Raw genomic sequence first — 72,089 nt, 5'->3', positions numbered from 1 at the left:
GTAAGTGCGTAGGTTAACATCATCAATGACGTGTTTTCACTATGAGTAAGATTTTTTTTTTAAGCAAATTGAGAGAAACCATTTTATGAGACATCCGTTGATGTCCATTGTACTCCCTGTTTTAGATAATTGATATTAAAACAGTTACATTTTGCCAACTTCCTGAGTCGTTTGATTATTGATTCTTAAGTAACTTCTGCATCCCCATTCATCTCAAAGTATTGCTACCTCGTCTTAAAGGGCTGGATCGGATGTCCCGGTTCACGTGGTAGCCGAGAGGATGGTTAAAGAGCCATCGACCTAAGTAAGCTTTGGCAATATCGCCTGTCCTCTGCCATTCGGCTGAAAGGACATGAAGCTCCCTGTAGATAGCGGAAATCGTTTTTAAAATTAAACCTTGCAAGCGTAGGTGAGACAGTCCCTCGGTTTGTACGAAATCCCCTCCCGACTTCTACAGGAAGCTGAACGGATGGAAGGTTGAAGCAGCTGATAAGAAGGAGACAATCCCAAGTGTCGGAAGTCAAAAAAGCAAATGGTGAGTAAAACTGAATGAGGTGGCAACATTGTGAATAGGCAGTGAGTAGAGAAAGTGATAAGGGGAAACAAGTAACAGAGGGAGGTTGGGGTAAAAAACAACTCGAAACAATGAGCGTCAAGTTATTAAGTAATTGACATGAGGAGAGGAGCCAAGCAATTAAGAAACAGTGAGAAGAGGATCGTCACAGTAGAGCAAGCCCAGTGTCCTGCGTCATAGCACATAACTGAAGGAGTTGTATCTAGAGTCCTATTGGCGGATGACGTAGACTACGGACTCATTTAAAGACTTCTAAAGAGAACAACTCACATCCCAGTCCGGGTATATTTTAGGGGCAAGGTTAAGCCTAGAGGATCGCATACTGAGATATATGTGACAGGTTGAGTATGTATGTTTGTTTGTTTTATGTGACATATGGATATATATGTGGTGAAGAAATATAAGACAAATTAAGAGATGAAAAAATTAAAACATGAGATTTAAGAATTAATTATTTATTTGTTGAAATGAACTTGAAGGTGTTTAGTAAATAAGGATATTGGAGTAAAATGTGATATAAACGGTTTGGAGCTGTGACGATTGGTATATGCTCACATTGTATTATTTTTCTTACATATTTTTTGCGGAAAAAGTGCAAAGTGTAAAGGTGAGTATTGACAGTCAAGTGTGATGAGTCAAAATGGAGGATATTACTCCACTTACACGTCTATGCAAGAAATTGCCGAAAAATACACCTAAGCTTAAACAGTACATTGCGGAATGGGTTAAAGGCACGTCAGACAAGATGTTCATGCCTAGCCACGAGGGGATCACTTTCAAAGGCAGTTTTGCAACACATGACAACACATTTGCATGCAGCATATATGGGAAAGAAGTTAGATAAAAGGCTAGAGAGCTTAGAGTTCTGGAAAATGTACCAGGAGGAAAGAGAAGAGCCGCCTCCTGAAGTCTAGATACTTATATGCAAAGGGGGCATGAGGAGCCTTCACCTTAAGTAAAAGCAGACAGTATAAAAGATGATGGAGTGTACCCATTAAGAGAACTTAAAGCAGTGGCAGGATACAGCAATCCAGCATATGAGTCGCCTGCGCATAGCAACAACAAGAGTACCGAAAAGATTCCTGAAATAGAGGTGATTTCTAAAGTCTCAAGCGACAAAGATAGAACGGACAAGGAAAGAAGTGACCGACCAATTACAACCTAGATATAAGAAGAGAAATAAAGAAATGGAAAGGAGAACAGGATAAGGCTGATGAAGTAGTGCTCATACAGAATGAATGGATGGGTCGTCAGATTTTGCTCAAATTTGAAGGTAAGATCATTGAGGAAGTAAGGCAAAGAGACGATCGAGACGAACAACAGAAAAAATATAGGGATAGAGAGGAATGAATGAAAGAAGATTGGGCAAAAAGGAAGGATAGACAAAGACGAGAACGGCTGTATCAGGATGAACAACTAAAAAAGCAAGAAAGGGCAGAAGAACAGAGGAAATATGACAACAGACAAAGGGCAATTGAAGAACAAGAAAGGCTAGAAAGAAAGAGAGAGGAACAGGAAGAGCAAATGTTAAGGGATACAAGGATGCAAAGATGTAGAGATGAAGAAATATGAAGGGAAAATGAGAGAAGAGATATGAAAAGAAAGGAGGAAGAAAGAGTGAGAGAAGAAGCAAGGAAACGGAGAGAGCTTGATGATGAAATAGAACGAAAGAGAAGGCAGAGAGCATGCGATATTGAGCATGCAGAAAGGAAACGTTAAAAACGATCGACTAGAAAGTACTCAGTTGTACGACAGAGGGAGGCTTGGGTTGTTTTGAGCCTAAAGAGATGTCTTTAGACAGACTAACTATGAATAGAGACAAAGAGGAGGGAAGCCATCCGAGATGGGGATAGGATATGTCAGACGAAGACAGGGAAAACTTCCATGGGGAGGAGGGAGGTAACGCATGTGGTCACGAGGGGTGTTCTCCAATGGACAAGGAAGTGAGATGGTCATATCTAGATCTACCCAAATTTAAGGTGTCAGAATCCCTGGTGCGCCTAGATCATCCGAGAGGGAGATCCCATAGTGAGAGGGAAGACTCACCACCTTATGTGAGTAGATTAACATCGCTCTCAGGCAGTAAGCGCTGTGGAACCATTGTCCCTGCTAATGACAGACAGACTATGGGAGATGAGCTTGAATTTGGGATATCCCAGTTTTCTTTGATAGAAAAAGGAGGATCCAGACCACAATATATACCATGGCCACAGATGGATAATTACAATTTAAGGTGTAAACTCCCGAGTTTAACTTCTGGAGCTGGGAAATGGATGCATGAGTTAGAAAAAATGACAGGAGGAAACATGTTAGCTATAGGAGACATTAAAGCTCTTTTAGCCGCTATTCTTGGAGACAGAGCAGACGATGTTTGGTCGAGAGCAGGAGTGTCACTATGCAGAACACGGCTCACAATGGAGCACCATTTAATATTTGTAGAGCTGCAGTCTGGAAAGCGCTCAGATTGCTGTATCCGGACACATCAGTTATGGGAGCTATAATGATGAAAAGATGCAGAAAGGGGATGATTCTCTTGTTTACATTTAGAATTTTCAGGAAAAATGGTCTTTGGAAACCTTTGAGCCTTGGGGGAAATGTATACTTGTATTTTATCATATACTATGCCAACAGCTGCCAGAGCCAGTACAAAAGCAGATCAAGAAGTTAGTGGGCATGGCGGCGAAGCCATGGTCAGAAATTCAGTTGACCATTGCGCATTACTGCAGACTGTTGCAGGAGAAGAATCGAGAGAAAGATGATGCTAGGAAAGGCAAAGAAGCTAAATTGGTGAAGAAAAAATTGTCAAAATATGCCATCGAAGGGGAGAAGTTGACTAGCGGAGAATGGTCGAGTTAATAGCAAACAGCAGGTATGCCACAGGTGAATAACCAAAGGCAGTAGGATCAACCTAATAAATGGATTTGTACCACAAGGTAGGGGAGGTTTCCGAGGCAGAGGCTTCCAGAATAATCAAGGAGGCTTTAAGAATATTCAAGGAAATTTCCAGAATAACCAGGGTGGGTTTCAAAACAATTAGGAGACCTTCTGTATGTTAGATATGTGATATGTCAGGACACCTTGCACGCATGTGTAGAAGTCAAGGGTTCATGCAAAATGGACAATTCTCAAGAGGGGAGACCACATACCCGCCTGCATACACTCAACAGAATGGAAAGGGGTTCGCCCAAAATCAGACAGCAATCAGTACAGCAAACACAAGCGCCAAGAATGCAACCAGGTTTTCAAACACAACAAACTGTACTGAACACGCCGCAAGGTCAGTCACATCATTTGCCCATGCAGATACAACAGGGAACAAATACAGGACAGTTAATGACTCTAGGATAGGATGTGTTCAATACTATCAGTAACGCCTAATCCTCAAGAGGAACCGAGTGTTGACGTCAATATAGGAGGCAAATCTTTTTCTTTTTTAATAGACGGAGGGGCAACAAGGCCATGTATACAAGAGGGGAAATGTATGTTTTCTGGGAATGCCATGAATACTCAAGGTTTCACAAGGAGCTATAAGTAGAGTTCCTTTTACTGAAGAATTGCCAGTCTCTATAGGAGAATGTGACATGTCTGTACCATTACTGTATTCGAGATAGTTGCCCGTCAATATATCAGGTCGAGATTTAATGACAAAATTGAACATGACGATTTAATTTGCTGATGAAGGCATAGTATGTTCAACGCTAGGAATGCATTGTTTAAATGAGAGTGAATTTTATTATGGCATTCACCGGACAAATGGCCATATGAGGAACACCATTTGAACCAGAGGTTTTTCATTATGGAGCATGCATTTAGTTAACATGGCTACTAGGTTTAGTGGGTAAAACTGTGAGAATACCTGATGAGTTTTTATTCAGGCCAAGGATACCTATGAATGAAGAGGGAGGACAAGTCTTTCCCTTAGAATTACAAGCCGCCATAATGCGGGGGGAAATGGCTTTGCTTGATGGAACTAATTATGAAGGAAGATGCTGGTGCACAGTAATTGCCATTGGGAACGGTTATAGATTGACTGACGTCACTGACGAGGATATGTTTAAAGACCATTTGTCAGATGACGAAGTAGTATTTGAAATTAGTATTACTTATTGGGTGAGAGCAATCAAACGTAAGGTTCCTCCGAAAATGATGTTAGCATTGAAACATCCTGGGGTTTTCGATGAAGATATGGCAAAGTTGCCAGCTTCATTGTGGACAACAGGCCCCTATGACGTAGGCCTACTGAAGTGGGCTGGAGAAATTAAGATTACATTGAAAACAGGAGCAATTTTACCTCCATCACGATAGTATCATATGTCTCGAGAGGCAGATGAAGGTATTTTCAAGACGATATCCGCCATGATGGAACAAGGTATTTTAGTGATGTCAAAGTCACTGTGTAATACTTCAGTGTATCCTGTGAAATAAAAAGTAAAGGGGGTTGTGGTGTCTAGTGCAAGACCTTCACACGATTAACCAGATCGTAGAGGCCAAGTTTCCTCGAGTTCCTAATCCTGTGACAATCTTATGTAGTATTCCTGCTGAGGCACAATATTTCATAGTGATTGACTTGAAAATCCTTTTTTTCTCAATCTCATTGCATAAGGATTCTAAAGATCTGACGTCATATACGTTTTGTCACACTAAGCTAAAAATCATGAGATTGCCTTTGGGGTACTGTGAGTCTCCATTGATTTTCAAAAGAGTCCTGTAGATGGTCTTAAGCAGTATTAATTTGGAAAGTGTTGTGTTGCAATACGTAGATGACATATTGCTCTGTAGCATCTCAGAGGAAGAGTGCAGATGTGATTCAGTTCAATTGATGATTATTCTTGCAGAGAAAGGATATAAAGTGGATAAGGAGAAATTGCAGTATTACCAAGAGGAGGTGCTATACATAGGTCAGTTAATTTCACATGAAGGAAAGAAAGTTACTCCTGATAGAGCTGAGGCTATTTAGAAAACAGCAAAGCCACACACGATAAAGCACATGCAAATATTTATGGGACTATGCAATTATGTGAGAACATGGGTCTTTGATTACAGTTCATATATAAGGCCCTTGTTCCAGGCTCTGAAAAAGGCACAGACGACCCAGGAAAAAATTGTCTCGAATGAGGAAATGGAAGAAGGATTTTATGAGTTGAAAAAGGCAATTTGTACAGCTCCAGTTTTAGGGATTATGTTGAGGAATTATATTTTATTTTCACATACGAATGGCACAGTTATGACAGCAGTACTCACACAGAGAACATGTTGGCGTGCAAGCCTCTAGCATAGTATAGTGGGATTCTGGACCCAATAATGAGGGGTCACTTCCCATGTGAACAATCTCTGGCAGCCGCCATGTTTTCGCCATTGAGAAGGCTGCTAATATAGTAATGGGATGTTGCATGATGTTATTTGGTGAACATGCCTCTTATGCCATTTTGGAAAAACCAAAAGGTACGTTAACTTCTCATAGGGCTTCTGCCTACGAGGTAGTTATATCGAATCCAGCTATAGATATAGTCAGATGCAAAATAGTGAGCCCTGCCATGTTTATAGCAGAACCTTTGCTAGAAGACAAACATGCACATGATTGCTCAAACTATGAGGAATTCTATGATGAGTTTGCGAGGGTAAAAGAAAATGCTTTGGCAACTGGAGAGATTCTCTTTATTGACAGTTCTTCCAGAGTCGATTAAGATAATGGACAGAGATATAACGGTGCCGCTGTGGTAAAGCACAAGGCAAATTGGGAGATTGAAGTTTTGATAAGTGCACAACTACCGTCTAATTTTTTGTCACAGGCTGCAGAATTAGTGGCGCTGATTGTCACGCTCGAGAATCATGCAGACCAGGAAGTAACTGTGCACAGTGACTCCGCCTATGTGACGTCGACGGTATGCGCAGGACTAGCACTTTGGAAAAGGAGGAGCTACCTCTGAGCAGACTGCACTCCAGTGCAGCATGCCGCCTTATTGGACAGACTCATTAAAGCACTACAACTCCCACTAGCCATCACAGTCATTAAATTCACAACTCACACTAAAAGGGAAGACTTTATCTCACGTGGAAATCAAGCTGCAGATGAGGAAGCAAAGCATATTGCATGCTCAGACAGTATCATGAAGTTTGATACACCTGATGTGAATGAAAGTATGGTGGTGATGCTGAGTGTGCCTGATTGCTATAAAAACTTGTCCAAAACTCAGTTAATATAAATTCAAGGGGAAGCACCCCAGAATCAGAATGACTAAGACCCATGGACACAAGGGGGTGTTCTTTAACTCCTTCCAAATCATTATGGAGACAGGAGAGCAATGGTAAACCGGTGATGCCTGTAGCCTTATTAAGGGTGGCGTTGAAACAGCTACACTACCCTGCACATATCACTAGAGAGAGCCTTGCTGCAACAATTGTAGAGGAATGGTTAATTTTGAATTTATTAGAACACGTTGCATTTTATGTAGTGAACTACATTGTATGTCAAAAGTTTACTGCTGGACACACATTGCGTACAGTTAGAGAAGTTATCCCGAAACCTAATGGTCCCTTTCAGCATTTGCATATCGACTTTGTCGACATGCTGTTAATCTGTAATGGATACAGATATATGATTGTTGTAGTATGTCCCTTTTTAGGGTGGATTGAAGCTGGTCCATGTACATATCCAGATTCCACCTACACTGCAACATTTTTAGTACAAAAAGTATTTCCTTTATGGGGAATATGTGAAGTATTAATATCAGATTGTCAATGAAGTCTTTGAACAGACAAGCTTGTTGCTCAGTATAAAGCACAACTTTTCATCGGCTTATCACCCGCAAGCAAACAGATCTGTGAGATACTCAATGGCTTGCTTAAAGAAAGAATAGTCAAATTGAAGTTTAACTTGGAGAAAGGATGGTTGTATTGCCTACCACTGGCATTGTATGTGTTGAGAAATCAACCAGGTTCCGACCACCATATTCCCCATGAAATAGTGACTGGGAGGAGGATGAGGACATCCCTCACACCTCTGTCTAGAACTAGAAGTGATGCCCAGACAACAGCAGAATTGTTAGGAAAGGAGCTACGTGATTATCTTACATTCATGTCTTCAAGCATCTATGTCATTTCCGATCAGGTCAAAAGGAAGGGGTGTGGGGCTCAGAACACAGATGGAGACAAACCAACATCTGGATCTGAAGAATTACATCTTCCTAAACGTTTCCCCGGAGATCAGATCCTGATCAGGAACTTTACTCGTCGGTGGCATGAGCAACGCTTTAACGGCCCATTCATCGTAGAGGATGCAACGCTGTAAGCAGTGAAAGTGCAAGGCAGACGTGCGTGGATATTTCTTGGAGATGTAAAGATCTACGATGGAGAACCCCCTTTGCCCCCACCCATATCAGAAGCAAGCATTGGAGAAGAACCTCAGCACGTGCAGACAAGATCCATTACGAGGAAGATGGATGCAGAAAATGTCAAATAAAAAGATACAGAATACTTTGGACTATGGCTTATTTTGGGACACTCTTTTAAGCTGCTAAAAAAGGAGTGAAAGAAGGCTATTGGTTCTTGAGCAACAGGAATTTGCTAAACATTGCACTGAGACATGCTTAAGTCTTGATCGGAAAGGAAAGAATGCCAAATTTGGATTTCTTTTTTGACGACTGGAAGAGGGAAAAGTTCCCCAATTCCTTTTTCACTGAGTTTCTCTTTGGAGGTACCCATGGTGATGCCCAATGACAACGTTCATCTGATCATCCTTGCTATTTTACTCTACATTCTACGTTCTTGCCCTTCGTTAGTGGGTAGAACTACTGATGTTCTTAATTTCCTGAAGATCCTAAGAATGTCCCAAACATGAGGAGATTGCTCGCAGCTATTTTAGAGCAGGTTCTCCAGCTTCCTGAGTACAGTGGAGAAAACACCAATGCCCCTATCGAATGAAAATGCTCATAGACTAGTAGGATTGGTTTTCCACTACCTGATTGAGGAATTCCCACAATTAATATATCAAGTCATTTTACACGTGTACAGATGCAAAGAAACACAAGCAGATAAAGTGTTCTTACGGCAAGCTATGTAGTGAATAGATTGTGGCATGCGTCAATGTATACGTATATAGGAATGAAATTCAGAATGGATGTTTCAACAACGTGGTATAGCAGAGCTGGATCAAAGAAGGAAGGCCTTTTTCCAGTGTGTTGCAGTTGAAAAACAACAAAATTGCAGAAGTGAATCTTAGAAAGTCGATGTTGGATGATCCCCAGGAAGCCAAGGTCTTATCAGACTGGGATGAGCAGACATTAGTTACAATCGTGTGAAAGAAGGAAACTCCTGTTCAGAAGGCATGGACGAAAACAAGGAAGACTTCAGAGGTCTATTAAAAAATATTATTATTAATGCACTAGAGCTAAAATTTGTGGTCTTCAGTCCCGTGAATGGATGAAGTTGAACAAACATGATGAACCACACCTAGTCAGAGAGTCAGAGCATGCCTCTACTCCCTTGTATTCTCCAGGGAAAGGAACATTTCTAAGGCCAAATTCAAAGCCTTAATTGAATTGCAAACCACTGAGGTGATGATGGATGATATGCTAATTGGTGGGAAGATATGGTTATGACCAGCTCACCGGCACCTGGAAGTCTAGCCTGTGTGCTGCTAACGTGGGTGGAAAAGTACTGACAGATGTAGGACTCCTGACCAATTGTAGGAGGCTGCATGATTAAGAGCCGTATAGTTTGTGTAGCCAATAGGACGTCATGTATTTACTGACGTTCATAGTGACCTATTTGAGGGGAGGGCTTAGTTGCCCCACCTGATGGTAAGGAGCCTATCACTTTCTTAGACTAGTATGGAATGTATACTTAGATGTTCCCTATAAGCCTATCACATTTTCCAATAGGTTTTTGAAGTTTTCCACATAGGATGACGTTAGTAAGTGCGTAGGTTAACATCATCAATGACGTGTTTTCACTATAAGTAAGATTTTTTTTTTAAGCAAATTGAGAGAAACCATTTTATGAGACATCCGTTGATGTCCATTGTACTCCCTGTTTTAGATAATTGATATTAAAACAGTTACATTTTGCCAACTTCCTGAGTCATTTGATTATTGATGCTTAAGTAACTTCTGCATCCCCATTCATCTCAAAGTATTGCTACCTCGTCTTAAAGGGCTGGGTCGGATGTCCCAGTTCACGTGGTAGCCGAGAGGATGGTTAAAGAGCCATCGACCTAAGTAAGCTTTGGCAATATCGCCTGTCCTCTGCCATTCGGCTGAAAGGACATGAAGCTCCCTGTAGATAGCGGAAATCGTTTTTAAAATTAAGCCTTGCAAGCGTAGGTGAGACAGTCCCTCGGTTTGTACGAAATCCCCTCCCGACTTCTACAGGAAGCTGAACGGATGGAAGGTTGAAGCAGCTGATAAGAAGGAGACAATCCCAAGTGTCGGAAGTCAAAAAAGCAAATGGTGAGTAAAACTGAATGAGGTGGCAACATTGTGAATAGGCAGTGAGTAGAGAAAGTGATAAGGGGAAACAAGTAACAGAGGGAGGTTGGGGTAAAAAACAACTCGAAACAATGAGCGTCAAGTTATTAAGTAATTGACATGAGGAGAGGAGCCAAGCAATTAAGAAACAGTGAGAAGAGGATTGTCACAGTAAAGCACGCCCAGTTTCCTGCGTCATAGCACATAACTGAAGGAGTTGTATCTAGAGTCCTATTGGCGGATGACGTAGACTACGGACTCATTTAAAGACTTCTAAAGAGAACAACTCACATCCCAGTCCGGGTATATTTTAGGGGCAAGGTTAAGCCTAGAGGATCGCATACTGAGATATATGTGACAGGTTGAGTATGTATGTTTGTTTGTTTTATGTGACATATGGATATATATGTGGTGAAGAAATATAAGACAAATTAAGAGATGAAAAAATTAAAACATGAGATTTAAGAATTAATTATTTATTTGTTGAAATGAACTTGAAAGTGTTTAGTAAATAAGGATATTGGAGTAAAATGTGATATAAACGGTTTGGAGCTGTGACCATTGGTATATGCTCACATTGTATTATTTTTCTTACATATTTTTTGCGGAAAAAGTGCAAAGTGTAAAGGTGAGTATTGACAGTCAAGTGTGATGAGTCAAAATGGAGGATATTACTCCACTTACACGTCTATGCAAGAAATTGCCGAAAAATACACCTAAGCTTAAACAGTACATTGCGGAATGGGTTAAAGGCACGTCAGACAAGATGTTCATGCCTAGCCACAAGGGGATCACTTTCAAAGGCAGTTTTGCAACACATGACAACACATTTGCATGCAGCATATATGGGAAAGAAGTTAGATAAAAGGCTAGAGAGCTTAGAGTTCTGGAAAATGTACCAGGAGGAAAGAGAAGAGCCGCCTCCTGAAGACTAGATACTTATATGCAAAGGGGGCATGAGGAGCCTTCACCTTAAGTAAAAGCAGACAGTATAAAAGATGATGGAGTGTACCCATTAAGAGAACTTAAAGCAGTGGCAGGATACAGCAATCCGGCATATGAGTCGCCTGCGCATAGCAACAACAAGAGTACCGAAAAGATTCCTGAAAGAGAGGTGATCTCTAAAGTCTCAAGCGACAAAGATAGAACGGACAAGGAAAGAAGTGACCGACCAATTACAACCTAGATATAAGAAGAGAAATAAAGAAATGGAATGGAGAACAGGATAAGGCTGATGAAGTAGTGCTCATACAGAATGAATGGATGGGTGGTCAGATTTTGCTCAAATTTGAAGGTAAGATCATTGAGGAAGTAAGGCAAAGAGACGATCGAGACGAACAACAGAAAAAATATGGGGATAGAGAGGAATGAGTGAAAGAAGATTGGGCAAAAAGGAAGGATAGACAAAGACGAGGACGGTTGTATCAGGATGAACAACTAAAAAAGCAAGAAAGGGCAGAAGAACAGAGGAAATATGACAACAGACAAAGGGTAATTGAAGAACAAGAAAGGCTAGAAAGAAAGAGAGAGGAACAGGAAGAGCAAATGTTAAGGGATACAAGGATACAAAGATGTAGAGATGAAGAAATATGAAGGGAAAATGAGAGAAGAGATATGAAAAGAAAGGAGGAAGAAAGAGTGAGAGAAGAAGCAAGGAAACGGAGAGAGCTTGATGATGAAATAGAACGAAAGAGAAGGCAGAGAGCATGCGATATTGAGCATGCAGAAAAGGAATTAAGGGATTCTAATCCAGTAACAGCATGGGAGGACATAGACAAATTCTTCCCAGCACATGAACCAATGGCAGGTCCGTCTAGAGCAAATCTAGAGGATGAGTTTGACTCTAGAAGCATCGGGGACACAATCAATAAAGTCTATCATGATAGGAGGACTAAGAAGGAACTGAAAGGAAACGTTAAAAACGATCGACTAGAAAGTACTCAGTTGTACGACAGAGGGAGGCTTGGGTTGTTTTGAGCCTAAAGAGATGTCTTTAGACAGACTAACTATGAATAGAGACAAAGAGGAGGGAAGCCATCCGAGATGGGGATAGGATATGTCAGACGAAGACAGGGAAAACTTCCATGGGGAGGAGGGAGGTAACGCATGTGGTCACGAGGGGTGTTCTCCAATGGACAAGGAAGTGAGATGGTCAGATCTAGATCTACCCAAATTTAAGGTGTCAGAATCCCTGGTGCGCCTAGATCATCCGAGAGGGAGATCCCATAGTGAGAGGGAAGACTCACCACCTTATGTGAGTAGATTAACATCGCTCTCAGGCAGTAAGCGCTGTGGAACCATTGTCCCTGCTAATGACAGACAGACTATGGGAGATGAGCGTGAATTTGGGATATCCCAGTTTTCTTTGATAGAAAAAGGAGGATCCAGACCACAATATATACCATGGCCACAGATGGATAATTACAATTTAAGGTGTAAACTCCCGAGTTTAACTTCTGGAGCTGGGAAATGGATGCATGAGTTAGAAAAAATGACAGGAGGAAACATGTTAGCTATAGGAGACATTAAAGCTCTTTTAGCCGCTATTCTTGGAGACAGAGCAGACGATGTTTGGTCGAGAGCAGGAGTGTCACTATGCAGAACACGGCTCACAATGGAGCACCATTTAATAATTGTAGAGCTGCAGTCTGGAAAGCGCTCAGATTGCTGTATCCGGACACATCAGTTATGGGAGCTATAATGATGAAAAGATGCAGAAAGGGGATGATTCTCTTGTTTACATTTAGAATTTTCAGGAAAAATGGTCTTTGGAAACCTATGAGCCTTGGGGGAAATGTATACTTGTATTTTATCATATACTATGCCAACAGCTGCCAGAGCCAGTACAAAAGCAGATCAAGAAGTTAGTGGGCATGGCGGCGAAGCCATGGTCAGAAATTCAGTTGACCATTGCGCATTACTGCAGACTGTTGCAGGAGAAGAATCGAGAGAAAGATGATGCTAGGAAAGGCAAAGAAGCTAAATTGGTGAAGAAAAAATTGTCAAAATATGCCATCGAAGGGGAGAAGTTGACTAGCGGAGAATGGTCGAGTTAATAGCAAACAGCAGGTATGCCACAGGTGAATAACCAAAGGCAGTAGGATCAACCTAATAATGGATTTGTACCACAAGGTAGGGGAGGTTTCCGAGGCAGAGGCTTCCAGAATAATCAAGGAGGCTTCAAGAATATTCAAGGAAATTTCCAGAATAACCAGGGTGGGTTTCAAAACAATTAGGAGACCTTCTGTATGTTAGATATGTGATATGTCAGGACACCTTGCACGCATGTGTAGAAGTCAAGGGTTCATGCAAAATGGACAATTCTCAAGAGGGGAGACCACATACCCGCCTGCATACACTCAACAGAATGGAAAGGGGTTCGCCCAAAATCAGACAGTACAGCAAACACAAGCGCCAAGAATGCAACCAGGTTTTCAAACACAACAAACAGTGCTGAACACGCCGCAAGGTCAGTCACAGCATTTGCCCATGCAGATACAACAGGGAACAAATACAGGACAGTTAATGACTCTAGGATAGGATGTGTTCAATACTATCAGTAACGCCTAATCCTCAAGAGGAACCGAGTGTTGACGTCAATATAGGAGGCAAATCTTTTTCTTTTTTAATAGACGGAGGGGCAACAAGGCCATGTATACAAGAGGGGAAATTTATGTTTTCTGGGAATGCCATGAATACTCAAGGTTTCACAAGGAGCTATAAGTAGAGTTCCTTTTACTGAGGAATTGCCAGTCTCTATAGGAGAATGTGACATGTCTGTACCATTAGTGTATTCGAGATAGTTGCCCGTCAATATATCAGGTCGAGATTTAATGACAAAATTGAACATGACGATTTAATTTGCTGATGAAGGCATAGTATGTTCAACGCTAGGAATGCATTGTTTAAATGAGAGTGAATTTTATTATGGCATTCACCGGACAAATGGCCATATGAGGAACACAATTTGAACCAGAGGTTTTTCATTATGGAGTATGCATTTAGTTAACATGGCTACTAGGTGTAGTGGGTAAAACTGTGAGAATACCTGATGAGTTTTTATTCAGGCCAAGGATACCTATGAATGAAGAGGGAGGACAAGTCTTTCCCTTAGAATTACAAGCCGCCATAATGCGGGGAGAAATGGCTTTGCTTGATGGAACTAATTATGAAGGAAGATGCTGGTGCACAGTAATTGCCATTGGGAACGGTTATAGATTGACTGACGTCACTGACGAGGATATGTTTAAAGACCATTTGTCAGATGACGAAGTAGTATTTGAAATTAGTATTACTTATTGGGTGAGAGCAATCAAACGTGAGGTTCCTCCGAAAATGATGTTAGCATTGAAACATCCTGGGGTTTTCGATGAAGATATTGCAAAGTTGCCAGCTTCATTGTGGACAACAGGCCCCTATGACGTAGGCCTACTGAAGTGGGCTGGAGAAATTAAGATTACATTGAAAACAGGAGCAATTTTACCTCCATCACGATAGTATCATATGTCTCGAGAGGCAGATGAAGGTATTTTCAAGACGATATCCGCCATGATGGAACAAGGTATTTTAGTGATGTCAAAGTCACTGTGTAATACTTCAGTGTATCCTGTGAAAAAAAGTAAAGGGGGTTGTGGTGTCTAGTGCAAGACCTTCACACGATTAACCAGATCGTAGAGGCCAAGTTTCCTCGTGTTCCTAATCCTGTGACAATCTTATGTAGTATTCCTGCTGAGGCACAATATTTTATAGTGATTGACTTGAAAATCCTTTTTTCTCAATCTCATTGCATAAGGATTCTAAAGATCTGACGTCATATACGTTTTGTCACACTAAGCTAAAAATCATGAGATTGCCTTTGGGGTACTGTGAGTCTCCATTGATTTTCAAAAGAGTCCTGTAGATGGTCTTAAGCAGTATTAATTTGGAAAGTGTTGTGTTGCAATACGTAGATGACATATTGCTCTGTAGCATCTCAGAGGAAGAGTGCAGATGTGATTCAGTTCAATTGATGATTATTCTTGCAGAGAAAGGATATAAAGTGGATAAGGAGAAATTGCAGTATTACCAAGAGGAGGTGCTATACATAGGTCAGTTAATTTCACATGAAGGAAAGAAAGTTACTCCTGATAGAGCTGAGGCTATTTAGAAAACAGCAAAGCCACACACGATAAAGCACATGCAAATATTTATGGGACTATGCAATTATGTGAGAACATGGGTCTTTGATTACAGTTCATATATAAGGCCCTTGTTCCAGGCTCTGAAAAAGGCACAGACGACCCAGGAAAAAATTGTCTCGAATGAGGAAATGGAAGAAGGATTTTATGAGTTGAAAAAGGCAATTTGTACAGCTCCAGTTTTAGGGATTATGTTGAGGAATTATATTTTATTTTCACATACGAATGGCACAGTTATGACAGCAGTACTCACACAGAGAACATGTTGGCGTGCAAGCCTCTAGCATAGTATAGTGGGATTCTGGACCCAATAATGAGGGGTCACTTCCCATGTGAACAATCTCTGGCAGCCGCCATGTTTTCGCCATTGAGAAGGCTGCTAATATAGTAATGGGATGTTGCATGATGTTATTTGGTGAACATGCCTCTTATGCCATTTTGGAAAAACCAAAAGGTACGTTAACTTCTCATAGGGCTTCTGCCTACGAGGTAGTTATATCGAATCCAGCTATAGATATAGTCAGATGCAAAATAGTGAGCCCTGCCATGTTTATAGCAGAACCTCTGCTAGAAGACAAACATGCACATGATTGCTCAAACTATGAGGAATTCTATGATGAGGTTGCGAGGGTAAAAGAAAATGCTTTGGCAACTGGAGAGATTCTCTTTATTGACAGTTCTTCCAGAGTCGATTAAGATAATGGACAGAGATATAACGGTGCCGCTGTGGTAAAGCACAAGGCAAATTGGGAGATTGAATTTTTGATAAGTGCACGACTACCGTCTAATTTTTTGTCACAGGCTGCAGAATTAGTGGCGCTGATTGTCACGCTCGAGAATCATGCAGACCAGGAAGTAACTGTGCACAGTGACTCCGCCTATGTGACGTCGACGGTATACGCAGGACTAGCACTTTGGAAAAGGAGGAGCTACCTCTGAGCAGACTGCACTCCAGTGCAGCATGCCGCCTTATTGGACAGACTCATTAAAGCACTACAACTCCCACTAGCATCACAGTCATTAAATTCACAACTCACACTAAAAGGGAAGACTTTATCTCACGTGGAAATCAAGCTGCAGATGAGGAAGCAAAGCATATTGCATGCTCAGACAGTATCATGAAGTTTGATACACCTGATGTGAATGAAAGTATGGTGGTGATGCTGAGTGTGCCTGATTGCTATAAAAACTTGTCCAAAACTCAGTTAATATAAATTCAAGGGGAAGCACCCCAGAATCAGAATGACTAAGACCCGTGGACACAAGGGGGTGTTCTTTAACTCCTTCCAAATCATTATGGAGACAGGAGAGCAATGGTAAACCGGTGATGCCTGTAGCCGTATTAAGGGTGGCGTTGAAACAGCTACACTACCCTGCGCATATCACTAGAGAGAGCCTTGCTGCAACAATTGTAGAGGAATGGTTAATTTTGAATTTATTAGAACACGTTGCATTTTATGTAGTGAACTACATTGTATGTCAAAAGTTTACTGCTGGACACACATTGCGTACAGTTAGAGAAGTTATCCCGAAACCTAATGGTCCCTTTCAGCATTTGCATATCGACTTTGTCGACATGCTGTTAATCTGTAATGGATACAGATATATGATTGTTGTAGTATGTCCCTTTTTAGGGTGGATTGAAGCTGGTCCATGTACATATCCAGATTCCACCTACACTGCAACATTTTTAGTACAAAAAGTATTTCCTTTATGGGGAATATGTGAAGTATTAATATCAGATTGTCAATGAAGTCTTTGAACAGACAAGCTTGTTGCTCAGTATAAAGCACAACTTTTCATCGGCTTATCACCCGCAAGCAAACAGATCTGTGAGATACTCGATGGCTTGCTTAAAGAAAGAATAGTCAAATTGAAGTTTAACTTGGAGAAAGGATGGTTGTATTGCCTACCACTGGCATTGTATGTGTTGAGAAATCAACCAGGTTCCGACCACCATATTCCCCATGAAATAGTGAATGGGGCGAGGATGAGGACATCCCTCACACCTCTGTCTAGAACTAGAGGTGATGCCCAGACAACAGCAGAATTGTTAGGAAAGGAGCTACGTGATTATCTTACATTCATGGCACAAAAAAAGTTGGAGAGTACCAGAACTGTGGTCGAAACTTTGATGTACCAGGTGTCACGACCATAACCCCTGGCCTGGGAACTTGGGCTCTCTGGGCCTCACCACAGTATTCCTGCACGGCCACAAGGACCCAAGCATGCCCCTCTTGGCTGTCCTGGAGCCAATCCTGGCGTCTTTGGCACCAGGCTCATATGGCAGGTGGAGTTTCCATTGGGGAATGGACTAACATGGCAGCCCCCAACAGGATCGATGTGGAACTGCATCATGCAGTCTAGCATCCAGGGCGTGGTCCAACCTGGAGGCACCTGGGATACCTGCTGGGTATTTAAGCCACGACGAGCTGAGGCTCGCGCTTCGCGTTGTTCTGCACTTGCAGCGTGACGTTCACCGAGACCTGTCCGCAGCATCCTTGACCTGCATCTTCAGGGAGAAGAAGAACACCATTATTCCTCCTTACCTATTTCGCACCCAGCTCCTCGTTTGCTCTGGAATCTTCCCTGGAGTTCATCTTCTTCTGCTAACAACATCCTGGAGATGAGACAAGAAGAGGACAATTAGTAAGCGCTCATCTTCCGATTCCATTGCCTCCAGACTCTGCTTACTTACCGAAGCTCTCCTGGAAACTCCAACCGCCCTCCAGGCATCTTGCATCATACGCTCCACTTCCATCTGGCCACATTTCATCTAGGAACTTCTTGTCCACCTGCAAGGAAGAATAGCACAGGTTAGCCTTATTCCAAAAGACGCTCATAGCGCCACGCTCTGCGCATTCTCTTACCTTCTCGAGCACTGCCCTCGCCATCAGCTCAACGCCTTCGTCACCCATCTGCATCTACGAGAGAAGGAGAAGGTCAACAGGGCAACAACAATTACGGACACACATTCATCTAAGAAACTAAAGACTTACCTCAAGAGTGGAGTCTCAGCCTGCCTGGAATCCAGGGCTCACGCCAGTGATGTAATTCGACTGAAAGGTTCCCAGCCATGACGCGCCCCTGCACAGAAGGGCAGGACGGAGAGCGCACCTTATCGAAATACAAGGTGAGGGAGGCTCAAAGGGGGTCACAAGGGGAACTCTTGGGAGGCGGGTCCCGAGAGGAGGTGATTGTAGCTAAAACTGAACTCCTGTCTTCCAGAATAGACCCACGGCACCGCAAGTCCCCGGGGGAGGTGAATCCATCCCAGAAGCGCTCCAGACCAGTCGGGTGGCACCCCTTTGGATACAAGGTGAGCATTACAGAACGCGAAGCCCAAACATAATAGTCCACCCGGGTGCCTAGTATGGAATCTTCGGAATCCGACCAATTGGCCCAGTTGTTGGGGCAGTTACGTGCGGAGGTACATTCAGCCCGACAAGAAACCAACGCCATGCGGAGAGAAGTAATTGTGGCCAAAGAACAAACTGATGATCTTGGCAGACAGCTCCTTCAATCGCAGGCCGGACAAGCCCCGTTGCCCAGAATTAGTCCATCAATGCCAACTCCCACAAGTAATCCGGTTCAGATCAATCTACCTGGGACAGTTCCACTAGCTCCACCGGAGCGTTTCTCAGGGGATCCCCGAAGATACGTGACTTTCATGAATCAGTGTCGCCTCCACTCTTTGTGCAGACCTGGGGCATTTCCCAATGATCAGTCGCGAGTGGCCTTTGTTTTGTCCTACTTGAGTGGTAGTGCAGCAGACTGGTTGGTGTGGTTGATCAGCTGGGATGATCCACTGTTACACGATTTCGGGGGCTTTCAGCAGGAGCTGGAAAAACTCTTTGCCCGCCGCTCCCCTGCACAGGCCTTGGACAACAAACTTTTGTCCCTTCGTCAAGGAAACCAGGATCTGTTGGCATACATAGCCACCTTTAATAGGCTGGTGGTCAAAGCAGAATAGCCAGAGGGCAAATGAACCCCCTTGTTCTACCGGGGCTTGCGAGGGAAGTTAAAGGATGTACTGGTCCAAGAAGTGGACCCACCCAAGAACTGTGCCGAGTTCATTAATCTGGTGGTACAACTTGACCATCGGTTACAAGATCGGAGAATAGACCAAAGCAAACCAGATGCACGTCCCATGTATGTGCGCCCCAAAGAGCATGCCCAGCGGGGATCAGAAAGTATTGTTGAACCAATGCAACTAGGGGGAGTTAGGCCTCCTTTAACCAAAGCTGAACGGGATAAGATGAGAGAACAGCACTTATGCCTGTACTGCGGAAAGGTAGGCCATTTCCTTAAGGTGTGCCCAGTTAAACCACCAAGAAGAACCGTAGGACCCACAGACGAGGAGAAACCAGGTGAGGAGTTGGAAATCTAACAAGCCCTGCAATTGTAGGGGCCCGATTGTCGAGCGAAGAAATCCAACTACAGACCTCCCATTTTGGTTTACCCGTGATCCTTATTACCCATCAACAGTCATCAAAGATGCATTCGTTAGAAGCCTACATTGATAGCGGATCCGTGGGGAATTACATGGACCAGGATCTTGCAGCAAAGATGGGGCTCCCGCTCTGCTCTAAGCCCACCACAGACACTGTGACCACTTTAGATGGCACCGAAATAGCCTCCGGTCCTGTGTCCGAATGTGCCACAGAACTCACCCTCCTATGCCAAGATGGCCATTGAGAAACCATCGCCTTCAACCTCATCAAAGCACTGAAGTTCCGATTAATCCTAGGGATGCCTTGGCTGGTCGCATATAACTCACGGATCGACTGGCTTGCCCGAGAGTTGGTCTTCTTCCATGAGTGCACACACACCTGCTATTGCAAAGGAAGGAAGAAGAAGCCTGCCGGCTCACCCGTTCAGGAAGGTACAATAAGTGTCCTAGGTGCAGTGGCTACCTTACCAACTCAATACCAGGACTTCTTTCAAGACGTGTTCCAGAAGGAACAAGCGAATACCTTACCACCCCACAGGTCCTACAATTGCCAGATCGATCTGATACCAGGAGCACGAATTCCTTGTGGGCGTATCTACGTGCTCACCGAACCCGAAAACCAACATCTGAAGACATATCTGAAGTAAATACCTGGCCAACAGTTTCATCCGTCCCTCGAAGTCATCGGCAGCATCTCCCTTATTCTTCGTACCGAAGAAGGAAGGAGAATTGAGGACTTGCATGGACTACCCTGCATTGAACCAGGTCACCGTCAAGAACCTCTACCCCCTACCTCTGATCCCGGAACTGCTGGGCCAGGTCAAGGAAGCCGTAATCTACACGAAATCGTACCCTAGAGGTGCCTACCATCTTGTGCGCATTAAAGAAGGGGACGAGTGGAAAACGGCGTTCCATACCAAATACAGCTTGTATCAATACCAAGTGATGCCGTTCGGCCTGTACAATGCCCCAGCCGCATTCCAATACTTCATGAACAATGTTCTAAGAGAGCTGATTGATGTCTGCGCCTTGGTCTACATCGATGACATCCTGGTGTATTCGGCTTCTGAGCAAGATCATATCAGGCATGTACGGGCTGTCCTTACTAAACTCCGTCAACATCATGTCTACCCCAAGCTTGAGAAATGCTCATTCCATGTTATGGAAGTGGAGTTCCTGGGTTTTATCCTCACTCCAAAAGGAATACGATTGGATGTGCACAGGGTTGAGGCTGTCCTCAATTGGCCAGCTCCAAGCTCATTTAAGGGAGTCCAGAGCATGCTAGGTTTTGCAAACTTTTACTGTTGTTTCATCCCAGGGTTCTCACAAATAGTACACCCGACCACTTTGCTATTAAGGAAGTGCAATAAAACATTTCAATGGACAGAGGAGGCCGAAAAAGCCTTTCAAGAACTCAAGGCGAAATTCACCACCTCTCCAATCTTACCACATCCACGTGCGGATCTTCCATATGTGGTGGAGACTGATGCTTCCAGCATGGCGATGGGTGCTGTATTATCGCAAAGGGAACCACACACTGGCCAGCTACACCTTGTGGCTTTCTGGTCACGAAAATTCTCACCACCTGAGCTCAACTATGCCATCACGGATAAGGAGCTGCTGGCCATAAAGGCAGCCTTCAAGGCCTGGCGACATTATCTGTTGGGAGCCAGACACTCTATCACCGTGATAATGGACCACCGAAATCTACAATACCTGAAGACCACAAAGGCTCAAGCCCCTCGACAACTGCGCTGGGCCCTTTTCTTCGCGGGGTACGAATATGTGATCATGTACCGACCAGGAGTCAAAAATGGCAAGGCTGATGCCCTTTCACGCATGGGCACAGATGAGGTGGTGCATACACCTCCTGACCCTGTGGCCATCATTCTGGGGGACAGACTCTTAGGCATTACTACTACTATGATCAAGATGAGTTGCTGTATGATGTCCGGCAAGTATTAACTCAGGAGCAACTACGTCAGTGGGGTTCAAGAGGAGAACATTATAGCGTTAAGGACCAACTGCCTTATTACAGAAATCGACTATTCGTGCCTGTAAAAGAACTTCAAGAACAGGTCATCTCAGAGTATCATGACTCCCTCATGGAAGGCCACCCGGGGATTTCCAAAACCCTGGCAAAGGTGAACCGAAGTTACTGGTGGCCAACGTGACGCAAAGACGTCATTCAATTCATCATTCCCTGTGGTATCTGTGCTCAGAATAAATCATCAAAGCAAAAACCCGCTGGGCTCCTGCAACCATTGGACATTCCGCCGGCTCCATGGCACATGTTATCACTTGATTTCATCACCGACCTACCCTCCTGTCAAGGCTATAACACTATCCTAGTGATCGTGGACCTGTTCTCCAAGATGGCCCATTTCTTCCCGTTCAAAGATCTACCAAATGCATCTAGTTTCGCTAGGACCTTCCTCGAACATGTGGTACGGCTGCACGGGTTCCCATCAGTCTTGATTTCGGATCGAGGTACCCAATTTGTGTCTAACTTCTGGAGGAAGTGTTGCTCGATGGCCCAAATAGACATCCGATTGTCCACTAACCATCACCCCCAAACGGACGGTCAAACAGAGAGGACAACCCAAACGCTCGAGCAGTACTTGCGCTGCATGCTTCACCAAGTGTAAGGGAGTTGGAAGGATCTATTGTGGATCACTGAGTATGCCTATAACAATTCACTACACAGCAGTACCGGGCAAACTCCCTTCTTTACTGTATATGGCAGACACCTACGCACTTCAGAACTGGACATCCCTACGACCCTGGAAATGCCACCCATCACGAACCTACACGCAACCATTTCACAAGCCTTCACGAGAGCCAAAGAACATTTGTGTCAAGCCAAGGCTCGCCAGAAGAAATACGCGGACCAGCATCACGAAAAAGCCCCCGACTACCAAATAGGCGACATGGTGTGGCTAGCCTCGAAAGATGTACCCCTAAAGGCAACCCGGACATTCCGCCAATGGTTTTTAGGGCCGTTTCCCGTAGAATCCATCATAAACCCAGCCGGGGTAAAGCTGACGTTACCAACCCACATGTGGATACATCCGGTGTTTCATGTATCCCTCTTGAAACCAGTTCAGCCGGGAACCCTAGTAACTACCCCAACAGGGCCTGTGATAATTCATGGAGAACCGGAATTTGAAGTAAAAGACATCCTAGATTCCAAGTATGTTAGAACAAAACTTTATCTAGTGGAGTGGAAGGGATATGGTCCGCAGGACAAAACATGGGAGCCCAGTGATTACATTAATGCTCCACGTCTAATTCGGCGTTTCTACCAAGAACACCCCACCAAACCGGCACCAGACTACCCTGAGGACCACCCTGTGAGGGGCCTTGGGGGGAGTGCTGTCACGACCATAACCCCTGGCCTGGGAACTCGGGCTCTCTGGGCCTCACCACAGTATTCCTGCATGGCCCCAAGGGCCAAATCATGCCCCTCTCGGCTGTCCTGGAGCCAATCATGGCGTCTTTGGCGCCAGGCTCACATGGCAGGTGGAGTTTCCATTGGGGAATGAACTAACATGGCAGCCCCCACCAGGATCGACGTGGAACTGCATCATGCAGTCTAGCATCCAGGGCGTGGTCCGCCCTGGAGGAACCTTGGATACCTGCTGGGTATTCAAGCCACACCCGAGCTGAGGCATGTGCTTTGCATTGTTCTGCACTTGCAGCGTGACATTCACTGAGACCTGCTCGCAGCATCCTTGGCCTGCATCTTCAGGGAGAAGAAGAACACCATTATTCCTCCTTAATTGTTTCGCACCAAGCTCCTCGTTCGCTCCGGAATCTTCCCTGGAGTTTGTCTTCTTCTGCTAACAACATCCTGGAGAAGAGACAAGAAGATGACAATTAGTAACCGCTCATCTTCCGATTCCATCACTGCCTGACTCTGCTCACTTACCGAAGCTCTCCTGGAAACTCCAACCGCCGTCCAGACATCTTCCATCCTACGCTCTGCTTCCATCTGGCCGCATTTCATCCAGGAACATCTTGCTGACCTGCAAGGAAGAATAGCACAGGTTAGCCTTATTCCAAAAGACACTCATAGCGCCGCGCTCCGCACATTCTCTTACATTCTCGAGCACTGCCCTCTCCATCAGCTCGACGTCTTCATCACCCTTCTGCATCTACGAGAGAAGGAGAAGGTCAACAGGGCAACAACAATTTTGGACACACATTCCTTTAAGTAACTAAAGACTTACCTCAAGAGTGGAGTCACAGCCGGCCTGGACTCCACGGCCCACGCCAGTGAAGTAACTCGGCTGAAAGGTGCTCAGCCACGATGTGCCCCTGCACAGAATGGCAGGACGGAGAGTGCACCTTATCGAAATACAAGGTGAGGGAGGCTCTAAGGGGGTCGCAAGGGGAACGCTTGGGAGGCGGGTCCCTAGAGGAGGTGATTGTAGCTAAAACTGAACTCCTATCATCCAGAATAGACCCACGGCAGTGTGAGTCCCTGGGAGAGGTGAATCCATCCCAGAAGCGGTCCAGACCAGTCGGGTGGCGCCCCTGTGGATACAAGGTGAGCGTTACACCAAGATCGAGCATTGGAACAGCAGTGATACTTGATCACTACTGGACATGTGGATCCAGAGTTTATATGAAGCTGCCCAAGGACTAGGGAGGACGATGTTCCATAGTAAATGTTCCACCATTGGTGTTTCCTAAAAGTGACCTGAACATTGGTGACTTTCCAAAAGCAGATGCTCACCTAAGGAGGAAGAGATCTCTGGAGCTAAAAAGTAGAATGAAGAGAACTATTTCTCAGCCAAGTCAATAGATGCCTTTGATGCCATTCCATATGAACACAGACTGTTCAGCCAGACTTCATCGACATTCACGTTGATCTTCATGCCGAGTATCCAGGTTGGCAAAAATACGAAATGGTTGCAAATTACCAGATGGGAACTGTTGCAGACAATCAAAACTGCCATAACGGGATTCAATGCTATCAGAGAAGAGCTGAGAGCCATACCACTGATGACTCTTCAGAATAGATATGGCTAGGTCAATGTTCTCAGGCCTTGGTCTGACAAAAGTCACCACTCTTCCCACCCTTCCCTCCTCTCCAGTGTATATAACGATTACATAGAAACACTAAAAACACCCTCCCAAACAATCTTGATCTTTGAAAGTCTCTGTTAAAGACACACCTCTACAGGGTGACAAATCAAAGCCCAATTGTCTCAATGTTTGAGTCTGTGCCAAAATTATGTCAAAAACGAATTAAGACCGTACATATAGAATGATGAAATCAGTTTGGTGCAAGTCAATAAAGTCCACTCGCTCAATGTCCTTTGAAGACAGTGTTCACAACTCAGGCACCTCTCCCAGGAGATGAAGAATATTTGCTTGATTTAACAGCACGTCTCTGTTGTACGGTATTGGACTAGCGACCAAGATTCTCAGCTCATGGCTGTTGTCTTGCCTAACACTAGAGGCCAAACCTAAGGAGCCCGAGTTAACAGCAGGCCACCTGAGATTTAACTGATGGAAGATAACCCTCTCTTCAGGCTGCTCTGTGATCCTATGACCCCTCAGAAAACTGGATGGCTGGCCAGATAGTGATTGTGAACAGGACACAGATTGTGCTCCACCGGGCCCCCTAGGATGCTCCATAGGAGAGGTTCCAGAGGTGTAGGAACCTCGAAACTGAGGTTGGGAGTCATTGTGCTGGTGCCCACCATTCAATCCAATGCCTTGCTCGATACAAATCACTTATTTAGAGAGAGTAGGGGAACCGGTAGCAAAAGGGGTTCATCATGTCGGAGAAAGCTGACAAAGGAAGGAAAAGAGGGCACAGACTGCCCACCCACAGGCCCTACCATAGCAGCATCTGTAGGTTTCAATGCTGTGGCTATCCTAGCTCCCACCGGAGCCAAGGTCATTATAGTCGGCCAAAGAGAGGAATCTGTTTGGGGCTCCTGTGATGCTTTTGTTTTGAGGACAATGTTCTCTTGTTCACTGTTGATGATGAGGTTAGATTAGTATCCCCTATATGCTGATCTCTGCCACCACTTCCATGTATCTTAAGAATTTTTCTTTGAGGGGCGTTGCGTAATGTGGTCATAATGTTAGGCTGCTTTGCAAGCATGCAGAGAAACTTGCGTGATGATTGCTTTTTCGCTTTTCATTCCTTTGAGTTGTATTAATAGTTTTGATCGTCATTTTGCCCTTAGTTGATATTGAGATGGGAGAGCTCAAAGCAATTTCAACAACTGAGATGTCGTCTGAAGTGTTTAGCACCTGGGCCTACTTATACTATGCAAACTTCCTTCACATCGCATGCCTCCTTGAGGAATTCCTGATGGCAGAGGATCAATCACGCTATTAGCGACCCCAGTAGGACTGGAGGCAGCGGTGTTCCGTCAGGATGGGCTGCAGCGGTAAAGAGGGGCTAACAACTGCTCCAAAGCAGGCGGAATAAATGAATGAACCATTGATTCACCCCTATGCTGTAGTTCAAGTGAAACAGTCTGCACAGAAGCAGGCGGCATAAGGAATTCCTGCATTTTCGTGTGTACTCCAACATGATTGAATTTAAATAACAGAGATTCCAACAGTGACGAGTGAATTTAGGACTCCACTTTCAGCAGTGGTCGAAGTGGGTGGGAGCGGTCGGGAGCGGTGAGCGGTGCTCCTCTACTTTATTTTGTAAAATTTTACTGTCCCTATATTTTTATTTTAACAGGAACCCGTTCTGGAATGGTTTCGTTTTAAAATAAAAGCGTAGGAAGTAGTTGAAACTTGCACTTCAGTGCACTGCACTGAACATTACCTTAAACAGCAGGTGTGTTGGTTTTGGGGGAATGCAATATGCGTGGGAAGGGGCATGGCAATGGGGCTTGTGGGGAGTGGGGACAGGCCAGCAGGGAACATAATTCCACTACTTCTTGTTGTACACTTCAACCACTGACTTTCAGACTTTCATACAAAGCTACTAGAGTACACAAAACTTGATTTATTTCCAAAAGAACAGTGTCTTCACTGGACGCCATAGGTGCAGTGGTGCTGGTGTCTACACATTTTAGCAATGCTGATAACTGCCCAGGTGCAACCTTTGCTGGTTTAGAGGCGAATCAAGATGGTGAGCAGTCGGTATGATTAGTTGTGGCTTCCATTAAATTTGGAGTGTCCTCCAAGCTTTCCTGGAGACTTGAGTCCCGATCATTTCTGTAGTCAGGAGCACGTAGCATGCCGTCGTCAGAAATGACAGAGCCGGGAGATTGAATTGGTGAAAAGGGGACCCTGGTGGCCACGAAATTGCTAGAGTAATGCTTTCATGTTTCTAACCATTCAGAGACTGGATTAAACAAAAAAAAAGCTGTTATCGTGTGGGTCTTTACTTTTCTTTTTATATTTGCTTTAGTTTTACTATTTTAGACCCACCAGGCACACTTTCTATATCCCGGTCACAAGTTCCTTCTGAGTGACCCTATATGACGCTGTCAGGGTAAAGGTAAGCCAAGAGCATGTGGCATTAATATGGAGGTTTCAAGGCTCCTTTCGACAATCTTTGGCCTACTGCGAAGGTCCTACATACACTATAAGTAATGCACACCCAAAGTGCTTAAGTGCAGTCAGGGGGAAAACACACTCTTCAACAGTTTCTCAGACTCACTGATCGAATGCAAACTTCAGATGAAGGTGGCTGGATGGAGCAAGCCGGCGATGATGGTCAAGGGATATCAGACCAACACCAACTGCAAACACACTGTGCACACCACGTGCTTCGCTCTGGAGTGTGCTCTTAAGTCTGGCCTTCCCCTGCAGCGTGAGTAAACCAGAGAAGAAAGACTCCAAGTCAGTTTGCAAAATCCAGGAAAAGTCGCCAGAAGCTCCTGCAAAACACTACAAACCACTGCACTTCTATCTTTTTATACAGTTGTACTCAATGAACCTCAGACAGGAGAGTTAGCAAGGAACATTTAGGGCCTCAATCTGATGTGGGTGCAAAGGGATACCGGGCACCGGTAATGACACCGGTGCCGGTAATCCCTTTGCCCCCTATGCAGAGGTCCCTTAGCAGGTCCCTCCCTTATCGCCTGGTTTTACCAGGCGTTATGGACGGGACTCGTTAAGGGATACCAGGGTCAATAACGGTACCGCAAATTGCGGTACCGTTATTGACGCCTTCTCCCTTCCCATTGAGCCCTATGGGGGCTCAAATGGCAATGGGGAATGGCTTTTACAATGGGGAATGACCGGTCCCGCCAAGGTCGGACTGGACCGGTAAGTCCCCATTGAACGAGGGCAGACACGGTCCCGTTATTGGTGCTAGCGCCATGACTAGCACCAACCTCGTAATGAGGCCCCTAGTCTGTTACATGAACAATGGACTTTCTAACGGTGCATAGAGCCTGGGGGCATGTCATACAGGACCATGTCATGCAGGACCACCCCAGCCCTGATGTAATGCTACTCAGCACAACCACGTGACACAGATAGCATTCTTCTCAGGAGTTTTCCATCACACCTAAATGTACCAGCACTGCAGACTCCGCAGTGAGGTCGATATTACCGTTCTCAGGCAGTTAAACCCACCATCACGATCTAATGCAGGGAGTGTCGGTAGGCGTTCCTGCAACTAGGATGTTGGCTTACTTCATCCTTGAACAGCCAATCAGTATTTGTTCCATGCCGCCACCCCTTAGCATGGCTGCCGTTCATACGTCATTGCCACAATGATGGCTACTTTTCTGCACCGTCCTAGGCTCATGTGGCTCATGGACCTAAAGGAGAATGTCACAAGCTTCCACAATGCTAGCGTTGCAAAATGTCCCGAGAAGGGTTCCATACTGTACAGAAGTGTAGTACAAGCGAATCTCTTCAGTACTGTAAAAAACTGTTGTTTTGGGGACATTTCTGTAGTTAGTAGATTTGTAGGTGGTAACTGCGACCACCAATGTTTCACCCAGAAATTCGACCACGACTGTAATGAGGACTTAAAGAAATGTGCAAGTATGTAGTCATTTCTTTGGAGCCGCGGTGAACATGCAGAATGTTTAGTTTAGAAAAAAGTTGTTTCATTTTATTCCTAAAGCAATCACAGAGAAATTACACGCGCCACCTTTCCTGATCTACGTTAAAACAACGCATTTTTTACTGCGAGGTCGAAAAACTTGATTGTAAAACAACAGGTGTTATCTATTTAAAATGCAGGGGGGCCCGCAGCCCCCCTCCACATCCCCCCATTGTAATATATACTCCAACCCCCATCTATTTTTACGTTTATAATTGTAGTTTCCATGCAAGATTTCCGACCTTGCAGTTATGGTACTTTGCAGTTATGGTATAATAGGGTGATGCCACGCTGTCAAGATGCCCCACATCTCGTGTGAGTAGCTCATCTTTTTCTGCAACTTGATTGGCATCATGGGAACATATGCGTAAAGTTCTACAGCTCACTGAGTGCAAAGCAAAAACTAGAACAGAATTAACTAATCAATCCGACATGATGATGGCATTATCTCTGGTAATAACCCAGTCAAAGTCATTAAGGGGGTAATTCATAGAATTTAGCGCACAAGTGTCGCACGCGGCTGGCGCACAGTGTGCGCGAGTGAATCTCTGCGCCAGCCGCGTGCGCTAAAATCCATTTCCGCGCACAGCGTATTCATGGATTTCAGCTACCAAAACCAGCCGTGGCGCACAGTGGCGCAGCGACCCTGCAGCAGTGCCAGTTATGCCCCCAAGAACGCCCCTCACGCAGGGAAAAGCCATCAAAATCCCCAATCCAGCACAAAGGGCTGCGCTAACCCTGTACCAGCACGGCAGGCGGGGTACGTGTATTACTGGGGTTCACGGGAAGTTTCACACGCAATTGGCCCTGTGCGAGCGGGATACGTGTATTACAGGGGTGCGTGGGAAGTTTCACACGCAATTTCAGCAGGGTACGTGTATTTCAGGGGTGCGCGGGACGTTTCACATGCGATTTCAGCAGGGTACGTGTATTTCAGGGGTGCGCGGGAAGTTTCACACGCGATTTCAGCAGGGTATGTGTTTTTCAGGGGTGCGCGGGAAGTTTCACACGCCATTTCAGCAGGGTACGTGTATTTCAGGGGTGCGCGGGAAGTTTCACACGCGATTTCAGCAGGGTACGTGTATCACTGTGGTTCGCGGGAAGTTTCACACGTGATTGGCCCTGTGCGAGCGGGGTACGTGTATTACCGGGGTGCGTGGGAAGTTTCACACGCGATTTCAGCAGGGTACATGTATTTCAGGGGTGCGCGGGAAGTTTCACACGCGATTTCAGCAGGGTAAGTGTATTTCGGGGGTGCCGGGGAGTCCTACACGTGATTTGGCAGTGTGGGTCCTCCCAGGTGTTCCCTGTACACCCTCCACGGCCCCTGCAGGCAGCCCACACCACAGGGGACTACCCTGAACCCCTGGTCATGTCCAGCAGGCAGCCCACCCAACATGGGCATGCCCCCCAGCAAAGGCACATGTCTCCTTGCACTACTGATCACCAACTCATGTCCCCTTGCACCCCCACCCCCCAGCAGTGTGGGGCACCTGCCAGCATGCCCCCACTCAGGTCCCATCATGTCCCCCTGCACCCCCACCCCCCAGCAGTGTGGGGCACCTGCCAGCAGGCCCCCACTCATGTCCCACTCATGTCCCCTTGCACCCCCACCCCCCAGCAGTGTGGGGCACCTGCCAGCAGGCCCCCACTCATGTCCCACTCATGTCCCCCTGCACCCCCACCCCCCAGCAGTGTGGGGCACCTGCCAGCAGGCCCCCACTCATGTCCCACATATGTCCCCTTGCACCCCCACCCCCCAGCAGTGTGGGGCACCGGGCAGCAGGCCCCCACTCATGTCCCCTTGCACCCTCACCCCCCAGCAGTGTGGGGCACCTGCCAGCAGGTCCCCACACATGTCCCCCAAACACCACACCATGACTATACAGACCCATGGCCCTAATGCCAACCCAAATCCCACCCCTCCACCCCCAGTGCAAACACCCAACGAACTACTGCACCCACTCCCTAGTAAATCACCCATTCCATGATAGTCTGAAAAGAACCAGCATGCCCATCAGCAAATGTCCTACAGAGCCACACAGTTGTAACACATGACTGTGCCAATGCTCACGGAGACATGCACCAAAATCATCACTGTACACCACACCAATAATGTTGAATAAAGAAATGTATTAAAAAGTATAACAAATGTCAAAATGAAAAGCACACATGCAAATGAAGAAATAATATTTGAAATAAGAAAAAGAAAGTCAAATCCAAGCAAGAAAAGAAATCCAAAACATGAAAAAATATAAGTGGTGCATCCCCAAAGTCCATAGAACGAAATCCAAACATGGAAAGCATAAAAAAACATTACACCATGTGAATATGACTAAAAGAAACTATATACATGTCCTGAAAATTGAAAACGAAAGTCTGAAGGGTCCATTATCCCAAAAGCAAATGAAACCTACCAAGAACCCTATCTAAAATACAACTATATACAAAAAGTGGAGCAAAGTCCGTGGACTCCAAATCATAATAATAAAGAAATTAAACCTAAACCTAAATAACTATATACAAGGGCAGCGGGCTAGTCCGACGGCTCACTGGTTGATGTCATGGGCCAGGGCATCATCGAACTCCTCTTCAATGGCTTGGAAGCGGGCATGTTTCCTGGCCCTGAGGTCTCGCAGGGATAATGCGGTGTCCAGCTCCAACTCCCTGCGAATACCCTCGAGGCACTCAGCCTGCCTCAGCGCCCTCCGCATGGAGTTCTCCACCCTGACCATTGTGAGCCGTTCCTCCTCCGCCAGCCGCCGCTCCGCACCTATCTGCTGGCCCAACTGCTCCCACACGGAAGACACTCCCATTCCAGGGTTCTCCTGGCTTTCGGCCGATGCCTGCCCCCCTGATGTTGATGGCCCCGAGCCATGATGCCTCCCACGTCGGGCCTGCCGCTGCCTCCGACGCAACTGCCTCTGCCAGCACGACGGCATCCAGGCTAATGGAATCCACCGACGCCGTTGTGCACGTGCTGTGCCCGATGATGCCGTCACATCCTCCATCTGCTGGGGTCCAGTTGCTGGTGTGCCCACCCCTGCTGGACCTCCGACTCCCGACTGTGGCAGGGATGGGATCCCCACCGAGTTGGCTGCGTTGGTCGGGGCAGGTCCACAGGGGGCCCTGGTGGCATCTGGGCCGGAAGACGGCATGGAGTACGACTGGCGCATAGCCTCCACAGAGGAGGAGAGGGTTGCCAGAGTGGCCGACACATGTACGAAACCCCCAACCATGGCTGCTCCCAACTGGGCCACGTTGGCACGGTGCTCTTCGTGATGACGTGCGTGCTCCCCCCGGGAAGCACACACGTCATCACGAATGACACCCGTGCACAACGCAACACCAATCAGGACCTTCTCCATACGCCCAGGGGTCCCCTCGTCCGCGGGTGGAGGGGAGTCAGATGACATGGACATCCCCCCTACTTGCGGACGGGCCTGGGATGTGGCATCCCTGCTGGTGCATGCTGGTGCAGTCACAGTGTCAGGGACAGTGACATGCACAGGCCCCTCCATGGCAACCTGTGCTGCCTCCTGCCCCTGGACTGCACCACTTACACCAGCAGGGATGCCCCCACCAGGCCCCATGTGCAGCTCAGAAGTGGCCTCCTCCTCCTCTGTGGAAACCACCAACCTGGATGGCTCCACAGCGCCGTCTCCGCCCTCTTTTTCACTTGCCGCTGTGTAGAGGGAGACATAGAACACACGCATCAGGGTACTGTACAATGGTCCCATAGACAGGAAGCAATAGCAGATGAGTGGCACTGTCAAAGATCACTTCCATCATGTCCCTCCACAACACATGGGTCAGTGCAGGCAAAACACATGCAGTAACAGGCATGGCACATGCTATGGACATTAGCATACATGTCCAAGGGACTCTTGAAACATACAATGTTGTTTTGGAACTCACATGCATCATGGGTCATGCCTATCACATGCACACACTTCACCGTAGTTTCATCCATCTGGCCTCGTACACCCCAGACACAGTGGATGCAAGGATAACTGGGCTGCATCAGTGAATCTGAACATTGTCACAGACATGTGTCATGCATCCATGGCATTCACAAGTCACAGACACGCAGGTCAGACACACAGACATGGACACCATACATGTACATGGCATCAGCACCCATCCCTCACCCCCACCCATGTCCAGGAACAGAGACTGGCATGCTCTCATGTGTCCAATCCGCATAGGGCTCCCCATGTTGCATTTAAACACATGCACCAACCGTGTGGTTCACACATTACTGGTCTCACATGCATGACCATGATGTCCCTGCACACACACATGCTTACATGGCCTATGTCACACATACAGGCAAGTATCAGACAACCAGCACACTGCAACATGCCCTGTCTCACACAGCAATGCTTGGCCACTTACCGCTCGACTCCAGACGGGTCTGCCTCTCAAGGATCTGGGCATGGAGCGCTGGGCGTATGCGTTCCAGGACCTTCATCTGGATGGTACTCATGCTGCCCCAGCCCCCCTCCACGAGGCGCCGGGCCTTTATGAGGGTCCTGGACCTCAAGTCCTCCCAGCGCTTCTTGACTTGCTTGATGTTGCAGGTTGCCACCCCCTCCGTGTTGATGGCAACCACAAAGTCATCCCAGATCCTGTCCCGTCCTTCCTTGTAGGCGCGTGATGATCCGAAGAGGGCATCATAATGCCCCAGGACAAGCTCCACCAGGACACCAACTTCCTTCTGATTGAAGCTGGTGGCCCTCTGCCCCTCTGGCTGGGGGTCGCCAGTGGTCTCAGATGGTGTTTACCCCGACATGGAGACCCCCGAGGCAGGCGTGGGTGGGCAACTGGGTCCTGGGGCTGGGCTGTGGAGCGATGGTATCCCAGTCGGGAGTCTTCTGTTCCAGCAGGGGTGGGCACCGCAACTGGACCCCTGCAGATGGCTGATGTGCAGGCACCAAATGGCAGGGCACGAGGGCAGCAGGCAGTCAGGCAGCAGCAGATGGCAGGTCGGAGCGTGCTCGGGGCTCTGGGGGGCAGTGATTGGGCCTTTTGGGCAGGAGCATGGTCTTCCGTGTGTTTTCACGTGGTCAGCTTGATACAGAGTGATTTGGCACGTGAAAAAATTGCACGTCAGCGTGTAATTCGAGAAAAGACCCTTAGTGCGTAAGCGCGTCTGCACGCATACGCGATTTCATTGGACCAAAGGCCCTTAGCGAGTAAGCGCGTCTGTGACGTATTGCACATGGGCGTTGCCCTGGCAGGGCTTGAAGATCCTGTGGATTTCCATTGCTCTGTACGTGCTTTCCGTGGGGTGCGGTGCGTGTGTTTTCCAGGCGTTGGGGTTCACACGCTATTACTTCACAGTAGGTGGGTGTTGGCTACGCGTTCTTCTACACGCAGATGGTGGGTGGTACCCCGCTCGCCCAAGGCCTATCGCGTGTAAAACTTCCCGCACACCCCCGAAATACACGTACCCCGCTCAATCGCGTGTGAAACTTCCCGCACACCCCCGAAATACACGTACCCTGCTCAATCATGTGTGAAACTTCCCGCGCACCCCCGAAATACACGTACCCCGCTCAATCGCATGTAAAACTTCCCGCGGACCCCTGAAATACACATACCCCCCTCAATCGCGCGTGAAACTTCCCGCGCACCCCCAAAATACACGTACCCTGCTCAATCGCGCATGAAACTTCCTGCGCACCCCCGAAATACATGTACCCTGCACAATCGCGTGTGAAACTTCCCGCGCACCCCTGAAATACACGTGCCCCGCTCGCACAGGCCCAATCGCAGTATGGGACATTCATCATTGCTGTATATTGCCACTTTTGTAATGCGCATGGACGCTACCGCCTGCCTTCGTGTGGCGGACGTGTTTCGGCTTGTGCGTGTCTTTGGCTGTGCGTGGCTTTGCCCTATTCGATTCCATGAATACGTGTGGTTCGAGTGCCTGTGGGCGTTCCGTCTGCTTCCCTGCAGTACATCCCCAGTTACGCCCTTATTTTCGCGCGTTGTTCCCCATTCCGTGCGTTACGCCCCGTGTTCCGCCCACTTTCTGGCGTATGCGCCGAGGTTATGCGCTTTCACTGTGCGCGTCGCGCACGCGTTCGTGATGTTGCAGTGACGTATGCGCCATGCACGGATTTGGCACACATCCCGAGGAAAACACGCGCAGGGACTTCCATGAATCGCACGCGTGCGTGTGCGCCTGTTTTTTTGCGCTTGCGCCTGCTTGCGGCAAGATTTTTGGCGCACGTTTGTTCCATGAATCGGCCCCTTATTGTTACCACGTATGGTAAGCATGCACTAACAGGCAGAGTCTCCATCTTTCTGAGTCATGCTGACTCTTCAGTTAATCCCCTTTTTGGTGTCCCATAGAATCACATTGCGAAATACCAGACTACCTCATGTGGTTATATCACATCTAGTACTGATTTTGTGTTGATGGAATTTCTTCCAAACAAAGCCAGGTGGTTTTTATGAGTAGTCCATTCTGAAACTCAGAAATTGGTGGTTTGGTAAAACATCAGGCATTCAGTGTTCAGAAATGTGTTTGTCATGCGCGGGTGATTTAATTATTTTTGAGGGTACCTTCTCTTGAATTAAAAGATCTATGACAGAACTTAAAAGAACGGGTTGGTCATTAACCTAGAGAAAACTAAGATGCTGCACTGCAATCACAGAAAAGTAAACAAACTCAGATTAGACATTGCTGGGAACAACATTGAATGCGTGAGTAGTTACACATATCTGGGGGTTGAAATAACATCGAAGGGAGACTATGTGGATTTATAATAACTAAGCAAAAGAAAAACATGATACCTCTATGGTAGCCAGGTTTGCAGGAGAAACGTCTGGCTTTAGTCATGTGGGGGTATTGCTTTTATAGCAACGGTGTTTTTTTCCCTGTGCTGTTATACAAACTTGAGGCCCTGGCTATGAAAGATCTGACTTTGTTGAAGACACTCATAGAAAAATTCTGGAGGAAGATATTGGGAGTAGGACTCTCTGTGTAAATTGAACTATTTAGATTGGAGTTGGGGCTAATATAACTCCCTGCTATGGCCATTAAAAGAAGATGTCTAATGTACATTAAATCTAGAACTAGACCAATTTGTCCTCTGTTAGAACTTTTGGGCTTACCAACAAATGAAGTTGATGAATATAGCGATCTAGCCAGGAATATCCTTCAACAAAATTCAATGAAAGATTGATTGGCAAAATGAATATCATGTGTCGGAAAAATCTTTCATTAACAAAACTAGAAGGTTGGGATTAGGCAAATAACTACTCACACAATACTAATCTGAAGTGTTACAATTAACTTAAGGGAATCGTACATAAATTCGAAACCCAACAGAGATATTTAATGCTGTTTCCTGCAAAGTCTCTAAAGAGATTAATGTTGCTGTTTCGAATGAATAGATTGCCGGTACTGACAGTCATTGATCCTCAGCTTGGCATAACAGATGATGCCAGTTATTCTTGCATGTGTGAGTGGACCAACATGAGAGAAACTATTAGACACTTGATAATAGAATGTAAATCAAAAGGCCCATCATATATGTGTATATTGGGCAGATGTGTATGCCATTATGACAGCATATTAGAGCTTGCCTTCTGGAGGTATTGTCTAAACTCACAAAATAGAAGTCTGCACATTGCACTTAACCAAGTATGGCAGGGGATACTTGACTCTATGAAGATGCCTAGGAACTACCCACTGCAATGCCAATCATTCGTCAAATGGCAATCATGTGAAAAAGAACATACACGTTTTACATGTAATGAATGAATTGAATACATATTAGAACATTTCTGAGGTTTACTTCCTCATCATCCACAGTCCTGATGAATGATTTATGGTACCGATTAATGACATCTTCCCAACTATCACTGTTGATAGCCTTAATTAAGATCCCTTCTTAAAATCTTTGCAGCAATTAATTAAGTCAATGAGCAAGGTATCTCGTATTTAGCAATGGTAATGTAATGGATTTGCTCAAGTAGTAGATAGCAAAGAATGTATATCAAATTACTTTAGTCGGGTGCTTGATGTGTGTAACTTTGTTTTTAGCAATCTCGGGCTATTAGAATTTGTTTTTAGTACTTTTTAAAGTAGATTTATGTTGAGAATAATCAAATTTTGAGTGTAAAAATGTTGATTTCTTTTTTGTGTAAATGTACAATTTGCATAAAAAAACACAAACATTAAAAAAAAAATAAAAAGGAAAGGTCATTGGCGAAGACACTGCCGAACATCATACTAGGAGTTAACACAGAAGGTTCAGAGCTTTATCTCCCTTACTTTGCATTGGTGGGAACAGGGCCAGGATACATAAAGCTTTGTTTTAGGTTGATTCTTTTTGTCTGAATGTTGTTCGTGGCAGTATGGCTGCTGTATTAACCTCTATATATTAGAAAATGAATTGACCAGTTTTATTATCTGAACTACTTTTAAATAGGATAAGTTTTTACATTGTATGCAAAAAATGAAGTATAATTGTGACTGAGTTTCGGTTTTTTTCATCAAAGGTTTTATGACAAATTTTCTGTGATATTGAAATTGTTATATGTTCTATGCTATTTTGTAATTTGCTGTATAATGACTATGTGTCAAGTTCTTTGTGAACTAATCACATTCAATTTTTTTAAAAAAAAGTAATACCAGGGACCTCATTTTCTTTAAATTAATAATTTGGCAGCGGATACCCGTTACATTTACGCTTTAACGTAAACGGGTCCCTGCCACCAAATGTTCATAATTTGCACAGCGTGTGTGCTGACTTTTGTCTTTCACATTTTCACTCTGCAGTGGAAAGTGGGTAAACGCTGCCTGGCAGTCTAGCATGCCAGGCAGTGTTTACTTTTGTTTGTGAGCAGTCATTTCAACTGGGAATACTGTAAGCAGAGTTTCCAATTTGAAATTAAACCCTCCCCAACATTCGATCATGTGGGGAAGATGTCATTTCAATTGTACACGCTCCCTGGGATCGGCAGCTTCTGTTTCAGCATGAAAATCCATGCTGGCGCAATGCTGGAGCATTTGTATGACGGAGAGGAAATGGAGGTGGCGGAAATGCAAGTTACGTCACACCTCTCCTCTCCACCATGCAATTGCTTGAAAATGAGCCATGGCGTGATTGGAAGGCATTCAACCTTACCCAATCACATTACAGCTCTGATGAACATGAGCCCACAGATGTTTTACCACTACCACCAGACTTGCAGTGAGCGCTCTAGATGGATTGGTTAGGCAACATCACCGCATCACGCTGGGGCACCACATCAGGCGAGGAGCTTGAAGCATTCGAGCAGCATTCTGGAATCAGAAACCATTTTAGGAAAAGTGAGCTTGTTTCCAAGATCCGCACAATTCATCTCAGTGTTGAAGACCAAGAGGAGGACGGAACATCTCCACTCATGTCTCACCGCTGGATACTGTACTGTGTAGCACAGATGCTCCCATGGGAAATGAACGTGGTGTGCTGAAAACGTACATTCAACAATATATCATGATCTGTCACGATCTGTAAAGCTCTGCATTTTTACAGAACAGTGAACTCTTCACTGTCCCTTCACAAGCTTATTCCTACCCTGGAGTGGGAGCAGGAGCAGGCGAACGTTCGATGAAAAAAGCCTACTCGCCTGTCACATTGACTGAATTATCAGGTAAATTAAGTCCCACCTTTTGCTGTATGGTAGCGCGGTGCACACGATCAAGGAACACTATGGGCCTCATTACGACCCAGGCGGTAAGTTACCGCCTTGGTCGTACCTTTACCACCATATCGTAAACTACGTTTACGCCATGGTGGTTGGCGGACTTACCGCCCCATTCCGAGGTTGGCGGGGCGGTAAGTCCCCATTAACCCATTTACCCTTCCCCATTCCCATTTTTGCCCCATAGGGCATAATGGGAGTGGGGAAGGCGTTAATTACGCCACCGTAAATTACGGTGGCGTAATTAACAACAAGGTCCCTTAGCGCCATGGATTTTAACACCTGCTAAAAGCAGGTGTTAAATCCTCCATGGCGCTAAGGGACCTCGGAATCAGGCGGTAAGGGTCGGCGCTGTTTACGCCGCCGTAAACCCTTTACCGCCTGGGTCGTAATGAGGCCCTATAACTTACTGCACAGAGAACTCAAAAGTCCTGCACAATGTCATTCATTGGCAGGTTTCTATAGGCAGAGGAGACTGGTGTCAATGCAGAGAAATCAATGTGCGCGTGGAGAATGGTAACAGTACCCAGCAGGGAAATAAGTCCACGAGACCACAGTACCAACTCCCAGACTGTTTGGAGAGGGGGAGGGGGGCAAAGGGGGGTTATTTTGGCGATACTCTGGTCATCTGACATATTTAGAAAACCTGTTAATTTCCGTAAGTGCCTCTCTTGCATTCCCTTCACACCCGTTCACTGACTCGCTGTGGGAATTTGGCTTTACTGGCACCCGTATCTTTAAGCGGGGCACTACACCCAGAACAGATAAGGCGAAATTGCTTTTAAGGGTGCGCAGGAGGGCAGCAGCTGCAGCGCACAATGTGCCTGTTAGCTGCGTTGTACCGATGTCATGCCACATCTGCCCAAAAGAGCACAGAGACGCAGGGAATGGCAGCGAAGGGTGTAGCTCTAGCAGAGGACAAGTCTTTAGTGAAATCAAAGGGTGGTTCCCTTTTGAAGCCAATCAGGGAAAAGTATGTGCCATGTTGACACTTGTTCTGGGAATAGGGAGGCGGGAGTCCGGGAGGGGAAGTGATGCAGGAGGGCGGGGTTTGGGTCAGTTGACCTATGTTAAAATAAAGAGAAGACGTGTTTCAGGATTGCTCCATGTCCTGCGTATTCTTTACTGTGCAGCAAGGCACTGTCCAGGCCTTTAACCCCGACCATTACAATGGCGACGAGGCGGTGCCATGTCTGCACTAACCCACGATGGGATTAGCTACATCAGGAGAGGATGCCTGGTGGCGTCACACCCGTAGGAAGAAGAAACGGAGAGGCCGTGTAATTGTAATTGGCATGCCGGAGTCAGAGCCCCTTTTTTCGACAGCTCGCATGAGCAGCTGTTCGCTCCGGACCGGGGGTGAATCAGAAAACTTGTAGAACGGTCAGGGAAGTGTATAATGCTCCTGGGCAGCAGCGGTGATCGAACGCTGGGAAAAGCGTTATAATACGGAGACCATAAAGGAAAGATACCTTCCACTCGAGGTGAGAAGGGACTGCAGGTATTAGACCTCCCATTCGAAGGGTGTAGGAACTGCAGGCATAGTTGGTGCTCGTGCCTGGGGAGGCCGCCATCAGTGCAGCCCTCAGGAGGGGCGTGCAGCCATAGACTTGGCCTGGCTCGGTGCTCGTGCCAAGCAGGCGGCCGTGGGGCTACTGGGACACTGAAGAGACAAATTGCACATATTTAAGGGAGGATCTCTGCCCAGGATGAGGGACAGGGCATGCAGGCCCAAGTTCAAGCTCCACCAGCACCAGATTAAGCTCCTTACAGACTGCCTGAATCCCTGGCTTCCCAGATGCCAGGTGTTTTCGACGTTGCCGGCACAATCAACATGGGTCCCAGATGGGCCTGGTGGATAAGGGTTTTGAGCTATATATGAAGATGCAAGACAGAAATTCCTCCTCAAGCTGGCTGTGGGGCCAGCCACAGGTGATGTCATTGACCAGATGCCCACGGACAAGCCTCTACACCAATCTGTTTAAAGGGATTGGAAGACTCTGAAACAGGCAAGTGAAACTTCATATAGACGACTCAGTGCGCCCCATAGCGCAGCACTACAGGGGCATACCCGTCAACATCCACAAAAAGTAGAAGACCAACTTCAAAAACAGCTGGAGCAGGACGTAATAGAGCCGGCCACGGGCCCCACCACGTGGGTGTCACCTGTTGTGTGTGCCAGTGCCCAAGAAAGGATCCAAAGCCATCCAGCTGTGCGTCAACATGAGGCGCCCCAATCAAGCCATACGAAGAGAGAGACACATGGCTCCGCGCATCACTGACATGATACACCTCTTGAAGAGAGCCAAGGTTTTCTCCAAACCAGACTTGAAGAAAGGGTCCAATCAGCTGGTACTTAGCCTGGAAAGTAGAAACATCACTACGTTCGTCACCCACCTGGGGTTATTTTTCGATACAAGAGATTGAGTTTTGGAGTCTCCTCAGCGGTGGAAATCTTTCAGGCTGAAGTGCACAATGTTATAAAGCACATCCAAACTGCATAACTTATAGCGACAACATCTTAGTCTTTGGGACAGATGTTAACAAGCATGATGAAACTCTGTCGAAGGTATGCAAGGTGCTGGAAGCTGCAAATCTCACCCTCAATCAAGACAAGTGTGAGTTCAGAAAAGGCACTTTGCGCTTCTTTGGTCACATCTTTTTGGAAAATGGAATGATGCCAGATCCGGAGGAGGTTGCAGCGCTGAACCAGGCAGCACCCGCCAGCAATGTTTCGGAGATGAAGTCCTTCCCAGGACTCACCAGTTATTGCACATGTTACATCAAGGACTTTGCCACAGTGAGCAAACCCCTCAGAGCGTTGACCAAGAAAGATTCTGTGTTTCACTGGTTGGACAAATGCCAGAGGGCCTTTGAGATCATCCGAGAGAGGGTTGCCAGAGCCGAGAACATGTCCTATTATGACCCTGATCAGAGGACGGAATTGACAGTGGACGCGAGTCCTTTAGGGCCTGGAGCCATCCTGGCTCAGGTAGACCCGAAAGATCTTTTGCAGACTCGTATCGTTGGCTATGCTAGCAGGAGTCTCTCAGTCAACGAACAATCATACTCCCAGGCTGAGAAGTATTGTACAGTCCAATCGACTCTACGGAGTTAACAATTTTAAATTACCTCAAACAAAGCTGGCAAGACCCATAGCCTGAACCACACCTAGAAAGGTAATATTGTGCTGGATCCATTGTTCACTTTTACTCATGGAGTTTTGGGTATTTTGAACAATTGCACAAACAGCAATGATGCAAACCATATATACCACTTCATTTGTTATAAAAGGTGCCCGCATTGTGCTCTACGAGGAATGCTGTTGCTTTCCACACATGAATGTTCAGGACCACCCTTATCCATTACTCCACTGTGAGAATGCACAGCCAAAGATTCCAAGAACCTTCTCCAACTGTCTCTACTGAGGTGTTTATGCCCTGGCAGAGTTTACAAACGTCACTAGTGATTTTGACATTTTTTAATGGTGTTCCAGCCCAAGGGATTGGCGGTACATAGGCTTCAGTAAGTAACATGCCTTATTTACATTTTACCCCCTGCTAACACTAGAGCTGTAACAATGGGAAGGGGGTTGAGTTCTTTTTATTCAACATTTTTATGAGATGTGCCTGTACCTCTTGCATATATTTCATATGTAAACATTACCATTTGACAAAACCGGATGTAGAAATGTGGTTATGTTGCATTAATATTACAGACCAGTCTAGGTGCTTCTCATAGAATGACAGCAGGCAATGTGTGAGAGAAACCAGGTATAAGCTTTGAAACCTAATTTTCTCATTCCAACCTTCTCTCACTTGTGTGCAGTTGGCAGACAGTTTATGTTCTTATCACTTCCTCTAAAAGCATAGGCGTAGCCAGGATTGTCTATCAAGTGGGGCTTGAAGCTAATGTAGTTGGGCACACAGCAGTGCATCAACATCTGTAAATGCCAACCAGCACTGCTCAGTGGGCATTTATAGATTTTGGGTGGGCCTTGCCCACTCAGGCCCTACCCTGTCTACGCGTCTGTCTAAAAGTTTGCTTTCAGACATAACCAGAAGTTGACAATTAGCCGTAAAATTACATCTAGTGCACCCAATTGTAGAACACAATGCCTTCTCCAAATCCTCAGCAGCAGAGATCTGAAAACATTATTTCAACTAACATAACATAGAAGATGACAGACTTGAATTAATATAGAGGAAGCAATAACTTTCTAATTGATGCACCATTAACACATCCATATAATGCAATGTGCAATTCCTGGATAATCTACGACAAAGGCGCACACACACATTCAATTATCACCTGTCCCACATAGATACCTATGGCCATCATCTACCCAGCATTGACTCAATAGATTATCCCTCCAACACAACGACACACTTCATTATCCTGTGCCCACATACTTTAGAATACCTCCTTCCCATCAAATAAACATGGTATTATCTTCTAGCAGCATACACACCTGTGAACCTGTCCTAACTAACAGGCGCCTCTTTGTTGGTGCTATCTAACATGCTATGCTTTTCAGCTTATGCTATGCCTGCCCCATACTGACTCTTATCTGCCATATGCCTTCAAAGCAAATGGGAGTAAGTAGTATACACACATATTGCGCCTGACATGACACATATGCAATATGACATTGTGCGGGCCCTGTACATATTGTAGTTTGTAGTGATGAAGGAACACACATATGTGTTATGTGATGTCCATAATGCCTTTCGAAGTAAAATCTAAAACTGTAAGGGGCACATGGCTTTTCCCTGATCTCTCCAGGTGGAAACATATATATGTAAATCATAAATGGATTAGGGCGAGTCTGGATATATAGTGCCCCACTCTTTTATTGTAGTTGCTATTTTAGCCAACAACAAATGAAACAAATTAACTCAAAAAGCAAATTGACACAGGAACAAGGAAAGCATACATTCCCAATCAGAAAACAACAAGAAACAGAATTAAGATGAACTAATAAATTTAACATGAATCTAACCTTCACTAAAATGGGATGTGTTATATGAGGCACAATATTTCTTTTTGCATGCTGGACCAATCAGTACAGTCAACAGTGTTGTATGTTGACCACTGTCTGGTGATAGAATTGTCAACACGTCTGTGTTTCGGCCTTCTACTAGGAGTGTGATGTGATAATTGTATCAGCCTTCACCAGGACAGGGAATTGTGTGGCCTACTCAAACGTGAGGTATCTTGTGATGGTGCATGTGAAATTCATGCACGTATAGGGCGGATTCGCAGCTGTGTGTTGAAGAAATCTGGATGTGGGGACCCAAATAAACGTGGGATAAATCACACTGGTAAGTTTTTGATTTATATATACTTGGCATTAAAAGACACAAACGTTGGTTGAAGCAGGTCTGACAGAGGCGATGAGTTTTGTACATTAATGACAGCATACTTGTGCTTTTAAAGCATGTAGCAATTGGTAGATGTGGAGTAAATTATCTACAGATATTGTATTATGAACTTTGTGTGAGATTGAATTGAATATATCATTGCCTCAGCTCAGTATGAAAGATGGTGAGTGAATGATGCAAAGTTATTTTTAGCATAAGAGAGAATGGGGAATGAGTCTGTTGATTATAAACTGTACACAATGAATGTGCTCTGTACCAGCACAGATAACATTCTGTTCTTGAAAACATTTAAAGTGTATATATTTATTTTTGTATCTACCAAATGCAGTGTAAATGTTGGATATTAACTATCCTGTTGTTATGCCACTGTGAAAACATGGGTAGAATTGAGAGCGGATGTCTGGCTAGAGGATTGACATTTTACGTGGAACTCTAACATGCCATCCTGTGTGTATGTGCCTTTTCTCTTTCACGGTATGCTTGCTCTTCATGAATGACTGTCCTTGGGTACATCCCTTTAAATCATCTGAGCACGTCAAATACGCTAGGCTTTACTCTTTTTTTCCAGTACCATTACATATGAATTGTGCATAACTGTGGTACTCGCATAACAGGCTACTTGTGTTTTCATCACTTGCCTGCTGCAGTCACAGGGCAGTGCACGGCAGGGCCTTGAGACTGAGGGTTGACTTCACATACCAGATTCTCTGTATCACAGGTTCCCCCTCATGTAGGAGCCTGTCTTGTACCTATTTAAATTGAGGGACGCTTCCACATTCCTGAATCCCTTGCTGGACCTGTTCTAGGTCAGAAAGGCTTGAAAAACTGAGACCTATGCCAAACCTGCTCCATGTGGGGGCAGTACCCGAAGGCCTTAAAGAAAAGCCTGAACTACTAATGTCCATTGGAGGCCCTTGTGATGAAAGGGAAGGTTGCACTGATGAGGCCCACGCCGCATCTGTTCTGTGTGAAGAAATCATGCACCTCTGAGGCCTATTTTCTATCTGGTATGTCAGGGATGCTTCTGGTGCTGGAAGTCTCTCATGCAGTGCATGAGGGGTGAGTTAGACGGGTCTAACTTAGGTGTTGGTGTGGACAAATAACCTTTCTCCTATGGCAAAAAATATGCTGTCACTGGCCCTGCCCTGCCCCCTAATAAGATACCAGTCCGATATGGTTTTTCTGTCCTCATCTGTAACATAATCCCACCAATCCAAATAGAACATCTATTGAGGCTATTCGCAAGTTTTCTGATGCCTAGCTTGAGTACTCCTCCTCCTCGCTCCCGTTTAAAAAGAACACTACTGATGCATGGCTGCGCAAAATGCCAATCACTCTGCACTCCCACAATGCCAGCCGGGGAAGGAGAAGGTACTTAAGGCCCAAACGGAGGTGGGTAGATGAGTGCATCATGGGATGGGGAAGGGCTTTGAGTGTTTCCCTCATCAAGGCTTGCAGAGGTTTACAAGTTGGACATCTTCGGTGTGGCGGCTTAGATGGAAGTGCGACCCACAGTTTCATGGAGGAGCATAGTGTTGTGTTATGTGTGGCAGAAACACAGTATTTTGCAGGGAAGGGGAGCAATGTATATTGTGACAAATCATTGGCTGTTGCTGCTTGTCCCATGAGGGGGGAACCTTCTTATGGGGCCAGGGCGGTGCAGCCAGAGTCCAATAATCCCACTGGGGGTGGTGTACCATCGCCCAATCAGAAAGGGTAAAACTGACTCTCATATCCACTAGAGTCATCTGATAGCAGGGGGAAGAGTGTTGGGGGCTCAATGCCTGGAGCCTGACCCTGAAGGAAGGCTTGCTGTCTGTACAAGCCACCAAATTCCAAAAACATTAAATCCAGTGGGATTTATAAAATATCAAAACCATTATGGTCTCTTAACAAAAACCAATAACAAAGTACAAAGTTAGCAAAAAGTATTAAAAGATTTAGTGGCATTAGGATTGATCATGATGCAAATATAAGCAACATCTTATTAAAATAGTTCCATGGGTATTGAGCTTATTGATATAGGTAGGAGTGCTTGCTCCCCTATGCAGCTCAATCAAAAAGAGTAGTTCTACAAAAAAGAAAAATGAAAAGGTGTTCTGAGCCTCTGGAGCCCAAAATGCTATTTCCTTGCATGAGTCCAATGATTCTGGCCTCAGAAGTGCTGCAGGTATATTTATCTCTAGCTGAACAATTGTCCTTGAATCTGGTTTAGCTCAGAAACCACGTCAATCTTCCCTTGCAGTTCATAATAGTCGTTTTAGGGCCTGAGTTATTGTTTACTAGAACATTTTTTACCATTTACAAAAAACATTGAAATGCAGCCCAGGCCATTAGATTGCAGCCCATGCGCTCTGCTACTCGCAATTTCATTCTTTGTTCCAAAACAACTCATGCGCTTAGTTTGAAGCCCAGACTTGCACAGTAGACGGTACCAACGTTTTATAATTGCTCAATGCATGATTGCTTTTCAAATGCAGTTTACTACTTACATGCTATCGTGCAAAATTGACTGCACGACACCAGATAATGACCAATCTCCTGTTTGACTAGAATACACAACACCTACTCATGAGTATTAGAACAAGCTGTGGTGGATGTATATGAATCATGGAAATAAGAGTGAAGAGACAAAAGAACATACTATTAACATTTGACCTGTTACTGGTGAGGTTCTCTAAGGATCTGCACTGTTCCTAGAAATAAAATACCATTAAAAATAAAACACATATAAATTGAGGTGATATGTCCCTCGGTGGTGAGCTGACCCTGTAGGTAATGGCCCGCCACCCATTTTAAGGGCCTGAGTGCAGCAATGGTTCTTTAACAAGGGAGGCGGTGCCATTACCAAAAGGGTTGGCCCACCAGCGAGGGGCATATCGCCATTAGCACCCATGTAGTTGTCTACATGGGTGCTAATGTATATTTTCAATACAAAAAAAGCAACTTCACTTTCCTGCGCATCCCCGACGAGGTTGCGCAGTGCTGCTGAAAGCCTCAGTCCACTTTCCATGTGGATGACTTTGACATCTTGGACAGCATGGAAACGGACTTACGCATCACGGCTGGTGCTGGACTACATAGTGCAGGCAAGGTATGTTTCTTTTCTTGAAGACACACGCATACTATGGTGAGGGGAAGGGAGAGTGGTGAAGGGAAGGGGCACTGGATGCCCAAGCAGCGCAAAACACTGGCTTGAACCACACAGTACAGCCCGCATTCCGAGGCTCCTGATTGGCTGGCACCCCCATTCAGGGTGCTGATGATGAGAAGAGCTGGCTCTGACAGATGTAGGACTGTACACCACTTCTAGTTGAAGATGCAAGTCTATTCACTGTTGTAGTCACTGTAAAGCCAATGAAGAATAGTCATAAATATTGTCAAAGGTGGGTAGATCAGCACAAATTGTACCAAGCTGTTCTAATTTTTCAGTCAGGTTAGAGAGCTCTGGTGTATAGAGCTTATCTTTTGTTATCCGTCACAACAAAATAAAAAGATGAATCCAGCTGTGTGGATATAGAAAATAGGAGAAATCCCTGTGCCAATTTACCCAATGAAGTCCATTATGCTTGTCACTGGATTGAAGAAAAAGACTGAATGCATCAGCCAGTCGGTGAAGGATCCTAGGGTGGAGTACCCATTTGATGGGGAGGACCACTCCATTAGGGTTTGAACTCCTTTTGTCTAATCAGGTGCTTTCTCCAACAGAGCTTTGGCCAAGTGCATTGCTCTGTTTGATGCTTCTGCCAAGGTTTCTGTGGTGCTGGTGATCTTCATGTTCAGCAGATATGACAGCTTCAATGACAACTGCTGGAACTGAAGAGTCTTCAGATTCACTTCAGGCCAATTTAATAGCATATGTTCAGTCTGAACTGGTGGAATAAGGATCATTTTGCAACATTTTACAACCTCTGAGATGGTGTTAAGGCTGTCAACTCTTAAAGGCACACGACAGCATGAAGAGTTGAACTGCACAAAGTAGGAACCATTGGGTAGTAACAAGGCTTAGCTGCTGAAAATTTCCATTTGGATAGCACTCAATGTACATACTGTAGAGATGGAATTCTGCTCACATGGGTGGACCTTTGAGATGTCCTGGCATCTTACATGAAGTGTACCCACATAGTCTTCCTGTGAATACTGGGAAACAGTGAAGTCCACATGCATCAAGCAAGCATGGATGTAGGGTACCTCATAGATGGTTTTTACCAAATGATTCATACCTTGATGCAGAGTACACCAGAACTGCAATTCTCCACACATTAGAGTTGGTCTTGTTGACACGGTAATGTTCAGGATTCCATGGATTGTCCATGACATGAAGTTTTTTCCCCACGCTGATAATCTATAGAATGTCTTTTTGAAGAAGACACTCAGCAGACTATAGGTGAACTCTGAAATGGCTTGTCAATGAGCTGTTTGGATAGGTTAATTTCCATCAGTAATACTGGCCATTATATGGTAGTCCAATCTGGAACTCCTGTGGACAGTGTGTCTAGGAAATCAGTGATCTTGAGAAGTTTGACAACAGCTTGTTGTTCATCTTGTAGGGTTTCCAAGTCCTCCTGTATGGTAAGTACCATATCAACTACCACATCTAGCAGGTTGTAGATTCCTTGCTGCAACACGATTAAGTTATCATCAGCGTCATGTAAGCTCTTTATTATTCAATGCTCTACCAGGCATTGGATTTTCAATGCTTCTTCCTTCTGGGTGTGAGGGGAATCTGCACTTCTATTTTCTCTTTTGGTCTTAATCGTTCCTAGGTATCCTATCTCATCTAAGATTGCTAACCATTTACCAGACATTACCCATGTGTCTATCTCACTAAGGACCACATATAAAGGTGCTTGCTTCTCCATTAATTGGCATGCTTTACCTATGGAAACAGCGTAGGTTTGTGTAGTGTTTTGTGTAGCTCCAGTTTTATAAGGACCAAAACCTATACCTTTCTGTCTCTTATAGCACTCATTGACATGAAGATTCTAGTCCACTGGCAGGCATGAGGCATTTGTAATGTGTTCACTTTTGGTTTTCCTGCATCACTTTGTTAAGCTGATCCGTTGTCTACCAGAAGTTACCCTCTCTGGTTTTCCAATCTGGACAAAAGGGTAAATAGTGTAAACTACAGATTACAAAAAAATGAGTGTAATTTAGGAAGTACATCAAATGTGGATGTTTACATGCTAAATCTAGAGTGTCAGTTCCATGTACTTGCCAAGATTCACATCCACATGTCATGTTAAGAGGGACTGATTCTTGTCATGTTTTTCTATCATTTTGGCAAATAATGTTTTGCCATATGTCACAATGTATGTGTACCACACAAACTGGCCATTCGCTGGAGGTAGGGGCAATATATAAATAAATATATAGGTTGTGCTATGAGCTCTCCCTCCACTAGTGGTTGTGGTACATAAGGAAATTGTGCCTTAAACGTTGGTGGTGAGTTAAGAAAATGAACAGGACAGTGCTGACAGTGCTCCCATTGAGGTTTGGCTACCACTGCACTGGCCTTTGCTGATAAAAAAAGAAAGGTGTCAAAAAACTTTACAAAACAAACATGATCTGACATGTCATCTAAATTCCAAAGATCATCTTCAGAATCTAACAGTGCTCCTTCTATCCTGGCCCTAAACATATTCGAATAGGTGTCAGAGACATGCATCTTAGGGGACGCTATCCTAGATTCCTCTCTCACTGATAGTGGATCTACCTGGAGTTGCATACTAGGTCCACTGGAGGTTTTATACTGGTGTGTTATTTCACCTTACTCAAGTGGGTATATGCTAACGTGTGTTGAGACCCCACCCCCACCAACAGCCTGAACCTCCCTCTTGTGTATTGTATGTGCTAAGGCTAAAGTTCACATGTTCAAATGTCTGCTGGTTGTAGGGATCTCCATTAGAGTTAAAAAAAAGTGTCCTGTGGTCGATAGGACAAAAACGTATCCACAAAAAAATGTAGAACAGGATTATTGTTCCAATGACTATCTTGCAACTCTTGGAGCAACTTGGACATTTCAAAACATTCAGTATTGATCTTGCACTTTGCTTGATTTTTGGCTCATTTTCTGGCTCACATGTTCCCAGAAAGAAAATATATTTACAGAGGTTGAAGAGGTTTCCTGATTGATCACCAACATGGTGTGTTCATCTACTCTTGCCTGCTTGTCAGGTTGTTCAAGACAGAGAGTCTCCTCCCTTGGGAACAGGGAAGTAACAATCTGGAGCTGGTTTAAGATGGACTACCGACACTTGACACATACGTTTTTTAGGTGGTATAGCTGGCAGCACAGCTATTCCTGAGCTACCTTTGCAGGAGATCTGTAGCACGGCCCAGGTACTTCTTTGTCATGGATCCTTTCCAGCGCATAGTCTCCAGACTTCAAGGTGCTGTGTGAATTGTTTTTGTCTTGGTGTTGCAGTAAGACTTCTATTTGGAATGGATGGAGTCCCTCAGGAAATATGTTAGTAGTGGCTGATCAGGCCTGGTGAGAGAACTAGAAGGATTTATTTATTAGTACAATTTTTGTAACACCCAGACCCAACGGTATCACAGCATGTGTACAGAATATGCAAGTCAGAAAACAGTAAAAGCCAAAGCAAAATGGTATGGGCAGGAGAAGGGGAGGGGAGAGCAGGTGACAGTGGACAGTGCCATTATTCATATCATTGCATAAATCAGGCATTATTCATATGATTGCTTAAGTCAGGCAGGTTTATAGTCATAATTTCGAAATCAAAAATTTCGAAAGTCAAAAAGTCGAAAAAAAGTCGAAAAAAATAATGTCAAATTTATTTTTTATGAGGTTTTTTTTTCGAAATGGTGGGGTTCCCCCCCCCCCCCAACCCCCGTTTTTTTTTTTTTTTTTTTACCTATTTTTTTATATAAACTAGAGCCCAAAAAAAAATATTGAAAAAAAAAAGAATTCGACATTTTTTTTTTCGACATTTTTGATTCGACTTTTTTGCCATTCGAAATTTTGTATTCGATATTATGACTGGACACCAGTCAGGCATGTACATGTAAGTGCCAAATAGCAAATCATATGGGGTTTTACCCTCACATTGTGAAAGGCGGGTCATTTATTTATGCCACGCTGCACTAAAGGTACATGATTTACACAATTACTTCCAGAAGAGAGGATGCATTAAGTCAAGGCTTGCTTTATTATCCCATTGGTTCTCTCAACCGCCCCATCTGATTGTGGCCATACAGGTTTGAGAAATGCAGAGTAAAGCCACTGCTTGACAGGGACTACCTTAAGGCCTTGCCAGAAAAAGGCTGCTCCCTTGTCAGCTTGGAGAAGCTTTGGTGCTGTCATAGCTACTAAAGCCAACAATCCTTTTATGACCTATTTTCAATCAGCTTTCTTCTCTAGAATTAACCAGGTAAATCTGTTAACGGGTATCAGTGGGTCTATGTGATCCATATGCATGCATTTAAATGGCACTGTTCCCCTTGTTAGTGTGCTCTCTTTTGGTTTTCTGGAATTGTTTGCAAGCATATGGAACAATTCACTATGTACTGCTGTAGTTCTTTACTAATCCTTGGCCACCTAAATCTGCCTGGCAAGTGCTGTGCAGTAGACAACACCCCAAAGTCTGTTCTTGATCCACTTGCATGTGCCACAAACATTAGTTTCAACCTATCCTGCTTATTTGGTAGTACACTGTCAACATGGCCCCTTTTGACCTAGGGATAGTGACCATCACTGATCTCTCCTTTACACCGTAAGTATACATAGTGGGGGAACCCTTGTGGATTAGGACTATTTGCATTCTCCCATGCAGGCTTTTATATCCTCATCTAGGTTTGTAGCAGAGCATGTCAACACTGCCAGAACCATTTTTATATTCCGCTGTCATGCAGACTGATCAGCAAGCACATTACCTGCACTGTCAATGTCATCTTACAGTATATTTCATCCACATATGTCCATCAATTCTGAATGCCATCTAAAAGGGATTGTATTCTGCTTGAAAAAAGCCCAGGGCTACTTTTGTACCCTTGTGGGAGTCTTGTGAAACAAAACAGTTTTCCTCTGAATGTTATAGCTTCGTATTTATAGCTCTCTGGATATAAAGGTTGTGCAAGAAATACATTACCCAGATCCAACACAGTCTTCTATTATGTCTGTGTATATTACTCAAATACACATGAAGTGTGAATGTTCTGTACAGCCTCTGTGACTGTGTTTGCATTGAGTATCCTAAAGTCAGTTACCAGACAATATGAGCCATCTGGCTTGGACACTGGAAATAATGCTGTGTTTTGCGGTCTTGATTGTTGTACCAGAACCCCTTGGTCACCGAACTGGTCTACTATTATGTGTACATGTGGAACAGCCTGTGTTCTGATTGGATACTGTCTCTGAGGCTTTGGTGTTGCAAACACTGTCATTCTAGGTGGAGGGCAATCAATGTCAGGCCCTACACGATCCTTGAACCATTGTACTGCACCTAGAACAGCCCATGATGCTGCATAAGTGTTCAACAAGTGTTTCTCAATCACTTCTGAAAAGGCTTGTTTAATTACCTCTCACCCACCCCCGGCTTTCCCTAACATAAAGCACAGGCCACTCTTTTTCTGCTAAAACACCATCTTACGTTATGTGCATCCTAGACCTAAATAGCGGCTCTATTTTTTTTAGGTGTTCCTCTTCAATTTGTATTATTTTTTATATAGCACTTTAATCTAAATATATCCTTTACATAGAACATATTTACATACATAACTATTATTACCCAATTGAAATGGGTACTCATTTATCGACCTCAGAAGGATGAAAGGCTGAGTTGCTTTAGAGGGAATTGAACCAGTGACTTGCAGATCGAACACAGATTACACCAACAAGCATTTAACCCACTGAGCCATCTTGTATCCAGTACACTTCATTTTGCTCAACCACTTCTCCAGTGGGAGTAATAACTTCTAGTTTATGATTAGTAGGAATGTGATGTAAAAGTTGTTTGCGTTTTTCTCTGAATATGGAGATTTATGTGTCGGAGTGCAAAAGTACCAGTGACAATCTTCAAGATCTTTAGTCCCTGGTATTATCCTGCAAGACTGGTTTAGTGCTTTTGCCATTATCCACTTTTAAAGTTGCAGTTTGCTTCCTTTCTTTTCCTCCCTCTTGGCAGGCTTCTATTATCCCATGGGTTCTGAGCTCGGTTTCTTCTCTTTCTGTGAAGGAGAAGAAGGATCATTTTCATCTCTGTATCTTTGAGGTTGCCTACACTGTTCCCTATTCCTGGGGTGATATGTACTTCTCACACCACTTTTGCCCTCATAGGATCTTATGTCCCAACCATTTTCCTGCCTGGGGTTGGCATATCCTTCTCTGCAGCTACTTCTCTGCATGAAAGGTCTCACTCTCTTCCTCTACTCTGTGAGGCAGTCTGGAAGCATGTGTCCTTTCCTTTTTTACCTCTAGTTGGTTGAGAAGATGATTCTGCCTGGTTTGTGCCTTGCACCAGCAGTGCCAGAAGGTGGTGCCCTTTTAGTGTGCCTGCTCTCACTTGATTCCTTCTTTGTCCCTCCCCGCAGTGTATACCCAGGTGAACTTTACCTAGGAATCCATAGGAAGCTGTCACTAAATCGCCAACATTAATTTATTTTCTTTTTCATTGGGAAACATGGCAAGGCACCCCAAGACCTCTCGTCTCACTAATTCTCCTCTTATTACTGACATGATTACTCCCTCTATCAATACATTGTTGCCCGAGCTATTGCTACTTCTGTTCCCCAGGTACTTAATATCTCTCCCAGAATGGAAGTTAATGCTGTAATTGAAGGAGTCCCTATTATATAAAGGTATAGCCAACTATACACTGGAACCCAGCTGTCACAGTGTTCTATGGATGGATTACAACAGGTTGGCATTATGATTGCTAAAGCGCTCTGCCTCTGCTGAGGAATAACTTGAGGGTAGTCAGCCTCAAGCTGGCCAAATTAGTGGAATACCATTTAGGGATGGCCTCTTTCCTTTTGCGGCAGGTGCCCAATAAGACTTTGTTGCTCTGGAATGGAAGTGCTCCTTCCTCCCCTACTTATATCAGTCTAGGTGCTGCTGATGCTGCTCCTAATACTCTTAACTCTATAGCATGAATATGAACCGTGTCAATGTGTCTCATCAGAATTTCACTCATCAGAATTTCATAGTGTTCTCTGATGTAGGAGTAATTTGCTTCCCTATTTGGGTGGTACCTAAGGATGTGTTCCAAGGTAAACCCTTGCGTAGCAAAAGGACCATGCTTAGCCCTGGTATTGGGATATCTCAAACCCCTTGAAAACAATTCTGGTGGTGAACTACTACAACGCTAACTCGGGATACCTATACACTGTATTTGGTCTAGGTTCCTCCTAATGTATAGGGTATCCAACCTGTCCCCTGGCTTGATGCCAGGTGTCTTCATATATGTACACATGGTTTCCCCATGCAATCCCACAGGCAGAGCCACTGCCACTGTGAAATTGCTGTCAACATCCTTAACACTGCCTTCCTGTAGCCATCTGGTTATTGGTTGCTGGCAAGGCACAGGTAAAGGAACATCAACATGTGGATTAGCCATTCTAGCATATCTTAGCTAGACTACTTTAAGAGTGTTTGCTTAATGAAGACACCTTCCTCTTCACAAGAGTGTGATTGTAAGACTTTCTTTCAGAAAATTATTTGTATCACCAGGTCTGTATGAACCACCTAGTGCCTCTGCCGTAACTAAGTGGGGATAATACATTAGGTAGGATTGTTGTTTAAGCAGTAGGATTCCATCTGGGGGTTCCATTTGATATGATTCTTATCACCTCTACCTCATAGAGAATTTCATCCTTCCCAAGGTGAGTATGCTAGACCCCCAGTAGTAGCTGTAATAGGAATAGAGGTAGGGACAAGCATATACCTGTCAATATTTATCATAACAGACAGAAGGCCATTCAGCCATGCAGTGGGTTAGCTACCCTCACTCATCCACACAGGACTGATTTACTATTGTCATGCAATTTATTGAGAGTCTATTGTTCAAACTCTTACCAACTCCTTCCTTATCAAAACATGCACTATACATAAAGACAATATACCATACGTTATATAGATGACCCATACTTAATACACATGCACAAATGCATGTAACTTGATTCTCAATAACGAGCACTCAACAAATACACTCACACTCTCTTGCGAAATGCATTTCTTTTTTGGGCCCGGAGGATATATCAGGGTCAACGCATCTCTCTTGGGAGCAAGACAACGAGGAACAACATACGTTCAAAAAACAATCCTGCACTAATAGGTCATAAAAAAGCATTGCCACTATTATTGCTACTACCCTTAACACCCTCAATATGAAAAAGGTTACACATGAAAATACTGCCAGCATTGTCTAGCCTATATATCTTCTCAAGATGAGTCAACCATCTCAAAAACATAATTGCTCCTTAATAGCAATTTCATGGTTAGCAATTTTCACTAAACATCATCATAAATTGAATTTGCTTCTCAATACCTCTCCTCTTTCCCAATGGAATATTAAAATGGGTAACACTGACTTGCATACTCACTACAGTCCTCTGAAAGTAAAGAGAAGAAAGCCAAACACTGAATGTCTGGCGCCTGGGACTTCAGAAAGGCTTGCTGTCTGTACAATCTAGAAAAATCCCCAAATATTAAATCCAATGGTGGAAAACACCTATCAAAACCATCATGGAGTCTTATTTAGCACAAATCAGCAAAACAAAAGTAAAAAGAGAGCAAAAAGCCTTGAAAGATTTAGGGGCTGATTCACAGAATGTTTTCCTGCAGGATTGCACCATTATAAAATGCTTCTGCGAGTCAGGCCCTTAGCGTCAATTGGAATTGACCATGATGCAAACATAAGCGAAATCTGAATAACATAGTTACGAGTATTGAGCTGGTTGCCAAAGGTAGGAGTGCTTCCCTATGTAGCTCAATCAAAAAGAGCAGTCCTCCTAAAAAGCAAAATGAAAAGGATTTCTGAGCCCCTGTAGCCCAACAATGAAATTAAATGCTTCAAAGTCCAATCTGAAAAAGCAGCAGAATCAGCCCTCTCCAGCCCCATAGGCCATAACTGTGAGAGTATTTACAGCCTGCTTCAGGTCCTCCAGCTCTGCTCTCCAGCCTGACATTGTTTCTCCAGGTTCTGTGAAAGCTCTGACTCTCCCTCCCAGAAATTGGATTTTTATAGCTTTTAGCTCGTTCGATTACCAGAATCCTTCAGATTATGGTAAGCAATGTTTTTCTTTTTACATTCGCTGAAGGATTCTGACCTCAGAAGTGCTGCAGGTATATATCTCTCCAGGCTCATCAGTCAACACTCTTCCTTGCATCCAACCTACCCCAGAAGCCATGTCAAATTTCCCCTTGTGGACTATAGTAGTATTTTAAAGATCTTAGATGTTGTTTACTAGAACATTAGGTACTGTTTACATAAATGAAACAGCCATTGGAACTCAGTGCTTAATTTGTGCTGGTGTTTGGCGGTGGCGAACACAGGCACTCTTTTTTGGGGACCGGAACATGATTGGGCACGTGTAATTGCTTTGTTTGTTCAGTTTGATCGTAAATCATTCTGAGTCTCTGCTGCTCTGTTTCCAGTTGCAGGCCATGGCTGGCTGGGGCTTGGGAGTACAGCACAACAACACAAACAGCCAATGAAAACCGACATTTTGTTGTTACTATGCAGTATTTGATACATTCTGTATAGTAACACAGAATGTACAGTTTTAATTGGCTGTTCTCCAGCCAGTGAAATGACTTGATGACCTGCACGTTGGGGGGTGGGTGGTCACGTGGGTCTGTTGCAGAGGCAGGCCACCTTCACTTCACGAGCACGCTTGATTTGTTAAGGCGTGGCGTTGTGAGTGACTCGTGAGAAAGCCTGCCCCTGCATGTGCGGTTCGGTTCCTGTGCGGCCTACTAACCCTACTTGCAGCTTAAAGGGATGGTCTAGTAAAATGTTTTATTTAAAAAATAGATAGGCCACATAAAAAAAAATATACTAGCATCCTCCGTTTTAAAACTTCCTATGTAAAATTTTGAGCTATTCAAGCTCAAAATTCGAAAAAGCAAGCACAGGGGCGCAGCCATTTTGTAAAATGGAGGCCCTCCTGTGCTGGCTTTTGCTTTTGCGGCACTAATGAAGGAAAAGCCAGCCAGCTGTAGTAAACAAAGTCCACCGCTGGGTGGCTTTCCCTTCATTAGTGCCGGGACTCGGAGGACGCGGACCGGAGACCAGAGCAGGAAAGCTGCAGCTGAATCTAGGTAAGTGCTGTGTCCAACGCCAGTATGAAAATCGCACTCTACTCCCATTTTGCACAGTGCCACTATACAAGCCTCCTGTTTCACGATGCCAAGGCATATTTGCACAGTTTGACAACCTCAGTATTTAGTCCAATCCCAATTTAAATGCAGTTTGCACCATGTGTACTCCCAGTATTACATCTAGTTTGTAGCATCCTGTAAAACCTCATTTTAATTTTACACAATTGCAAAGTGCTTGAGTTTCCAAAATCCCAAGTTATATTAAGTACGGACAAACCCAGTATGCTCCCAGTTTGACAGGTCCAGTAAACGCCTGTGTTGCACTATGCCAGTGTTTCATTACAAACAACTCCTTCATTATTTCGGTTTACAATACTCACTGTGTTAGTGTGCCCATCGTATACCCTTATGCCTAGGCTGCAAAATCACAGTGCATTCCCAATACGGAAACCTAGTAGTATACATCAAATTTAGCCCACCCTGGTATATTGACATTTTGAATCCCCCAGTCTATTCACAATTTGCATTATCACACCATGTTCACAGTTCACACCATCGACAACAGTATAATCCCAGTGTGCCCATAGAATATTAGTACCTGTCACAGGCACAGCCATTCAACATTTTAGTTGCTCTGTATTCTATGACAGAACAGAGCATAACAACCCTAATAACCAGGCATGTTGACAACAACACCGGGTTTCCAGTCAGACAGCAGAGCATCACCCAGGGGTCACACTGGCCCTCTTTGTGACAAAGAAAAGGAAAACAAATGCATCGAAATACACTATTAACTAGCTGTCACCTCCATTTTCTGGTTTCAGAAGGTAAACACTTCCCCCAATAATACATAATGATTAACAGCATTTCATTGTGCAGTGCACATTTAAATAGGTTTCACACCCAATGGGGTTGTTGTCACTAATCAGTGAACATATGTCTCTTGATGTAGTCTCCGAGTCCCGATGTACCCCCAACACTGCAGGTGAGTCTATTCCACTAAGTGTCCCAGGAAGACAATCAGACTCTTTCAATGTTTTGGTCCTTCCCATGCATTCAAATATTCCTTGCTTTTGCAAAAGCCTTACCACAGTTTTTAGACAGTTTAAGGTAACGCTAATTCATGTTTGATGCATTTTAAAACATGTGTGTTTTTTCCGGTGTATGCACGCATACTCATGTGCTCCGGTCAGAAGTCGACTGTGCTTTGTTAACTGGGCTAAAATTGAAAATTGAACATCAGGGATTGAAATGCACACACGTGTGCATCTTGTCAGCCCCCAGACATTTTGCAGCAATGCAAGTGCTATGGCAAAAACTGCCTTCTTAGTGCAACATAGATATGCTTTCAATGTTTTTTTGCACCAACGTGGGTTGTGTTTTTTATTTTATTTAATTGTTTTTTATAACGCACCTATACCACCAGAGTTTGGTTTCTAAGCGGGGATCTGGGATTCAAACCTCTGTTGCTCTGTGTGGTTATGTGTACATCTTTTAGGTATATTTATGAAGTATTAGCAGCACCCTGGGAGGTGTGTGCTGTTCAGCATAAGTGTGTGATCCTGGGCAAATAATGTAATCTCACCTGACTTCAACTGCAAAGGGTCACTCTACCCCCTTCTTCCCCTCTGCATTGTTGAAGGAAAGTCAAACATATCTCTGCGGGTGCTGTGATAGAGGTAAGTAAAGTATTGTGCAGTATAATGTCCTGTCATGTTAAGTCCAACCTGCCATAGAAAGTATGCCCTGTTAGTAAAATGTCTCACTTGCGATACCTACAGATTTGGCCCACTGTGTCCTATGAGGCTTTCTTTTTCTCACCCTCATGTTTGGTGCATACAGTTCAGGGGGCAATGGTCGTGCCTTTTGTGTGAACCCAAATATCCCAATTCTGCCTCCAACAGTTGAATTTACTATTGAGCGTATAGGTATCACGCCAGCGGTTTGCAATTTAATTGACTTAGTGGCTTTGCCCCCCTTTAGGTTTGCAGTGAGCGACTTCATCAGAGGTTCGTTCATCGTGGTGGCAGTCAGAATCTGAGAGTCGCAGGCTGCGGTGTGGTACGCTGCATCCTCGTCCCTGAAAACAAGGTAAGAAAGACATACGTTACCAAGCAAAAGTGGGGTGTAATTGTTTTACTGACTCAAGGAAAGTGGGTGTTTTTTAAAAATTGAGACGGACATGGGTACTACACTACAGAGCGACATTTTAAAAGTCGCAAAATTGTATGGTTCAGTGTGGTGTGTTGGGGATAAAAGGAGGCAACTGGCACTTTGCAGCCATTTACAAACCACTACATGGTATTTGTTGTTAGATTTCTTTTTGCAATGTTCTCTTCAGCCACAACAAGACAAACGTGTGCACATTTGTATTTATTAGCCTGGCTCTAATGGAAACCGCATTCCATGTGTGCACTGTGCACCATTATATGTGTTTGTTCTTATACATTTGCTGTTCACCAGTCCTTGATTCCGTTTGAAGCACTTAAGAGGTCTGTTGTCCTGTCCTGACCCCTGGCCTGATCATTGTGTGTATCGAAACTTGGAAGGAATCCCATGACATCGACTATCACTACTTCTCATTTCCTTCCCTAGAATGTCTGGAACCCAGAAGAAAATGTCTTCATACTTTTCAAAACCTGGTAAAAAATAAAGCACAGATGAGCCTACAAGCAAGCGAAGTAAACAGGAATCTGGTTCTAAGTCAGATAGTGTTTGTGAAGAACCAGAAAAAACACTAGATGAGACCACCAGCACTACTACTGTCAACATCCATACAGAAATCCAGACAGCAAGCATTCCATTCGGGGATAGACTGGGCGGCGCTGGTATCACTGATGAAGATCGTAAACAACTGAACGACAGTGACACGGAAATTCCAAGTACTGGCATGCCGGAATCTGGTCAATTATCACTTCTGCAACATTCAGCTCCCTTTACGAAAGGCTGACTCCCTAAAGGCTGGAAACTGGACCAGAAACATTTTTTTCAAATCAAGTACCCATGGTTGATTGTTAGAGGACACACTCTTGGATGCACCATTTGCCGTCAAGTCAATAGCTTTGGTGCAGAGAAATCTCATGGGATGAAATTGTCTAACGAATGGACTGAGTGTACTGTTAGCTCATATGGTACCAACAAAGACAAGCAACAAAGATCCTTACGAAAGAAGATTACTGAACATTTTTCAACAAAGGCACACGTCACATCATCAAAAATATTAGAGCAGGCAAAAAAAGATACATTGCTTACAGTAACTTCTAGAGCCCAGGCAGCGAAAATAGCAACAACTGACAAAATATTCTGTATGGCTTATAAAGAAGCAAAGCGGAACAGGCCAGCCTATGGTTTTGAATCTGAGATAGACTGCCAGCCATTGAATGGGCTAGATATGGGGCGCATTTTACATTCCAATGTGCTTTGCTCAAGTATACAGCAACACATTTCATCAGAAATGAAACGAAAGACATTTGCCAAAATAGTTGCCTCTTCTCCTAAGGTGAGCCTTTTGCTGGATGAGGCAACTGCTTCAAATAAAAAAGTGCTTTACTTGTGTACCTATGTACTCAGCTGCAGGATATGGAGTCTGCAGCTAATATTTCTGTTGACCTTATCGAGCTCAGTGATGTGTCTGCTGAAAGTATAGTGAACAGTTTGCTGTCTTCACTCCAAAAGGACCCAATTAACATTGGTGAGGACTTTCTCACCAAATGTCTGGGTCAGTCGCTTGTGATGGAGCATCAGTAATGTAATAGCGGGGTTGTGAAAAGGTTACAAGAAATAATTTCTCCCAATATTGTAGCATGGCACTGCTCAGCACACCACTTAGAACTTGCAGTCAATGATGTCATAAAAGACATTGGAGCTACAAATCATTTCAAAGCATTGCTAGACGACAAACTGTATTCTCTTTTTAGCACATCTGTGAAAAACCGTTTGCAGCTAAAAGAATGTGCAGATGCTCTTGACATTCAGCTTTGTAAAATAGGAAGAGTGTTAAATACTCGCTGGGTTGCCTCAAGCTACAGAACAGTAGAGGCTGTCTGGAATGCTTATCCTGCTCTTTACAAACACTTTACATTGACATCTAGTGATGGCTCTCGTGATGGCACAACACGAAAAAATGTACACTGGACTATTTGGGCGCCTTTCTTCTGTGCAGTTTGTTGGTGATCTTGGCATTATTTTTGATGCACTTCAAGAGTTATCAGAATTGTCTCTTGACTTACAAAAGAGTGATTACACGATCATTGATCACATCGTGCTATTTGCCGACAAATATCAGTGTTTGAGGCAATGGTAGAAAGGCGAGGCAAACACTCTTCCCAGTGCCAGAAGGCCATAGAAGAAAATAGTTTCCAAGGAGTGACCCTGCATGAAGGAAAGGCGTGCGACAAAAGAATTGAACATGGACAGTTTTTTCGCAGTCTTGCAGAAAATGTACGGAGTCATTTGTTGTCTACAGGAGGTTCTGCTGCTGCTGACAACAAAGTTGCGTACGAGAAACTAATAAGCAAACTCAAAGTTTTGTACAAGCAGTACTGGCCAGATGAGTTACCACCTGTGTATGGAGAAAGTGAGATAGAGTCTCTGTGTGAAAGATTTGACATTGGTGACATTTGTCAAACCATTCGGACTTACAGGGAACATAGGGAGACAGGGGGAAAAGAAGCTAATAGACACTACAAGGAACTTTTGACAGCTGTGTACCCTATTGCTATCTACACTGCTGAGTGTGAACAAGGGTTTTCACAAATGAATCTTGTCTGCACATCAACAAGAGCATCCCTGCATACTGACACCATTTCATCCTTATTATTTATTAATCTTCTTGGCCCACCATTGAAGAAGTTCAAACCCATCCCCTATGTCAATTCATGGATTGCAAAAGGATGAAGAGCTGCTGATGACTCTAGAAGTAAGGAACGAAAAGAGGACATGGCCAGGTCAGATTTACACATTTTATGGGTTTTTATGAGCAAATAGAGACAACTATGCACACTATTGCACGTATAATTATTTAATATATTAATTATGTATTTGTACTTTATTTAGTAACTGCTATTTGCATTTGTTTGTTTTGTTCATATATTACGATTTGAACTTTACTATAGCAGCTTAGCCATGGTGATCCCAACCAGTTTTGGCAAAGCTGTAATAGAATCTAGAGTTATCATGACATTTTGTGAAATGTTATAAATAATATTTGGCCATGTTAGGCTAAATATTGTAGCCTGCAGAATGTTAATTACTTCAAACAAACACAACATTTAAATAGCATCTGACAGTCTATTTAATTGATATAGATGCAATGCCTTCTCTACCTCCTTTTCTAAGTTTAAAATGAAAGCCAAACATGCCACCTTGTACTTTCTTGTTTGGTTCTATTCTAAATCCAATGTGTTTATTTATTCTTGGTGTGTTTATTTATTATTTATTCAGTGTGAGGCTAAATAAAAAAGTGTTTTTGAGGATGTCTCAGATTTGTAATTACTGCAACATCTGTTAACTTTTATTCAATCAAACCTAATATTTTAAATACAGTCTATTATTTTTCCTAGTGTACGTCAAAACAGAAAGATACTCTCACTGTGAGTCGCACAAGAGACCCCAGCTCCACTCACAGCCATTTGGGAAACAGGGCGGTGGGGGGTCATTCTACAAAATTGACAAATAAGATAACATCCACAGGTTTGCAACAATTTTATCAAATGCATTATCCCTTCGAGAACAGCAAGTATGGTCCAGACGTCTAACAAGATGTGTCTAGAACTTAGAAATGTGTTCAAATGCACTCTTTTGCCTCTGGGGTTGCCGGAATGCTGGAACCACTACACCTACCATAGCAAGTGTTTTCCAACTTAAAAGAATTATACTTTCTCAACCCATGTGTGCCCTTCCCCATCCATCCCACTACTGGCCTGTGCCAGCAGTTGCTGCAGCGCCACACATATGACATGGAGCAGCAGCAGTGTGATGGGCTGGTGATGGACCGATCTAAGTCTAGCACTGAACTGGCGTGGGCGGTGTGCCCGCACTGTGGGCGGCAGACCGCACAGCAGTATGGGGCCAATATTTATTGTTCACTGGCACTTATTTTTCTACAAATTAAGCACTGCTGAAACTCAGTCCAGGCTATTAGATTACACCCCAGAAGCTCTGCTACTCACAATGTCCCTCTGTGTTCCAAAACAACTGATTAGCTTGGCTTGAAGCCCAGACTTGCACACTAGATGGTAAAGAACGTTAATGCTTGTTGTTAGGTGCCCAATGCATGAGTAAATTTCAAATGCAGTTTTGCTATTATGCAAAATAGACAACATGGCTTGAGATAATAATGAATCAACTGTTAGCTAGAATACACAACAGATGTGTAGGCCAGAGAGTAAAACAGAAGGAAATGAGAAGAGTGAGTTGAAGGAGCAATGGATTTAAGTGAAGGTGCATGATGAAGGGTAAAGGAAATAGGTGAGTGAAGAAAATGAAGAAAGGATGCAGCCCAAGTGAGAGAGGGTGGGGGAGTGAGCAGAAAGGAAAGGCGTGCATGGTTGGCTGAGAAGGAGGATAGTGCTCAGAGTTGGGCTAGAGTGGTCTATCTGCAGCCAAAAGACAGTGAACCTGCACATAATAGGGATTTTCCTTGGTCCTGTGACGTAACAAAAGCTCTGTGGTGAATGGGTAGTCAATGGATGGAGGGATACCTTTGCGTAGAAGTGGGAGTCAGGTAAATGGTGAGCTTGCCGAAGTCCTAGCTTAAGCAGGAGTTCTGGCCTTAAGCCCTATCCAAACCTAACAGATCCAAACAGGGAATTGCCCTTTGAAACAGACACCCAGGCTGGACGCCCAGAGGAGACTGAATAAGGGAGGCAGTGTTTCGTTTGATTGCTTAGGCCCCAATCACAGTGCTCCAGAGAGCTTTCAGACTTGCAGGCAGGGCCCTGGGTGTTTTAGGTGTTATAATTTTTTCGAAAACAGAAAATAAATACACAGCAGACGATCTATCATGGTGGATTGTGGATATAGCCTGTCCAAGTCCAAACACTAAGAGGAATCTTTTCTTTAGAGAGCAACAATGGATTTTTAGAAGGCAATCACATGTGTTGAGTCTAAATAAACATTTGTATTGGCCCTCATTTATGTATGACTAGTCACAAGAAATTGTTTCAAGGAATCAATAGAATTATAACAATCCAGAATTTGTGGATTAATTGTTTGCTGGTTATTATAGCCTCTTTGAAATGCCAGATAATTCCAAGTATTTGATTGGCTTTGCGAGCAGTTGCCTAAGCACCACAGCTAATAACGACCTCTAAACTAACGTGGATGTATGCTAAATGGTGACGTCACATTGTCATGCACAAATATACGATTAAAATAGTTCTGGTAAATTTACAGATGCCAACATTCTTTTAAACTAGGTCGCTGGCTGCACATGACCTGTTTTTCAAATGTAAGATTGAAGTAGTAAGCATTCACCTTCACTTTCCAATAGGACTATGTGGATTATAGAATAATGCCGGTCATCAATGAAAGTGCTGTCTAGCCTATGCGATGCTATAATAAGTAAGGCTCCATACCATGTAATACTGTTACTATGCCTATGTCCAAATATCAAGATATAACTTAAATGGTGTCCATACATCCGTGGACGTTGCGATCCATTTAAAACTAGGTGCTCATTCATGACTTTCTGAAATTGTCTACTATAGTGGCAAGCATATGCACATAACGACTTTTTAAAAATATCTCCCCTAAAATATTATTTATGACATGGATAATGGTTGAAATGATGCACGTTAAGCAGAATAAGTGATATTCATTGAACATAATGATACGTCACCTTGGCTATATATAAAGTTACTTGGATCATTTAAATTAATTTCCAGATTTGTAACTATGAATGCACAATGATGGAGTAATAGCTAACTTCCAATTGGACCTCAGTTTTGTGAACCATACATTTTCTGGTGACATATGATTCTCAATATGGTGATGTAGTACAATTCTAGAATTTTTGTCAAAACATTGTTAGTGATTTGACACATTGTTTCTTATAAAACTGGATCATAAAGACATTATGCCCAATTAATTTGGTCCTGAGGAAGGTGTGGCACCTTTTTATACTGAAACAGCAAATGACAGTCAGACAAGTGTGAGATTCTATAGTCTTTAATCTTTAACTTCAACTGGACTCAATGGCCCTCTCAATGTTTGGAATCAGACATGCTAGATCAACAATCTACCATCATAACTCATCTGCTGTGTATTTCTTTTCAACATAATCTCTATTGGTGCATTAACAATAAGTCAAATAACATGGATGAGACTAAGATTTTACTTTAGTTAACTTTCAATTCAACTCAACTAAGAGTAGAGTGCCTATTTCCATAGGTGGAGAGATAAGTCTCACAATAGCAGGAAAATCACTCTGAGTTGTATAGATGATTAAAGGGTTTTTATTTTCTTTGTGGGGCCTCTGACCTAGAGTGTCTCTTGCCTGCACTTGACCCTCATCCCTACCCCAGGCATCTGTAACCCCTTCTTGCTGTGAACATTGACCCCCTACTGTCAATATACTGTCTTATGCTACAGATGGTAGTATAAGATGCTGGCTGTCTAATCTACTCCAGGACCTTCCTGACTCTCAAAGCTCTATCGGATGGTTAGTGTTTTAACTGGAATTTGAATAGTGCCTTACCCTTACTATGGTTTCACTCAACGTGTCCTTGCACATCCACTCTGACTTCTCCCTATCTTCTCTGACTACTTCTCTCTCACTCCTCCCACCTTTCTGATACCCCTCGAATGTTCCACTCCTCCTGATCTTGCCTCCACGCTTTGTTGTTACTTCTTCCACTTCACTCTACTTCTCCTTTCTTCCACACTATTACTCCCCTCCTCCAAGCTACTTTTCCCCTGCTCCACTCTACTATTCCCCATTTCCATGCTGCTACTCCACACTTCCACATTACCAGTGCCCTTCTGCATACTACTACTTCCCTCCTCCACAATACTCCTCCCACCAACTACTCAAACACACTCCTTCCACCATGAACCATTCTCTGCTCACTTGCCACACAGCCATGAACACTCACATTACCGAATGACTTCAACTCCTAAGCCAATACCTCAACTGTTTCAAGAATCTACTTCACAAGCCTCCACACCCTCTTTCCTCATGCTGGTCTCTTGGTCATCCTCCATCTCTATCTATGATCCCCCCGGAAATACCACAATTCATGATTCCTATTCCTTCTTTTGATTGTCCCTTCTCTGTGGGGATTGGTAAACTTTCCCTGCTGTAACAAATCCCTTGGTATCATCACTTCTCCCTGGGAGGGGGACCCTTTGGATAGGTGGCACTCAGTGGGAGGATCCCATGGGATGGGACCCCTCTGAGGGAGACGGGAAGACTATCAAGAGAAAACGCTGTCAACCACCATGCCACCCTTCATTGCTCATCCAACAACACGGATAGGGCCCAAACACCCCCAGCTTCAATATCTCCTATTTCCTCTTGTGTTAGTAATTTCATGCATGGTAACACTGTCTATCAAGTTGACAATACTGTGACAAGGAAGAGTGAGGGAAGAGTAGATGGCTCCCGAAATACTGACACAAACAAAAGCAGGGCAATGAAGAGACCTTTGCGGAACCGAGACAAACATCCTAGTTATCCAGATTTCGAAAGACAGCTTAGCATGAAAACCAATGAAGGACTCTCCTCAGGGTCGGTCCTGCCAAAGTGGAGCATCGAGATGGGCAGTGAAGCCATGCAGGTAGAACATGGCGCGACCCGGACGCAGGGAGAAGGAAGTCACATCCAAGAAGGCTGAGCGGAGCGAGGGTTCCCCTGAAGGCTGGGAAACCCAATATATGATGGCAGGAAGGAAGCCATCTCCATGGTCCAGATGACAGCTGCTGTACGGGAGGAAAACTGCATGGCAGTGCCGCCAAAAGATGAGACCAGGTCGCAAGAGCCCAGGGGAAGCCAGAGAATCTTACCAGTGTTGTTGAGGACCGGGATCCTCCCGGACCACGTCTGAAGGTACGCAGAGACAGACCAGGATGACACTGGGGATCCTGGAGGCTGTGGTTGAGAGGAAGTGCAGACCTCTCTTCCTCATCCCAGTGGGACTAAACAGAGATACAAAACATTCTGAATGAGAGAGCACCCCAAGGCAACCATAAGAGAGACAAGGGTCTGGGACCTGAATTTTTGGAGGTTTGGAGAGTTATACCTACAAAACAGTGCCTGGCAGGATAGTGAACCGAGCCTGAGTGAGAGACATTAAAAACCTGAAGAGGGGGTCTGGGACCTAAAGGTTAAGAGGTTTGAAGAATTGCACATACATGACAATGCCTGGCAGGGTAGTGAACCTGGACTGTGAAAGAGACAAAATAAACCTGAGAAAGGGGTCTGGGACCCACATAACCAAAAGAGAAGACATGGGGTAGAGATAGATATCCTTTGACAAAGGTCAGAAGAAGGCCAACAGAAAATAAAAACATTCTTTAATAAAAGTCAAGAGAAGATCAGGGGAAGAGAGGAGTGTCCTTTGACAAGATTTGAGAGAAGACCAGTGGAGGAAAGATATATCCTCTGGTAAAAAGGTCAGAAGAAGACCAACAGAAAAGAGAAACATGTTTTAATCAACTTCAAGAGAAGACCAGGAGAAGAGAGAAATATCCTTTGGCAAAAGTCGAGGGTAGACCAGAGGAGGAAAGATATAGCCTCTGGTAAAAATCTAGATATCATTGTGACTATTGAAAGAGAGCCTGTTAAAGGCTTGGGGAAAGGAGACATTTTCCCCATCTTAATGGAACTGTAAAGTATTGCCTCGGAACGCCTGCGAAAGGGAGATCCCCACCCCATTTGTGTGGAACTATATAGAAAGGCCTAGTGTCATCAGGGGTAGGATGATATTCCCCCATAATTTACAATCTCCCTAAAACCTTCCAGAAGGAAGGAGCCAACCTTCTGCAATTAGGGCAAAACCAGTTATTTCGTTTTTCCTTTGATGTACAAGAGGTGGAAATAGGTCTAGGATATATGACAATGGACTTTTTACTTTTGACAGACGTTCTGACATCAGTCTTAGATTTATTTGAGGTAGGGAAACCCCTTTTAGTTATAGGGACAGGTAGGGTTTTTCCTTACATTATGTTAAATAAAGGTTTTTGCCAACAAGCATGCCGCATCTTTGTCCTGCATCTAATTCTACACCCTTACACTGCCCAGTCCTTTCCTATCACCTCCTCTCGGCCGTGCATCTGTATTGTAAGAGCATAAAGAGCGGGGTTAAGCCAAAGCCAAATTCTCCAAGCGTTTGAGCCGCGCAGCATCCAATACTGGCCCTGGAAGGCTAATGCCCAGGTTTGCTTCTGGCAATGCCTCATTCAGGACTATGGGGGTCATTACAAGGTTGGAGGTAGCCATGGCGCTATTAGCGCCATGGCTACCCCCTTACCACATACCGGGTCCGGGTGCCCTGAATGGGGAATTACCGGGCCATTCCAACCTTGGAGGACCCGGTATGTCCCCATTCAGGGAACCCATCCCCATTCCCAATCGAGCCCCCATAGGGCTCAATGGGAATGGGGACCATGCTAACAACGGGCCCGTTAATAACAGGCCCATTGTTAGCATGCTGGTCCTTTAGCGGCTTTCACTAAGGGCGCCTGGTAAAACCAGCCACCCTTAGCGGGACCCACTAAGGGACCTCGTAATGCAGCAGTAAGTGGTTAACGGCTCCGGCACCTTTTAACGGCGCCGTTAACCCCTTACCGGCAACCTTGTAATGACCCCCTATGTCCAGAACTGGCAGCAGTGTTGGCACTACAGATAATAATCTTATAGCATGGTAATGTCATGGGCCCTTGCAGGTGGGAAGAACTGAATTAGAAAGGTGTCGTGGGAATGATTTTGGGGAAAAAACAACAAAGATCACTGTATCCCTATAGAGTTTCAATCCCTTCCAACGGGAATAAAAATGGAAAATGTAATAGTATACAATAAGGGAAGAGGCAGGAACGTGAAGCAACTTAACCAGAGTATTGACGAGGGCCTCTTTTTGCACTGGATCCTCTCAGATTTTCGGGGCCCTTTGTGACACATTCTCCTTTGTCTTCTGAGGGTTTTATGACAAGGTACTGATATTCCTACATTGTATGGTCAGCAAAAGCTAGCTGTTTCATAGCCTGGTGCGCGGCATGTTGTAGAACCTTCTGTTCTCTGTTTAGAGATTAGTATCATTGCATTAGAACATGTCTTGGCACATACTGTGTTCATTGGAACCTAGCAGTAAATGTGTACTTGGAAATCTTTCCCTCAGTTTTAGGTCAGGCAAGTGCCATTGTCATGTCAGCAGATGGTAATCATGCCGCTGTGTTACTGCTTTCTGTTCGAAGTGCCACCATGCTATGGCAGAGGTTAAACCTTAGGTCAATCATTCACAGTCCCCAAAGAAGGCACTGCAGTGCCATGTCGTCAAGTTTCCATGATGGCCCTTGATGGGCTGGAACCTGTAGGCCGCCGCAATCAGCCAGGTCTGTATGCATGGGTGTGGCGAGGGAAGCTTCAGCTCGAAAGTCATTCTTAAGAAGCTGGCTGCAGTGTGGCATGGTGCCTCTTCGAAAAATGCCAATGGTTTCTGTGTACAGTATGCAATGCATTGCCAACTGCATTCACAAGTTTGGGATGCTTATTATTATTGTTATTATTAACATTATTATTATTATCATTATTATTATTATTATTATTATTATTATTATTTAAATTCTTGTTAGGCGCTACATGCCTGTGGGCCTCAAGCACACGCAAGAGACAAGGAAACAGAAGAACAATACTGAGAGGTCAAAGACAGGGAGGCAAAAGTAAGGAGCATTCAGCTCACTAGGCCTATGTTGTGTTTAGTAAATGTCACAGATGCCCCATGCATTCTGAACCATGTGGTCCTACATCTTTCATGTGGGGGAAAAGCAGCGAAGGCAGTGGCAAGTGCAGGACTATACCAAGACACGTGATGCCGACCCAGTGGCTGTCCTTAAACCTCCACTGGGAGCATTACTTTTAAACAAGCACAGACATTGCTGCCGAAAGGCCTTGTTCAGAATTGAAGTATCGCGAGAATATATAGACATGCGATGGGTGAATGCACCTTCCTTGCAATAAATTCATTTGAATCCTTTGACACAAGGGATGCCAAGCCCTCGAAGAAGAGCAGTGCTCGAAACACGTGTCGGCTGGGTCTAACCAGACTTATCCCAGCAAACAGCATTAAAAAATGATTCAGGACCACACGCAGTGTGATTGCGTCATTGTTTGTTTTTACTTTCAAACAAGCATGCACAGTATCCCTACTGCAGGTTTGAATAATTCGCCCAATCGTGTTTATGAATTTGCTCTACAGTAACAATAGTTAAATTCTGTCAGTCAGTCAGTCAAAAAGTTTATTTCGGATTCCAAAGATCCATAAACGACATAAACCATCATAATACATACAATAATAAAATCAATTATTTTATAGCATCCACAAAAAACACATTGTACATTTTTTTGAAAACAGTCACAAAGTGAAAAAAATATATAAAAATACAATATATCCTGCCAATATCGAAGCAATTTAAAAACAATCTAAGAACAATATGCTCTATTCAATACCACTCGACAGAGGAATCAAGAGCAGTCCTCATCCTGAATCCTCAGTATCCCCTTTCTAAAACACATCACTCTTTTCAGAAAGTTGAGTAGTGCCCATGTTAACATTCTAATAGTTGTTATATTAACTTTGTAAGATCACCTGATAGACAATGCGCCTTATGCAAAGACAAGAGGCCTGTTTTGTCTGAAAGCAATTTAGGAGAATTTACTCTCTTTCCTTTTTTGTCCAATCGCACTATGCTGTATTTAATAAAAAATAAAAAACAATAACTGAATAATAATATTCATTGTAAATACATCGATAAAATCTATACGTGAAAACATCAGGGAATAAACAAAAACAGTAAATGATAAAGAACAGTAAGTACAAGACGCACTGCATTCACTGCCGTGCAAGATTGTTTCCTGTAGTGGAACATGTTAGAATAGGTAAAAAGCACCTGAAAAGAAGGCAGGGGATACATTAACACAATCATAAATACATAACTAATTAACTCAGGTGTTAAATGTACTGTTTACTGAAAGCATTTGAAATAACATTGATAAAGCAGACCGAAACCCGGTGCCTTACTGACTGAGACGTTATCCAGTGGATTATGCATTCACAAGGCCCAACCGCGCTTCTCCTGCTATAAGGTGTAGACCACGCAGGCATGCAATCCTTCGGTCACCCATGTCACTGCAAACCACAGGTGCTGAAAACGTATCTGCTTGAAAGGATACCAGCTATGTCACACTCTCCACCCCTCTTAAGTGATTGTATTGCCATAGCCAGCACATGCCGGTGAAGGTGCTTTGACCCCTGCTGAATGACAAGGGGCCGCCAAGTGGTGATATGATAAACAGTGCCTTGTGTAGTGCATTGCAGATTAGATAAGGCCAGGATTGCGGCAAAATGTGTTGGGGCCGATTTGGGGGTTTAGAAAAAGATGTATATGCACAAATGTCACTCTCAAGTATAGCACCCGGGTTCATGCATTATCATATGTGCAAGGGGATATTTGCTGAACCACTTTTATTCAGTACACTCGCTGTAAGACCTGAAGGTTTTGTTACCCTGAACTTTCCGGTTCACACTGAGAACTATGCAACACTTTGGGGCCTGTGCCGAAGGAATTTAGGGAATTCACAAATAATGATTAGCTCTTAGTCTCAAAGGGAACGCACTGGTTCCGACTCTAGTTCTGATATGCCAGGCTCAGATGACAAATTGAAATGAAGGGCTTAACTGCTAATGTTGATATGTGTGGAGGCGGTCCTGAGGCTGCACACTCATCTTGCTTTCTAATCATAGCACCTATACCTGCAGAGGAACTTACAGTTGTGCAC

The sequence above is a fragment of the Ambystoma mexicanum genome, chromosome 9, assembly GCF_040938575.1.
Source record: "Ambystoma mexicanum isolate Mex_15411 chromosome 9, UKY_AmexF1_1, whole genome shotgun sequence".
NCBI lineage: Eukaryota > Metazoa > Chordata > Amphibia > Caudata > Ambystomatidae > Ambystoma > Ambystoma mexicanum.
This window is presented reverse-complemented; position numbering follows the sequence as displayed.